The sequence below is a fragment of the Hypanus sabinus genome, chromosome 4, assembly GCF_030144855.1.
Source record: "Hypanus sabinus isolate sHypSab1 chromosome 4, sHypSab1.hap1, whole genome shotgun sequence".
Taxonomy (NCBI): Eukaryota; Metazoa; Chordata; class Chondrichthyes; order Myliobatiformes; family Dasyatidae; genus Hypanus; species Hypanus sabinus.
In genome coordinates this window covers 173,950,185-174,022,273 of record NC_082709.1, presented here as the reverse complement: position 1 = coordinate 174,022,273, position 72,089 = coordinate 173,950,185, and the positions used below count along the sequence as shown (strand labels likewise).

Sequence of the window (72,089 nt, the reverse complement as noted above, 5' to 3'; positions counted from 1 at the left end):
TTTCAGTAGATACAATTCTGGATTGTCCAACCTTCCTTCATTAGACAATCCATCTACTCCAGGTGTCAATCAATTAAACTTCCTCTCAATTGCTTCCTAACCCTATCCTTCCTTACGTAAGGAGATTTGATAGAGTTGTATAAGATGAACGCTATAGTTGCTATTGTCTAATATTGGCTATTGGTTTCAGGTGATAGTTGGAAATCAGGGAGGATTTCAGAGGAAGGTTTATTATACAGTGAGTGATAAGTTCATGTGTAGTGTAGGCCTCTGTTAGTCTCGATAGACCATGGATTTGCGCCTTGGAAAGTTTCCAGGGCGCAAGCCTGGGCAAGGTTTTTTTTATATGGAAGACCAGCAGTTGCCCAAACTGCAGGTCTCCACGCCACCAATGTTGTCCAAGGAAAGGGCATTAGGACCCATACAGCTTGGCACCAGTGTCGTCGCAGAGCAATGTGTGGTTAAGTGCGTTGCTCAAGGACACACACGCAGCCTCAGCCAAGGCTTGAACTAGCGACCTTAGACAAACGCCTTAACCACTCGGACATGCGTCAACACGATAAGTTCATGTAACACACTGGTGGAGGCAGATACAGTGCGGATAATTAAGAGACTTAGATTGGGACATGGATGAAAGAAGAATGGAGGGATTGATCTCGGAGCACAACATTGTAGGCTGAGGGGCTTGTACTGTGCTGCCATGCTCTATGTTCCAGCACTGTATTCTGTACTCCACAATTACTCCATTCATTAATGCCCGTATAAGGAAAGAAAAAGTGAAATTGTCTGATTGCTGTAAATTTTTGTTCTACTGTGAATGGCTGCAAGAATTCCAGTCAATATGGCAACAGTGTACAATGCCACTCAGACGATATCTTCCAGATAGCCTGTGAAAATGTCTATTTTACTTCTTTTACTTATGTTTTTCATTGTAAAATATGTTTCTGGAGCTGCTAGAGCCTGTGATTTATAGTTTGGCGATCGATTGGGAAATCCAGCACTTTGCTGCCTCTGAGAAGATTCCAGGAAGCAAGTGCAGGCTTGAATGGATAGTACGAAGAAACTTAGAAATGGGATGGGAGCCAAATGAAAGCATCCATTAATCGCCAATTAAATCATTGAGGAAGATTGAGACATTCAGGTGAATGTGAAAGGCGAGTGAGAATTCAGCTTCGACTGCCAACCTTTTGATCAGTGCCGGAGGAGTCTGTGAGTGGCCTATCGCTCGGTGGCCTGCAGTGGCAGGCAGGTAGGCCTCTGTGTTCATGTGGTGTCTCACCATACAAGCAGTATGGTAGAATTTGTACGTGTCTGGGGACATGAAGTGTGTGAAGTTACTCTAACAAGAGAGAAGGTTCTTGAGAAACTGAAAGGTTTGAAGGTAGGTAAGTCACCTGGATGAGATGGTGTACACCTCAGAGTTCTGAAAGAGGTGGCTGAAGAGATCATGGAGGCATAAATAATGATATTTCAAGAATCACTAGATTCTGAAATGGTTCCAAAAGACTGGAAAATTGCAAATGTCACACCACTCTTCAAGAAGAGAGTGAGGCAAAAGAAAGGAAAATCTAGGGCAGTTAGTCATACTTCAGTGGTTGGGAAGACATAGGAGTCGATAATTAAGGATGAGGACTCAGGGTACTTGGGAGCACATGATAATATAGGCTGTAGTCAGCATGGTTTCCTCAAGGAAAAATCTTGTCTGCCAAATATTTTGGTATTCTTAGAAGAAATAACAGGCAGGATAGACAAATAGGAATTGGTTGATGTTGTGTACTTGGATTTTCAGAAGGCCTTTGACAAGATGCCACACATGAAGCTGCTTAACAAGCTGTGAGCCCACAGCATTACAAGAAAGATTCTAGCATGGATAAAACCACGCCTGCATGGCAGGAGGCAAAGAGTGGGAATAAAGGGAGCCTTTCTGACTGGCTGCTGGTGACAAGTGATGTTCCACAGGGTTCTGTGTTGGGACTGATCTTTTTTTATTATATGTAAATGATTTGGATGACGGAACTGATGGCTCTGTTGCAAAGTTTGCTGACGATATGAAGACAGATGGAAGGGCAGATAGTTTTGAGGAAGTAGAGAGGATTCAGAAAGACTTAGATTAGGAGAATGGACGAAGATGCTGCAGATAGAATACAGTGTCGGGAAGTCTATGGTAATGCACTTTGGAAGAAGAAATGAAGGTGTTGACTTTTCTAAATGGAGAGAAAATACAAAAACTAAGGTGAAAGAGACTTGGGAGTCCTTGTGCAGGATTCCCTAAGGGTTAATTTGCAGATTGTATCTGTGGTGAGGAAGGCAAATGCAATGCTACGCATTAATTTCAAGAGGATTAGAATATAAAAGCAGGGTTGAGACTTTATAAAGCACTGGTGAGGCCTCACTTGGAGTATTGTGAGCAGTTTTGGGTCCCTTATCTAAGAAAGGATGTGCTGAAACTGGAGAGGGTTCAAAGGAGGTTCACAAAAATTATTCTGGGATTGAATGGCTTGTCATATGAAGAGCTTTTGATGGCTCTGGACCTGCATTCACTAGGATTCAGAAGAATGATGGGTGACTTCTTTGAAATCTATCGAATGATGAAAGGCTTTGATAGAGTGGATGTGGAGAGGATGTTTCCTATAGTGGGAGAGTCTAAGACCAGAGGACACAGCCTCAGAATCGAGGGGTGTCCTTTTAGAATGGAAATAAGGAGGAATTTGTTTAGCCAGAGAGTGGTGAATCTGTGGAATTTTTTTTGCCGCAGGCAGCTGTGGAGGCCAAGTCTTTATGTATGTTTAAGGCAGAGGTTGATAGATTCTTGATTGGTCAGGGAATGAAGGGATACATTGAATTGAATTTATTTAAAACTTACATCCGTCCCTCAAGGTGAGAGAGTAAAAATCTTTGTGTTATGACTCTGTCACAGTATACAGACATGTGAATTTATAAGTGTAATGGCTGATAGAAAGAAGCTGTCCCGTAGCCTGGTGGTCCTGGCTTTAATACTGCAGTACTATTTGCCAGATGGAAGCAGCTGAAACAGTTTGTGGTTGGGATGACTGGTGTCCCCATGATCTTCCAGACCTTCTTTATGCACTTGCTGCTGTAAATGCCTGAATGCAGGGAAGTTCACGTCCGCAGATGTGCTGGGCTGTCCGTACCACTCTCTGAAGTGCGCAGCGAACAAGGTTGATGCAGTTCCCATTCCAGGCGGTGATACAGCCCAGTCAGTCAGGATGCTCTCAGTGGTGCCCCTGTAGAAGGTCTTGAGGACTTGGGGGCTTATGCCAAACTTCTCTAGTCACCTGAGGTGGAAGAGATGCTGTCGTGCGGATACGCGGAGAAGGCAGGAGATTGGGGCTAAGAGGAAAATTGGATCGGCCCATGTTGAAATGGTGGAACAGACCTGATGGGCCAAATGGCCTAATTCTGCTCTCATGTCTTATAGTCTTATGGTCTCTCTCTCTCGATGATGAAGGATGTTACCGTGGTTCTGTGCTATGGATTGGACTACTGTGTTTGTGGACTGTGAACTTCCTCAGACATGGTTTTTATATTCTGTGTTTTTCACCCTTTCCTTTCAGTTTTGCTTTGTGAGCAGAAGGGAGTTTGGGGGTTGATGTTCTCGTTGCGTTGTATTAGTTTTTTTGCACGGTGAGGGGGATTGTAGTCAATGGTCTTGTTCTGTTTGAACGGGGAGAGTGGGGGGGTCGATGTTCTTGTTTAGTTCATGTGGAGGGAGGGGGTTTGGGTGTTGATGATTGGGATGTCGTTCTTGCTTTGTGCGAGGGGCAGGATGGGTTTGATGTTGCTCTCTGAGCAATTTTCATTTTCTTTCTTTCGAGGCAATCTGGAGAAGAGGGATCTCGGAGTTGTACATGGATACCAACGGGGATATTTAATGAACCTTCGAAGAAAATTAATCTCAGAGTAATATATGGTGACGTATATATACTTTGATAATAAGATTACTTTGAACTTTGAAATCAAACAGCTCACTCTTGTCCTTTAGCTGGTTGATGTTCTATTTAGGGCACATAATACTGCAGCAAAGTTGCAGCAGTTCACTAATGCCCATCACAGCCTCTCTAGGTCACCAGGATGAGAAATACTTGCCATTCCTGCCCTCAATGTTCAAATATAAGGGTGAATTAAACAAAATCTTCCACATGAGTCAAAGCAAGAATTTGCTATTCATTTTCAAATTCAGTTTCAAGTCCTGAAAATATGGTTTGACGTTTGTCTGGTTTGGTATAATGTTTACTTCCATATTCCATTTCTCTTTATGACCTAGAAAGAGGCCAGTTGACTCATCAGGTTTGTGCTGGCTCACAGGGAAATCCTCTTCCCCCACTAATTTTCCCTGTAGTGGTGCCGTTCTGGAGACGACAGTGAAGAATGTTTCCATCATTTCCTCCCAGCAATTCAGTGTTGGGATTCATCATTGCCTGCAGGTTTTGGTGTGAATCATTAACCAAGTATGCAAACGCCAATGCCCTTAAATAGAAAATCCTGCAAGAAGTAGTGAATATGGCCCAGTCCATCATGGGTAACCACAACCCCCTCACCATTGTGTGCATCCACGCAAAGTTTTGTTGCAGGAATGCAAAACCCATCATCAAGGACCCCTACCACCCAGATCATGCTCTGTTCTCATTGCTGCCACCAGGAAGGAGGTACAGGAGCCTCAGCACTCACACCACCAGGTTCAGGAATAGTTATCACCTCTCAACCATCAGGTTCTGGAACCAAAGGGGATAACTTCAGTCAACTTCACTTGCCCCTTCACTAAAATGTTCCCACAACCTATGGACCCACTTTCTAGGACTTTTCATCTCATGTTCTCAATATCCATTGCTTATTTATTTATTATTATAATTTCTTCCTTTTTGCATTTGCAGTTTGTTGCTGTTTGCACACTGGTTGAATGCCCAAGTTGGTGAGGTCTTTCACTGATTCTATTATGGTTATTATTCTATTCTGGATTTAATGAGGTTTCTCGCAAGAAAATTAATCTCAGGGTTTTAAATTGTGACATATATACTTTGATAATAAATTTACTTTGAACTTTGAATTACAAATGCCCTTTATAGTAACCACGATAATTACAGTCAACCATAATTTGGAGGTCCCCTGGTTCTTCTATGCCTTGTATAATGAGGAGCCATCTAAATATCTCTTAAACGTACTGATTGTACCTGATCCCATATTGTCCTCGTGCAACGTTCCAGATATTAACCCCTCTCTGTGTTAAAAAAATCTTTCCTCCTCTTTAAACCTCCTCCCTCTCACCTTAAACCTGTACCCTCTAGTGTTTCCTATCCTTTCCATGGGAAAAAGATTCTATCTTCTCGAATTTGAGAATCAGAATCATTGTTTACCATCATGGACATTTGTTATGACATTTGTTGTTTTCTGGCAGCAGTACAGTGTAAGAGATAGAAAATACTGTTACAATAAAAACATAATAAATAATTAAGCAAAAGTTGAATCCTGAGGCAGCATTCATGAGTTAATGGACCATTCAGAAATCTGATGGCAGAGGAAGTAAAGCTGTTCCTAAAATGTTGACTGTGGGTCTCCAGGCTCTTGTACCTTTTCTCTGATGGTAGTAATGCAAAGAGACATGTTCTAACTGGTGAGGGTCGTTAATGATGGATGCTGCCTTCTTGAGGTGCCATCTTTTGAAGGTGTCCTTGATGGTGGGAATACTTGTTCCTACAATGGAGTTGGCTGAGTACAGAACCCTGAACCTCTGCAGCCTCTTTTGATCTTGTGCATTGGGGCCTCTAGACCAGATAGTGATACATGCCTCTTAAAATTTTATAAGCCTCCATTGCTCCAAGGAAAACAAGACATGTCTATCCATTCTCTCTACTTAATTATACAATCTCTGTCTTCAACCCTTCTGATGATTCACTAAGCAAACACGAGGAAATCTGCAGATGCTGTAAATTCAAACAACACACACAAAATGCTGGTGGAACACAGCAGGCCAGGCAGCATCTATAAAGAGAAACACTGTTGATGTTTTGGGCCGAGACCCTTCGTCAGGACTATGGGTCTCGGCCCAAAACATCGACAGTGCTTCTCCTTATAGATGCTGTCTGGCCTGCTGTGTTCCACCAGCATTTTGTGTGTGTTGATGATTCACTACTCATCTTCCTCCAAGACAAACTCTTCCTTCCTGTATTGCAGCGATTGGAACTGCACGTTACTCCAGGTCTAACCAATGTCATGTAAAATTACAATATAAATGTCCTAACTTTTGTATTATATGCCCTGACCTATGAAGGCAAGCATGCCCCCACCTTCTTGTGACCATATCTACTTGTACTGTCACTTTCAGGGAACTATTAACTTGGACCTCAAAATCAATCTGTTCATTACTTTCCTCAGCACCCTATGCTTTACTGTATAAATCCCCCCCTCCATCTGACTGCCCAAAATACAAATCCTTATTCTTGTCAGGGGGAAATTACATCTGCTAGCAGTCTGACCAACTTTTCTTATGATTTGCATCCTGTTGTGGTCATGGACAATATTCTTGCTGTCATCAACTTCTGTGTTATTTACAAATGTATTAATGGCATCAAACGTACTTCCTTTGCTCCTGCACTGAACCTGCTAGAGGTTAACTGTTGGAGACTTTAACTCGATGGGCTGAACAGCCGAATTATGCTCCTACGTCTTATGGACCTTGGCTTTTAATTTTGGCTTTAAAAATCTTAGTCTATAATTCCATAATTATTCAATTGCTTGAAGTTGAATCCACAAGTTGCTATAGTAGATTTGAACTTACATCTCTGTTCAGTATTCCAGGTTTGCTTAAGGACATACTGTAAGTAATGAGCAAGAGCAGATCACTCGGACCTAGGGACCTGCCCTGTTATTGAATAGGATCTGTCCTCATCACCTCTCCGTGTCTGTTCCCCGTGCTTAAAAAATGATCTATTGATTTAAATATGCTCAGTGATAGAGCATCCATGAACTCAGGGATAGAAATTCCAGAGACTCACAACACTCTGAAAAGAAGTTCATACTCAACTATTTTAAATGACCACTCATGTTGAGTCCTGATGAAGGTTTGCAGCCCAAAACGTCAACAGTTTATTAAAATCATCATCATCATCGTCATCACCATTATGACTATTATTGCCCTTGGCAAATTTTTCTGCAGAAGTGCTTTGCTTGCCTAATTCTGTGCAGTGTCTTTACAAGACAGTTAATCCCGGCCATTATCAATACTCTTCAGAGATCGTCTTCATGGTGTCAGTGGTCGCATGGCTTCAGGTGACTCTGATCAGGGAGCTAAAAAGGTGCTACACCTTGCCCAGGGGCAACCTGCATGCAAAGGATTGCCTTACACCTCCTTTGGTAGAGACATATCTCCACCCTGCCACCCAAATTACCCTTAATAATTGCGGTTTCCTTCTTACCTGTTTTGATATTTCCTGATGACTTTTTTTGCCATACAAGTCCAAGAGCGCTATTATGTTATCGCTGTGAATATAAACACATTGAGTCAAATCATAAGAGTCGGAAAGATGGAATTGAGAAATTGGTTTTCAGAAGAATTTTGGAATGAGGGCCCAGGTGGATCCTCATCTAAGGTTAGTGTATTCGTATGTGCTGTAGAACAAGGATGTGGGTGAAGCAACATCGGTTTAAAAGAATGTTAGGGGGGGAAGAAGATCTCATTCAAACCTATCAAATATCGAAAGGCCTGGATTGAGTGGATGTTTTTAATCGTGAAAGAGTCTAGTATCGGAGGGCACAGATTCAGAATAGAAGGAAGTCCCATTAGAATAGAGATGAGGAGAAATTTCTTTAGCTAAAGGGTGGTGAATATGTAGAATTAATTGTCACAGATGGCTGTGAGACCTGGTCATTGGGTATATTTAAAGTGGAGATTAATAGATTCTTGATTAGGAAGGGCTCAAAGGTAACATGAGTAGGCATGAGAATTGAGCTGAGAAGGAAATTAAATAATCCATGATTGATTGGCTGAGCAGACACAATGGGCCAAAAGCCTAATTCTGCCCAATGTCATATAGTCTAATGGTCTTCTCATTGCTGTCATCAGGGAGGAGATACAGGAGATTAAAGATTCACACACAATGTTTTAGGGACAGCTTCTTCCCCTCTGTCATTAGATAAAAACTACCTCACTATACCAATTTTTATAGCTTATATTGTACTGCTGTCACAAAGAAACAAACTTCAAGACACCTTTCCACCACATTAACAGAGATACAATTCATCCTGTACTCAAGTACCACCCTATGAGTTTCCCGCATCCGACGCATCATTCTCTGTAACTTTCTCCACCTTCAATGGAGCCCTATCACCAAGCACGTCTTTGCCTTCCCCAAGTCTCTGCTTTCTGCAGGGATTGATCCCTCCAGGATTCCCTTGTCCGTTCATTCCTCTCCGCTAATCTTTCTGCTGCCATGTATTCCTGCAAGTGGTAGAAGTATTACACCTGCCCATTTACCTTCTCCCTCACCTCCATTCAGAGCCCCAGTGGTCCTTCCAGGTGAACAAGCACTTAATCTGTAAACCTGCTGGGGTTGGCTACTGTATCTGATGTTCCTGACGTGGCCCCCTCTGCTTTGGTGAGACACAGCGTAGATTGGGCAACCATTTTGTTGGACACCTCTGTTCCATCCGCAAAAAGCAGGAATTCACAATGGCCAACTATTTTAATTTCTATCCCCACTCCCATTCCAACATATTGGTCCATGGCCTCCATTTCTGCTACGTTGTTGCTACATTCAGGTTGGAGGAGCAACACCTCATATTCTGTCTACGTAGCCTCCAATTTGATGGCATGAACATTGATTTCTCCAAATTTTGTTAATTTATTTTCCCTCCCCTTTCCCTCTTCTTCAATTCCCCACTTTGACCTCTTACCTCTTTTCCTCACCTGCATATCACCTCCCCCTGATGTTGCTGCTCCTTTCCTTTCTCTCAAGGTCCACTCTCCTCTCCCATCAGATTCCTTCTTCCCCAATCCTTTACCTTTTCCACCTCTCACCACCCAGCTTCTGATTCCATCCCTCTCCCACACCCATCTGGCTTCCCCTATCACCTTCTACCTTTCCTCCTTCCCCTCCTCCAACCTTCTTACTTTGGCATCTTGACCTTTCCTTTCCAGTCCTCATGAAAGGTGTCAGCATGAAATATCAACTGCTTATTCATTTCTATAGATGCTGCCTGACCTGCTGAGTTCCTGCAGAAGCTTGTAGATGTTGCTCTGGATTTCCAGCACCTGCAGAATATGACCATGATGATAAACATGATTCCAATTGATTATGTTTGTAACAGCCTGTTTACATTAGTCCTGCTGTTTCCAAGCATATGTTTCACAGCCTTGCCAATGATGATTCATCCAGGTGGTTGTGAAATGTGGATGATCACAGAAGATGCATTGAAGTTGGAATGCAATCCCTGAGAAGCATGAAAAATGAAGAACTTAATTTCTATTAATGGGAAGACAGGCAGCATATGTGAGTCAATGAGAATAAGGATAATGAAAGACTAGCATTTAGTGTGGAATATTTGTCATGGAAGGAAGGTGGTGAGGAAAGTAGAAAAGAATAATTGAAGACATATGGTCCAGCTGTGATCAAAACTGTGCAAAAAATTCAGTATGATAGATGGTAGGAATATGAAATGCAACATTGCTAACACACACAAAATACTGGAGGAACTCTGCAGGTCAGGCAGCAATCTATGGAGAGGAACAATGAGTCGATGTTTCTGGCCAAGACCCTAATCAGGACTGGAAAGGAAGGGGGACGAAGCCAGAATAAGAAGGTGGTTGGAGGGGAAGGATTACAAATTAGAAGGTGATGGGTGAAGGTAGGTGAGAGGTAAGATAGGTGAGTGGAGGGGGAAGAAGTAGGGGGAGAGGGGATGCAACATTGGTAATTGGCAGGATATGGTGACTGCAGATTAAATGAAAAGCTGAAACTTTAGTCAAGTTAAATCACTTCTATTGTCATTTCCACCATAACTGCTGGTACAGTACATAGTAAAAATGAGACAACATTTTTCAGGACCATGGTTTACATGACACAGTACAAAAAACTAGACTGAACTACGTAGAAAAAAAAAACACAGAGAAAGCTACACTAGACTAGAAATCTACACAGGACTGTGTAAAGTGCACAATAACAGAGCAGGCATTACAATAAATAATAAACAGGGCAATAGGGCAGTAAGGTGTCAGTCCAGGTCTAATTCTAACCAAGTGGGACTATGGTAACAGGTAAGCGGATGTCATGATGTGACAATGACAAGGTTTCATTGATATGCAGTTGGAAGAAAGTTTCATTTGGAAATGTGAGGCTACAGAAGTAGTGATGGGTTTCATGGAGAAATGGCGCTAGATGTGAATAATGTACTACAACTGCTTTTGGTGCAAGTGAGGCTAGGATGTAGGTAAGGAGCGGGACATAGATGAGGATTCAAAGTAATTGAGGGATAGGTGAAAGAAAGCTTTGTTGGAAATGTGCCATCTGTGGGAGTAGAGCTTTGAAGGGTCACTCAGTGGAGCTGGAGGAGAAATGATTATTATTAAGCCATCAATCACAATCAAGGAGGATGGTGCTTGTGGCCGTAATCTATGTGACAATGGCCACAAGTGAGCAGCAAGCAGGTTAGAAGCTAAAGTGAAGCATTTGAACCACGAGTTTTGGGAATTTGGCGCTATCACATCAGTGCAATGGGTAAATCATTGAATTACCAGCTACAGGTCTGCATCATTGATCGCAGCTGTGAGGTTAAATGCCTCTAATGCAAGTGGGGAATTTAAATGTTAAATCTGGAATAAAATCACAATTGAATAAATGGAATACAGTACTAATCTTGTGGGTGGCACAGTAGTATAGTGGTTAGTGTAATGTTATTACCAAGCCAGTCACCTAGGTTCAACTCTGCCACTGTCTGTAAGAAGTTCGTATGTTTTCCCCTTGATCGTGCAGGATTCCGTTGTGTGCTCCAGTTTCCTCCTATCCCACATTCCAAACATGCCTAGGTTAACTGGTTAATTGGTCACATTGGTGGTGTGGACTCATTGCGCTGGAAGGGCCTGTTACTGACCTGTATCTCTAAATTTTAAAAAAATGAAACACTTATGTTCAAAGAAAAGGAAATGTGGCTCCTAAATTGAGCAGTAATTGGAGAAAATAGTTAGCCTGCAGGTCACCCTTGGGCAAGGTGTAGCACCTCCTTAAACCTCTGATCACAGTGACGTTGTGCCATGGGAGCAGGTGGTGGATGGTCGTATGAGCAGCTGGTGCATATCTTAAGTTCTGGTTATGCAACCACTGATGCCAGGCAGACAATCTCTGAAGAGTATTGAAGAGTAGCTGGGGTCACCCATCTTGTAAGGACACTGCCCAGAAGAAGGCAATAGTAAACCACTTCTGTAAAAAAAATTGCCAAGATTGCACATATCATACGTCATGGAACAAAATGATGATGATGATGGTTAGCATTGGGATGGATTTTTGAGGGAGGGTGGAATTGCTCAATTTGGTATGGAGTGAGTTAATGACAAAAAATGTGGAATATCTGAAATACCACCATCAGAAAGGATAGGCAGCAACTCCTCTGCCTTGGTTATTCTAAGCACTGGTGTCCCACAGGATTATGTCCTCAGCCCCCTGCTCTTCTCCCTGTACACCCATGACTGCATGGACAGATTCTGCTCAAACTCCGCCTACAAGTTTGCAGATAGTACAACTGGTGTGGGCCACATCTCAAACAACGATGAGTCGGAGTATGAGATGGCGGCAGAAAGCTTAGTGTCATGGTGTCATGGCACCAACTTTCAACCAAACAAAAGAGCTGGTCATTGACTTCAGAAAGGGGGCGGTACCCATGCTGCTGTCTATGGCTTTGAGGCTGAGAAGGGTTGAGAGCTTCAAGTTCCTAGGTGTGACCATCATCAGTAACCTGTTCTGGTCAAACCATGTTAACATCACGGCCAAGAAAGCTCACCAATTCCTTCTTCAGGAGTTAAAGAAATTCAGCATGTCCCCATTGACTCTTATAATAGTTTATCAATGCACCATGAAAGCATTCTGAGTAGGTGCAAGACAGTGGGGGTGTGTGGCATCTGCTCTGTATGTGACCGCAAGAAACTGCAGAGTTGTGGATACAGCTCAGCACAGCATGGAAACCAACCTCCCATTTGTGAACTCTGTCTATACTCTCTCTGCCTCAGTAAAGCAGCAAGCAATTACCACCCCCATCCTGATCATTCTCTCTTCTCCCATCAGGCAGAAGATACAAAAGCCTGAGAGCACGTACTACCAGGTTCAAGGACAACATCAATCCCACCGTTAACAGACCCTTGAATGGCCTCTGGCTCCTGATCTCAAAATCTACCTTGCGTATTATCGCTTACCTGCACTGCATTTTTTTTGGTAGCTTTATTCTCCGTTGTTATTGGTTTACAGTGGTACCAGAAAGTTTGTGAGCCCTGTAGAATTTTCTCTATTTGTGCATAAAGATGACCTAAAATGTGATCAGATTTCACGTACCTTTTTCTAGCTCAGTGCACAAACAATATGTAAGAGTAATAAACTCTTCATGGGTTTTCAGCCATGTACAGGTATCAATTATAACCAACGTTTTGATGACAAGCCTTGCCATCTTCATCAGGGATGATCAGGGAAAGCACTAGATCCTTTTTCAATATGTAAGACTGTTAATTCCTTTAAAGTGGTGTCACAGATAGATAGGGTTGTAAAGAGAGATTTTGGTACATTGGCCTTCATAAATCCAAGTATTGTGTAGAGAAGCTGGAATGTTATGTTGAAGTTGTATAGGACATTGGTGAGGCCTAATGTGGATTATTGTGTCTATCACTGGCCATCTACCTACAGGAAAGATAGCAATAAGATTGAATAAGTGCATTGAAAATTTATAAGGATGTTGCCATAACTTGAGGGCCTGAGTTATAAGCAAAGGTTGAATAGTTTTGGACTTTATTCCCTGGAGCATAGGAGAATGAGGGGAGATTTGACAGAGGTATACAAAATTATGAGGCGTATAGATAGAGTAAATGCAAGCAAGCTTTTTCCATTGAATTTTGGTAAGACTAGAACTAGAGGTCATAGGTGATGGGTGAAAGGTGAAATAGTTAAGGACAACCAGAAGGGGATCTTCTTCACTCAGTGTGGTGCAAGTGTGGAACGAGCTGCCAGTGGAAGTGATGGATGGATGTTTGAATGCAACATTTAAGATAAGTTTGGATAAGTACATGGAAGGGAGGGGGATGGAGGTGTAGGTTGATAGGCCTAGACAGATTAATAGTTTGGCATGGACTAGCCGGTCTGAAGCTGTTTCTGTGCTGTAGTGCTTTATGATAAAAAAAATATTAAGAGGAGAACTGAATAATTTGCCTGGTGCCCTTGAGAATTATTTTCAATCTTCATGGATTACCAGTCAAATAACCAGGTAATACTCCTCAGAAATGAGATGGCCCAGTGGGCCTGGTTCTGAACTCTAGTGTTCAATGACCTTATGACAAGCTTTTCACTGTATCTTTGGTACATGTGACAATAATAAACCAAACCAATATCAACTCAAACAAGTGCAACAGTGAAGAAATGGATCAATTCCAAGGTGGGTGACGTGGAATGTGACAACCTGCTGGTGCAACGGAGATGTTTCTGCTGCTATGTTTGATTTGGAAGGTGTTACATGTTACACAGGGCATTTTATACATTGCAGCCACTGGTGATGAAGGAATGAATGTTTAGGATATTGAACACGGCGCCAATCAAGTGGGTTGTTTTGTCCAGGATGATGTGTTGTTGGAGCTGCACTCACCCAGCCAAGCGGAGAGCATTCAAAGATGCACCTGGTTTGTTCCTTGTAGACAATAGACAATAGACAATAGACAATAGGCGCAGAAGTAGACCATTCGGCCCCTCGAGTCTGCACCGCCATTCTGAGATCATGGCTGATCATTCACTATCAATACCCAGTCCCTGCCTTGTCCCCATATCCCTTGATTCCCCTATCTATCAGATATCTATCCAGCTCCTTCTTGAAAGCATCCAGAGAATTGGCCTCCACCGTCTTCCGAGGCAGTGCATTCCACACCTCCACAACTCTCTGGGAGAAGAAGCTCGTCCTCAACTCAGTTTTAAATAACTGACCTCTTATTCTCAATCCATGCCCTCTGGTACTGGACTCTCCCAACATCTGGAACATATTTCCTGCCTCAATCCTATCAAATCCTTTAATTATCTTAAACGTTTCAATCAGATCCCCTCTCAATCTCCTCAATTCCAGTGTGTACAAGCCCAATCTCTTCAATCTCTCTGCGTAAGACAGCCCTGCCATCCCAGGAATCAACCTAGTGAGTCTACGCTGCACTTCCTCAATTGCCAGAATGTCTTTCCTTAAACCTGGAGACCAAAACTGTACACAATATTCCAGGTGTGGTCTCACCAGGGCCCTGTACAAATGCAAAAGGACATCCTTGCTCTTGTATTCAATTCCCCTTGTAACAAAGGCCAACATTCCATTTGCCCTCTTCACTGCCTGTTGCACTTGCTCATTCACCTTCATTGACTGGTGAACTAGGACTCCTAGGTCTCTTTGCATTTCTCCCTTACCTAACTCGACACCGTTCAGACAATACTCTGCCCTCTTGTTCCTGCTTCCAAAGTGGATAACTTCACATTTATTCACATTGAATGACATCTGCCAAGTATCTGCCCACTCACTCAGCCTATCCAAGTCTCCCTGTATTCTCCTAACGTCCTCTTCGCATGTCACACTGCCACCCAGTTTAGTATCGTCAGCAAACTTGCTGATATAGTTTTCAATGCCCTCATCTAAATCATTAGCTGGAGAAAGGACTCTAACACTCTCACTTATTGTACATATATCACAGGCTTTCTGTTTGATTAAAAACTATGGAACAGATATCTTTTGATGCAACGTTAACCACAGTGCTTTTAGCGTTTATGTCTTGTTTCAGTCCAAATGGCATTAGGAGATGGATGTACAGTCATACAACGTCGATCAGTAGAACATAGAACAGTACAACACAGGAACTGGCTCTTCAGCCCACAGTTTTGAGCTGAATTAAATTAAATAGTTATCAAATAGCCAACCGAACCAATCTGTTCTGTCTACATAATGTCTATATCCTTCCGTTTTCCTCATATTTATGTGCCTATCTAAACACCTCTTAAAAGTCCCTAACGTATCTGCCTCAATCTGCATACCAGGCGGTGCATTCCAGGCATCCATTACTCTCTGCGTAAAAAAAAAACTTGCCCCTCATATTTCCTTAGAAATTCCTTAAATTCACGCCCTCTGGTTTTAGACATTCCAATCCTGGGTAAAATATACTTTCTACTCTATCTATGCCTCTCATAATCTTATAAACCTTTATCAGATCTCCCCTCAGCCTCTGACGCCTCTGAGGAACAACCCAGGATTGTTCAACCTCTCGTTATTAGACATGCCCTCTATTCCAGGCAGCTTCCTGGTAAACTCTTCTGCACCGTCTCCAAAGCCTCGACATCCTTCCGATAATGGGGCAACCAGAATTCTGTACAATATCCGAATCTGAATCAGAATCAGGTTTATTATCACTGGCATGTGATGTGAAATTTGTTAACTTAGCAGCAGCAGTTCAATGTAATACATTATCTAACAGAGAGAAAAAAAGTAATAAATAAAATTAAAAAAAACAAACAAGTAAATCAATTGTGTATATTGCATAGATTAAAAAATTGTGCAAAAACAGAAATACTATATATTAAAAATAAGTGAGGTAGTGTCCACAGATTCGATGTCCATTTAGAAATCTGATGACAGAGGGGAAGAAGCTGTTCCTGAATCGCTGAGTGTGTGCCTTCCGGCTTTTGTATCTCCTCCCTGATGGTAACAGTGAGAAAAGGACTTGCCCTGGGTGCTGGAGGTTCTTAATGATGGACGCCTGTTGTAGTTGGCAAGATAAGCATGCCATATCAAACACAAGAAAATCTGCAGCTGCTGGAAATACAAAGCAACACATGCAAAATGCTGGAGGAACTCGGCAGGCCAGGCAGCATATTACATCCATAGTGAAAATAAGACGTAGGAAGGGACTGCACCGGGGGATAAGCCAAGCATACCATCTGCCTCTGAACCTCCCTATCAACCCTTGTGGCCACTTTCAGGGAGCTATGGCCCGAGAGCCTATCGAAACAGAGAGAGGGATGAGCAGAGGCTTGGCTGACTGAAGCTTCAGGCCAGATTGAAAAGTTCAGTGTGACAGGGATGGACCAGTCACTGCTCAGTGAGGATTACTCATCCTTGCACTCAGATAAGGCTGTGGCCTGCATCTAACGGGTTCCTACATCGGCTGGGACTGGCTTTGTGGCTGTGAACTCACTTTTCTGAACTTCAGTTCTGAATGTTATTTGCTTACTTTTTATAGTTTGCTCGATTTGGTCTTATTTTGTCTGGACATGCCCCCCCCCACCCCCCGGACCCCGATATAAAGGCAAGTGGAGGCACAGCCCCGGCCTCAGTCTCCACGATGCAGTGTGGTGGTCATTTGCTGCTTGTTCTTTCTTCCAGCCAATAAAAGCCTATATCTCACCTCACGTCTCCAAGAGTTATTGATGGTGCATCACGTTGCCTGTAAGGTGACAAATCTAGCATACGTAGTTTGATAATAGGTATACTTTCAACTTTGAGACACTTTTCCTCTGGATGAACCCCTTTGAAACTTTCAATTTCAGATGACAATGCCTTTTCCATATCAAGTGACCTTTAATAAATGTTGCAGTCTTTGTGAACAGGTCTGCCAGTGATTGTAACCAAGTGTATTAAACAATTAATGGATGTTCTCTCAATGGCAACCCTTTTATATTTAAGGTGGTCCTTTATATCACTTTCATTTGAAGTGGAAATCAAATTGATGCCATTAAGACAGTCAGAGATGGCTGTTGTTGGTAATACTGTGCTGATTCCACTAGTAACTAGAAAGGTGTGTAAAAGTGGTAGTCCAGAGACTTGTGTAAATAAGGAAACGGATATGCAAGATAAAGGATTTTTTCGTGAAGTTCCTGTAAGCATGTATAGGCTTATAACAGTAACATGACTTATTTTACATCCGTGAACAAGGCATACCCATTGCTAGTGAGGAATGCTGAGAGTGGGATATAATACTCCCAGTTATCAAAGAGAAATTGGGCAGCTGTTGTAGTTAATGACATGTTCAGCTAAGATAATCAACATGCCAACAGCCCTGTACTCAGAATAGCTTGACCTAATAGGCATAGAGTCGACATATCCACGCTTTCACACAGTAGTTTATTCTGCTAATGCCTTCACTTGATTGGGCAGTGACGCAGGCACAGTGGAAGTATTCCTGCGCGGGTCTGGAGCAGAGCTTGAAAAAGTAGCCAGTTTTCAGCAAGAGTCTTTGATTTGGACAGTGGCGCAGATAGAATGGTCCCCCGCAGGTCTGGAGCAGAGCTTGAAAAACACAGTCTCCATAAAAGAGAACCACGTCCAGCGGAGGATCATAGTCAGAGCGGTCATTGTGGTAGTGGTCTGAGTCAGAGTGGTAAGGCTCAACAATCTTCGATGAGAACAGGCAGAGGCGAGGTAAGTAGTTACGTTTATTTCTTATATAACTCTTGAAAGAATAGTGGGTATGTCTGCAGGGCCAGTGATCTGTTCTGGGATGCGGGATTTTGAAGAGGATGACAACAGTAACAAGGGACTCTATAATTAGAGGGACGGATAGGTGATTCTTTGGATGCAAAAAAGAAACAGAGATTGTAGTTTGCCTCTCAGGTGCTCAGGTCCACAATGTTTCTGAACGCGTCCACAATATCCTGAAAGGAGACAGTGAACAACCAGAAGCTGTGGTACACATTGGTACTGACATAGGTAGAAAAAGGGAGGAGGTCCTGAAAACAGTACCTCAAGGGTAGTAATCTTGGGATTGCTGCCTGTGCCATGCGACAGTGAGGATAGAAATAGAATGAGGTGGCAGATAACTGTGTGGCTGAAGAATTGGAGCGGGGGAAGGGATTCAGATTTCCGGATAATTGGGACCTCTTCTGAGGAAGATGTGACCTTTACAAAAGGGACAGGTTGAACCTGAATCTGAAAGGGACCAACATCCTTGAGGGTAGGTTTACTAGAGCTGTTGGGTGTGGTCTAAACTAATACGGCAGGGGGATAGGAACCAGCATGATAGAGCTGAGGATGGGCCAGCAGGTTTACAAGTAGATGATGGGTGAATTATGAACGTAAGGAAGGACAAACTGATGATTGGGTACAAATGCAGACAGTGCAAGGAGATAAATTGTACCACAGAGGCAAAATTCATAAGGGCAAAGAATGAAGGAGTGAAGGTGCTGTATTTAAAGGCACGTAGTATTTGGAATATGTGGATGAACGCATGGCGCAATTAGAGATTTGTCATTATGACATTGTGGACATCACTGAGTGGGATCTGGGATAAGCCGTGACGGAATGCAGAGCACACGAATTCTGCTGATTAGTCCGGCCTAATTCTGCACCTATGTCTTATGATCTTGACATTTACAGTCAGTGTCATGGATCATACAGCACTGAAGCAGGCCCTGTGGACCAATATCTTTATGCTGAAGTAGGTGATCACTGAGCTGGTCCTGTTAGTCTCCATTTGACCCTTATCCCTTAAAGCCTGGGCCTTATGTGGCCGAACAGTCACATCATGCTATTACAGTACCAACACCATGGGCTCAGTTCGGCCACGCTCTGTAAGGAGTTTTACCATCCTTCCCATGACCGTGTGGGCTTCCTCCACCCCTCCCCCACATTCTAAGGGGGTACAGGTAAGAGTTAGTAAGTTGAGGGCTGCTGTGTTGCCACTGGAAGGGTGCTGATATTCACTGGCATCCCAGCACAAGTTTTGCTCAGCTGATCTGACCCAAAAGACATATTTCACCATACCTTTCAATATTTTGATGCACGGGTGACAAATAAAGCTAATCTTTTTTCTATCTTCAAAGTCTTCCCAGCCATGTACTGAATGTCTTTTCAACATTGTAATTTTACCCACCTCTACCACTTCCTCTGGCAGCTCGTCCCATTCACCCATCACCCTCTGTGTGAGAAACTTCAGTTTCCCTTTGAGAAGAACGATTTCTGAAGAAAATATCAAAGTGAACTGTGGACAATTTATTACCTTACAGAAAGAATTTGGAGCACAGCAGGAGTGGCAGCTAGTACCATATAGACTTTCGTTTTCTTGCAGGCATTCACAGTGAAACGAAGAAATGAAATACAATCAATGAAAAACTACACATACACACCAGCAAAAACTGACAAACAACCAATGGTAAAGAGAATACAAACTGTGCAAATACAAAAAAAAAATTAACAATGATGATAACAGTAATTGGGGTGGAGGGGTGCAGATACATCTATACCAAAGGAGGTTTAAGGTGCTACCTTCCCTCCAGTAGTCTACAGGTCACCCTTGGACAAAATGGAGCACCTGATTAGTCCCCGTCCCCCCCCCAAATCAATGTCATGCAAAGCCATGGGAGCAGCTGATGGATGGTCATATGAGCAGCTGGTGAATAGCACAAGTCCTGGTTATGGTCACTGACACAAGGCAGACAGTCTCTGAAGAGTATTGGTAATGGCTGGGGTCACCCGTCTTGTAAAGGTGCTGCCCAGAAGAAAGCAACGGCAAACCACTTCTGTCGAAAAATTGGCCAAGAACAAGTGTGAGCAAGACTATGATTGCCCACATCATACGACACGGTACATAGAGATGATAATGAATAATAAAAACAAACAAATAAATAATACTGAGAGCATGAGTTGTAGAGTCTTGCAAAGTGAGTCCATAGGCTTTGGAAACAGTTCATTGTTGAGGTGAGTGAAGTTAGCCATGGTGGTTCAGGTGCTTGATGGTTGAAAGATAATAACTGTTCCTGAACCTGGTGGTGTGGGACAACTGTAATGACTGTATGTTACCTGGGGTGGGGATGGTATGTTCCCCTTGTGGCTGGTGGTGTAGCTGTTTTTTTGATGTAATGTTCTGTCATATCTTTATAGACATTGCTGAAGTCTTTATAGACAGTGTCAGTTCATCTTCCCTGACTGACCTTTGTCCATCACCTGAATTTTTTCATGAGATATTTTAATTTTTTTTCCAAATGCAGCCCAGATTTGCTGAAATGATACACACAAAATGCCGGAGGAACTCAACAGGCCAGGCAGCATCTATGGAAAAGAGTACAGTTGACATTTTGGGTTGAGTCCTGATGAAGGGTCTCAGCCCAAAATGTTGACTGTTTACTCTTTTCCATAGATGCTGCCTGGCCTGCTGAGTTCCTCCAGAACTGTGCGTTCATTGCTTTGATTTCCTGCATCTGCAGATACTCTCTTGTTCCAGATTTGCTAAACGTAGGATTTGAACAGTCAAACCTGAGGTTGCTTGTCTCATACCACAGCTACCACACTACTTTAGAACTAAATGTCCAAAGTCAGACGGTCTTGAACATACCAGATGCTCCAAGCAGGACCGCAGTGTGTTAAAGTGGACATGCACCATTACAAAAAGAAACATTGTGGTCAAAGTTAAAAGTTGAAAGTTCAAAGTAAAATTATTATCAAAGTATGTATATGTCTCCATATATTACATTGAGATTCATTTTCCTGCAGAAATTCACAGGAAAACAAAGAAATAGAATAGAATAAAACACACAAAATGCTGGTGGAACACAGCAGGCCAGGCAGCATCTATAGGAGGAAGCGCTGTCAACTTTTCGGGCTGAGACCCTTCGTCAGGACTAACTGAAAGAAAAGATAGTAAGAGATTTGAAAGTGGGAGGGGGAGGGGGAAATCTAAAATGATAGGAGAAGACCGGAGGGAGTGGGGTGAAGCTAAGAGCTGGAAAATTGATTGGCAAAAGGGATACAGAGCTGGAGAAGAGAAAGGATCCTGGGACGGGAGGCCTAGGGAGAAAAAAAGGGGGATGGTTGTCCCATGAGGGGTCTTGGTCTGAAACATCGACAGTGCTTCTTTCCATAGATGCTGCCTGGCCTGCTGCGTTCCACCAGCATTTTGTGTGTGTTGAATTTCCAGCATCTGCAGATTTCCTTGTTTGCTTTTTAAATAGAATAGAGTTCACTTTAAAAATCTATACTTTACAAATACTGACAAATATTCAATATGTGAAAGAGGACAAATCATGCCAATAATAAATGAAAAAGTAAATAATTAAAAAAATAATTGAATAATAATAAGAATGTGAGTTTTAGCGTCCTTGAAAGGGAGTCAATAGGTTCTGCAGTTCATGCTCAGTTGAGCACTCCATGCTGTTTCAGGATCCTGATAGTCAAAGGCACACTGACTGAACACCCAAACTGATGTGGTCTTTCACTGATTCTATTACGATTATTATTCTATTACAGATTTATTGAGAAGATGAATCTCAGGTTGTATATAGTGACATGTGTGCACTTTGATGACACATTCACTTTCAACTTTGAATAACTGTTGTTGAGCCTGGCTGTGTGGGAGCAAAGATGGTAGTAGCAAGAAGAGAGTATGGACTGGATGGTGGGGGTCCTTGATCCTTCTCAGATCTTGCAGAAAAAACACAAAATGCTGGAAGTTACTCAAGGTATGTGCATTGCCCAGTATTCTCATCATCTGGAGAATTTCTTGTGTCTAGATCTTATGGCGTATTTTGTGAAGTTACCCAAAAAGTATTGGGAGTGGCCTCTCAGTCAGGAGATCATTGGATATGTCAGGTTAGGGACAGCTTAGATCATCTGTCCTTTGACCCACTACTTCCTGTTTCTTTGCTGTCACTTCCTGTTGCTGCAGCTGATGCACATGGAGGGACTTCAGCATGTACTTTCCCTGAGCTGGTGCTTAGGACACAAACACAAAGTGCTGTTAAATATGGGAATTAAATACAGAAAGTATCCAAATGGTCAGGCAGCACCTCTAAAGTAAAAGAAGACATCCATAAGGTTTAGAATAGCAATGGAAAATAATGTAGGTCATTTCAAGATAAAAATAGTCGACTGTAGAAGCTCCAGTTTCAATGGCATGAGAACAGATCTGACTCAAGGAAAATTGGAATCAAAACTTGGCAGGCGAAACTGTGACTGAATAATGGGAAGCCTTTAAAGTTTAGTTGTCTCTGCTACAACCTAGGTACATTACCCTGAGGGAGAGAGCAAGGAAAATTAAAGCCAGAGCTCTCTGGATGACCAAAAAATATTGGGAGAGATAAAAAGCAGAAAATAATCTATATATACAGATGTCAAGTTGTTAACAGAAGTGAGAAACAGATTGAATACAGGTAGTTCATGGGGATGTAAATAAGGGAAATCAGAGAAGCAAGGAGAATGAGGGAAAACTAGTAACACATGTAAAAGAGAGTTCAAAAACATTTTATAGGTAAGTAAACAAAAAGAGGAATGATAAAGAGAGATAGGGCTGATCTGAGTGCAGATCACAGAGGAAGAGAGGAGGACTAAGGTTTTAAAGCATGGTATCTCCAAGGAAGAAGATGCTGCTTGGGTAATATACCTGTTAGTGCAATTGCATTGCAGTGCCAGCGATTGCCGACCACGGTTCAATACCTTCTGCTGTCCATAAGGAGTTTGTACGTTCTGCTGGTGACAGCATGGGTTTCCTCTAGGTGCTCTGGTTTCCTCCCACGTTCCAAAGACGTGCAATTAGTGTTAGTGAGTTGTGAGCGTGCTACGTCGGTGTCATGGCAATGGTTGCGGGCTGCCCCCAGCGCAATCTTTGGTGCTGTGTTGGTTGTTGATGCAATGCTTTACACTGCACGTTTCCATGTTTTATTGTGCGTGTGTGGGTGGTGGGGTGGAGATATGCCTACTAAAGGAGGTCTAAGGCACTCCTTCTTGCTGCTAGTCTGCAGGTCGCCCCTGTCAGGTGGTGGATGGTCGTATGAGCAGGTGCAGCATATTACAAGTCCTGGTTTTGCGACCACTGACGCCAGACAGACAACCTCTGAAGAGTATTGATTATGGCCGGGGTCACCCGTCTTGTAAAGACACTGCCCAGAGGAAGGCAATGGCAAACCAGTTCTGTAGAACAATTTGCCGAGAATAATCGTGATCAAGACCATGATAGCCCACGTCATACGACATGGCACACAATGAACAAACAAACATATAAAGAATAAAGCTCAAACACGAGGAAATCTGCAGATGCTGGAAATTCAAACAACACCACACACAAGATGCTGGTGGAACACAGCAGGCCAGGCAGCATCTATATGGAGAAGCGCTGTCAACGTTTTGGGCCGAGACCCTTCATCAGGAATAAAGCTTTTCTATAAGAACAAAAATTGATATCAAGGAAAAAGGGTAGCTGGAAAATCACCTACAGTCCAGATGGGATGCATTAACAGATTGCTGAGAGAAGTAGAGAAGGAATTTGCAGGGGCCCTGGCCAATATCTTCCAAACATTAAAAGGCTTGGGGATGTAGCTGTAAAATTGCAAATTTAACATTCTAGTTCAAAATAGATGGAGCGATCAAATTGCTGATTTCATAACAGTTTAATTTTAGTGGTGTCAGAAGTTCAGAATCAGAATCAGATTTATTATCAGATTTAAATGGCACAGAATATGTTGTCTTGCAGGTGCAGTACTGTGCAAGGATACTGTATAAAATTATTACAAGTTGAGAAGATAATAAATGGTGCAAAAAAGACAAGGTAACATTCATGGGTTACGGACCATTCAGAAATCTGATGGCGGAAGGGGAGAAGTTGCTCTTAAAGTGGTGGGCCTTCAAGCTCCTGTACCTCCCCCCAATGGTAGTATGCCCTTTAAGTTCCAGAAACTATGTCAGGGACAGAATTAGCAGTGTTTTGGACAAGTGTGAATCAAGTAGAAAATTCCACTAAAGAGTCGTTCATGGAAATTGATATCTAACTAACATTAAAAATTGTTCATGATGTAACCGAGAGGATTGCTGAGGGAAACATAACTGATGTAGCATATATGAACTTCTAAAAGGCAAGCCATGTGATGCTGTGTAATTAGTTTTGTAGACTATAACAGAAAAATGTCATAAGTAGCACATGTAGAGAATTGGCCAAGCAGCAAAACAGTAAAATAAATAGTGAAAGTTTTTCATACTGAATAGAAGTGTATAATGGAATTCCTTCTGGGGTTGGTACAAGAACCTGTGTTTATTTCAACATATATTAATATCTCTGACTTGTTGTACAGGGCACAATTTCCAAACTTACATGTGACACAAAACTCTGATGGGGACGGTAATAGAAAATATAGATCGGCCTGTAGACTGGATGGATTGGTGGCAGATGAAATGCAATGCTGAGAAATGTGAAATGTTGTATTTCAGTAGACAGAATATCAAGTGGCAACATAAATAGAGAGTATGATTCTAAACAAATTGAGAGATTAGGGGATATTTGTGAATAGTTAATTGAAAGATATAGAGCAAGTTCAGAAAAAGTCTATATTCAAATGCCAGGAACCTTGTGCTTTGTAATGGGTATAAAAAGCTAGGAAGCCATAATGAACAGTTATAAAACATTTCTGTGGCCATAACTCCTGGATTATGTCCAGTTCTATGAAAGATGTGAAGGCTGTAGGTTCACCAAAATGATTCCAGAGATGAGGGACCTGGGTGGTTTGGAGAAGGTGAATAGTCCAACAAAACAACGAAGTGATAGTTGTGCTGGCATCTGTCACTCATGGAGTCCCACATTTATTGTGCGACCACCCTCCGCAACCAACCTATTGGTGATGAGAGGGATGGGATGCTCGAATCCTCCCCACATCCTCCAAAGCTAATGGCTCCTGTCTACACAATGGTTATTTTTGAAGTTGCGTGATACTCATGCCTCCGTGCCTTTGTTCTCTCTGATTATATGATACCTTGAACATCCACATCATTGGAGAATCAGGAACAACAGGCCATCCCTGTCCAAAAGCATCACCTTTCCCTTTATACTTTTGATTAACAATGCAGTCAACAAGGCAAGAAATAAGATTTGGCAAAACAGATTTCATCTGTTCAACACAAAGGAAGCACATCCCTTTAAATACTTGAAGGATCATTTGTTTTAATTTATTTTTCAGAGATACAGCCCAAGGACGAGCCCTTCTGGCCCAGAAAGCTCCCACTGCCAATTGGACCCAGCAGCAGGAATTGAACCCGGGATTACACTAACCGCTACATTACTGTTGTGCCCCTGTGTATAAATCAATAGTGAGTTTCCATTCTGGATAAATCTCAACCTGAGTAACTAATTATCCTTCCTATAATTCAGTATTCACAGTGATATGTTTTTCCTTAATTAATCTAGCTCTGTTGTAATTAATGAATAGCTAACAAATCACATGCAGTAACACATAATGAATGCCACCAATGATGAATGCTGCTAATTAGGCTATTTAATCATGTTTTGCATTAATGAAGTAAGGTTAAACACTGCCTGTACACCCTGTTAATAAATGGCAGTAATGTTTTGTAATATTTGTTTAATCAATGGCAAATTAACTGTAAAACTGGTGACAAGTAGACTTTCTATGCATTTTTGAAAGAGGATTAAAAAAGAGTGAGTGGGGAATTTGTATATTAATGTATATATGACACTAACATTGATTTCTCTATCTCGTGGTAATTTCTCTCCTCGCTCTCCCTCTCTTTATTCATTCTCCATTCTGGCTCCCCCTCACTCCTCTTCTTCTCTCTTGCCCATCACCTCCCTCTGGTCTACTCTCCTCTCAAATCAGATTCCTCTTTCTTCAGCCCTTTGACTTATCCACCTTTCACGTTCCAGCTTCTTACCATTCCCCCCTCCCCCACCCTTTTACCTTCACCTGGTTTCACCTATCACCTTCTAACGTGTACTCCTTCCCCTCCTCCCTCGACTTCCTTCTTCTGCTTCCTCCCCTTTCCTTCCCAGTCCTGATGAAAGGTGTCAGTCTGGAATGTCAGCTGTTTATTCCTCTGCAGGTGGTGCATGGCTTGCTGAGCTTCTCTGACACTGTATGTCTGTTTTTCATTACAGACCAGTTAGTGTGCTCCTTTCAGCGAGAAAGACATCCCTTTACAAACAGAGGTAAAGAGGAATTTCTTTAGCAAGTGGGTAATGAATCTGTGGAATTCATTGCCACAGATGGCTGTGAAGGCCAAGTCATCGGGTATATTTAAAGTGGAGGTTGATGGGTTCTTGATTGCCAAGGGCAGCACAGTAGTGTAGTGGCTGGTGCAGTGTTTTACAGCACCAGTGACCTGTGTTCAACTCTTGTGGGCGTCTGTAAGGAGTACATACGTTCCCTCTGTGACCATGTGGGTTTCCAAAGATTTACTGGTTGGGCTTAGTAAGTCGTGAGCATGCTATGCTGGTATTGGAAGCATGGTGCTACTTGCGGCCTGTGTCCGGCACATCCTCAGACTGCGTCAGTCATTGATGCATTTCTCTGTATGTTTCGCTGTTTTGATGTATGTGTGACAAATGAAGCTAATCACTTTAGTAAGGCTGTTAAAGGTCACCAGGAGAAGGCAGGAAAAATAGGGTTGAGAGGGAATATAAATCAGCCATGATTGAATGGTGGAGCAGACTTGATGGGCTGAATGATCTAATTCTGCTCTGATGTCATATGGTCTGTGGCCCTTTAAGAGAGCATAAATGTCGGAACGCAGTGTCAAATTACCACTGGGAGCACGCTGAGTCAAAAGAGATGGTGGGTGGTGGGGGGTGGGGGGGGGAGGAACAGCGGTGAAATAGATGCGGGTTGCTGCAATGGCCTTTCTGTTTAGAGTGAGACGAGAAGAGATCACCCGTGGCTGTCGGAGAAAGAAAAAGAGTGTTCAGGGTTGGAACATGGTGGAAAACTTCCTTGATTTTTTAAAATTAATTTTTAGGACACCAAACACAAGAAAATCTGTAGAAGCTGGAAATCCAAAGCAACGCATACACACAATTTTGGGTGTGTTAATTTTTAGGATCTTGCTTTGGTGGCTAGAACATTCATCACTCAACACATTTATTTATTTATTTTAATTAGAAACACAGTGCAGAATGGGTCCTTCCAGCCCTTCGAGATACGTTGCCCAGCAACCTCCAATTTAACCCAAGCCTAATTACTGGACAACTTACAATGACCAATTAACCTACCAACCAGTGTATCTTTGGACTGTGGGAGGAAACCGGAGCACCCGGATGACACCCACACAGTCTATGGGGAGAACATACAAATTCCTATCAGGCAGGGGCAGGAATTGAACCTGGGTCACTGGTATTCTGAAGTGTTGTGCTAACCACGACACTACTGTGCCACCCTTATGAGTCTTCCTGGTGAAGGTGCTGTCCAATGTTATTGGGTAGAGAATTCCAGGGTTTGGATCCCAGTGATGATGAAGCAAAGGGAGTGCTGTAGTTACAGTCTTTTAACATCTCTGGACTATTTTTACTGTGCCCATGGTCTGTTTTTTTTAATCAATTATGCTATTGTTTGCACTGTTGTAACTATGTGGCTTAGTGCAGGTCTTGTAGCTTTAGTTTTTGGTTTTGTTTTGTCTGGTGGCTTTGGAGCTCCTTTCCAGGGAACACACTAAGATGGTAGCACGATATTAATACGCAGCAGCCTCTCCGGACTCTGGATTGGGGATTGCCAAACGTTACATGGATTTTCTGGTGTAGTCTGTTTTGTTATGTGCTTTTGTGATAACAATCCGGAGGAACATTGTCTCATTTTTTAACTGCATTGCATTTGTGTTTCTAAATGACAATAAACTGAATCTGAATCTGTATATTTCCAAGTGAGGATGCTGTTAGACTTGGAGGCAAGCCTGCAAGCAAGGACTGATGAAGGGTCTCAGCCTGAAGAGTTGACTGTTTATCCTATTTAGTATACTCGAATTCTACACAACACGATGGAGGATGGCCGCTGTGTGAACAGAGAACTTTGCCACCCAAAGGGCAATACGGTAGTCTTGTCTGCCAAAGCCACCATGGGCAGATGCTCCTCTCACATGTAAATTGGTGAGTCGTAGAGTCATAGAAAACTACAGCACAGAAACAGGCTCTTTGGCCCATCTAGTTTGTGCCAAACCATCTGAGCTGCCTAGTCCCATTGACCTGTACCGGGACTATGGCCCTCCATACTCCTCCCATTCATATACCTATTCAAACTTCTCCTAAATGTTGAAGTCAAGCTCAGATGTACCACTAGCGCTGGTAGTTCATTCCAGTCTCACGATTCTCACGACTTTCGACATTGTTTTCAACCTCTGTGGGCCAGGTTACTAGAATATGCTGGCCGGTGGAATTGTGACATCAGCACCGGGCTTCAAGCTGAATGGTCCCGAGTTTGAATCCAGCCGGCTTCTTGCCTGCTTTCCATCCCAGCTGGGATGAGTGTCGAGCTAGTAACTTAGCCTCGGAAAAAAACAGTCAAATGCTCCAGAAACGGCAAAACTGCCTTCCAATGTGCCACAAGGTGAGGAAAAGACCAACAAGGTTACTGGAAGGAATTATTTGTTAATAGTTCCAAAGATGTCTTGTGAGGTGACTGTTTTCCAACAATTTGGTTGTAATGGGCAATTCCTTCTGGAAAAACACCATCACTTCCAAATATTAAATGTTACATGTTCCAACATTCCAGTAGACAAAGAAGCTAATGTGATACAATAGAAATTTATTGTTGCTGGAGCTCTCTTCAATCCCAGTATCCAGTGGAAAAGATACTTACAACAGGCAATCTGTCACACTTTTATGCTGAAACAGTACAGAGGCAATGTTGTAGGATAAATATTAAATTTGAGAACATACAACAATGATTCATCGTATTGATCCTGGAAGGAGAGGACTGTTGAACGGGAAGGGATCAGAGAGAAATGGGTTATATTTTCTAGAGTATAGAAGAAATAACCAGGAGAGCCCAGTAGTGCAGCGGTTAGCATAATGCTATTACATCTCCAGCTATCCAGGTTCAATTCCCACTGCTCTCTGTAAATTGTTTTTTGCTCTCTCTGTGACTGCATCGGTTTCCTCTCACACTTTCAAAGAGGTACGGGTTAGTAGGTTAATTGAACACGTGCGCGTAGTTGGCTGGAAAGGCCTGGTTGTGTGCTGCATTGCTAAAGAAGTAAATAAAAATAAAGAAAGTAATAATTTAAAATAAATTTCCTCCAAAATATCTCACTGCTCTTTTCTGAGAGCACAGCACATTTAAAAAGGGAACAGATATAGAAAGGGCCAGGACTAACTCTAATCTCTGCTGAGTTTTAAAATTGTTTTCAGTACTGTACTCCCATAACAGTACTCAGAAATTATTCTTTTTTTAAGGATGTGGGTGTTGTTGTGGTGTATTCAAAGTCTGAACAACTCCAATTGACATTTTAACTCTTTATGATCTCAGAGTATGTAAGGTGTGTGTACAAGTTAAATACTGTAGATATTTGATAATAGCGGCTGGATTCTTTCTTGGCCTCAAGGCCCCAGTGGCATGAGATCAAAAGACCAAAGGGTTTATCCGTTTCTGTGTGTCTCTCAATGTTTGCGGAACTCTGAAAGAAACTGTGCTGAGTTAGTGGTATGAGAACAAAATAGTTGTCTGCCTTTGTGCGTCTCACTGTGCCTATGGATTGAGCCCCTATTTCCTGAGACACGTTTTGCTCAGACTTTTTCTTCTTCTTCCAAAAATACTTCATTCAGAAATATTACAAAATAAAGTTATTTACATAGAAAAAAATCCATTCGTTAAATCTGAGTCCTTATACAATAAATACAGTTATTTACAATAAATTATACGTTGACTCTCTGTTCCTATTCAAATTAAAGATGCTTACAAATAAAACATTAATTGAGTTCCTTAGACTTCACCCAGCTGAGGGAACGTGCTCATCAGTGCCGAGGATGGACCCAGGGTGATTTCACCAGTCAGAATTTGGAATTCCCCTGACAACAGTAACAATGAAGTTCCCCAAGGACAGCAACAATCAAGCTCAGACCAAGAATCATGAGCCCTGAAATTGTTGTGGAAATCTGTTTTCTATTTTATGATAATAAATTAGGCTTAAGTTACTCCGCTGCGCTTGTACTCTTGTTATCACAGTTCCTGGACACTCACAGTTTGTTTTGGGTCTTTGAGGTTTGATCAACCCAGCGTCTTATGGGTGTTGCCGGATTTATTGATCGTCCCTCACTCTCCTCAAGAAAATGGTGGTGTGCTGACTTCTTAAAAGAGTGTAGTCCTTCCGGTGAAGGTATTCCCACTTTGCTGTTGAGCCGGGGCTTCTGAGATTCAGATACCGAAGAAATGGCAGCACATTTCCAAATCAGGATGGTGTGCTGCTTGGAGGGGATCCTGTAGGTGGTGGTGTTACTACATGCCTCCACTCCTTGGCCTTCCTGCTGTTGGAATTTTGAAAATTAAATTGGCTTATTATTGTCATTTGTTCCAAAGTACAGTAAAAATCTTGCCTTGTGTACTGTTTATTTGATTTAGAGATGGTTCTGTAAAGTTGTTATAGTTGAGGGTGGTAGTGGGAGATAAGCTCCCACTACCTATTAAATGCTCCATGGCATGCATCTCAAACAGCCTCTGACAACCAAGTCCAGCTCCTGGCCTTCAAGCAAGGCTTAGCTACTAAGCCCTATTGGACAGTTTCTACTGACAGGAGAAGGGGGCAAAGGTGGGTTACTGGCGGCTTAAAACCAGTCACTTCGGGCAGATGGAGCGAGTCAGCCGTGTTGGGCAGCTCATCAAGGAGAAGGAAAACTCTGAGCTCAAACCACCGCTGCTTTATGGCTCTACCCACTCATGAGGAAGGCTTCAGGATAAACCCTGAGGGAAAAATCCTGGGCTGGAGTCTCTAAGGCAGTCCCTACATTGAGTTCAATGCTGACTGGCAACTCCTGCGATGTTGCTGGTGCCAAACTGTATCGGTCTCTGGTGTTCCTTTGGATTCATCATATGCGTGGAGAGGGGGAGTTTGCTACATAGGCAACAGCTTGCTCTCCATATTGAACTGTTGTGGGTTGCATACTTAGACGACTAGAACGGAACATCCATGGTCGACCCTGATCGACAGAGGCTTCATCATCATTTAGATGTATAGGCCCTTCCAGCCCATTAAGCCGTATTTCCCAACAAGCCACCTATTTAACCCTAGCCTAGTCACTGGACAATTTACAATGAACAATTAACCTACTAACTGGTATGTCTTTGGACAGTGGGAGGAAACCAGAGCATCGGGAGAAAACCCACACATTCATGGTGAGGACATACAAACTCCTTATAAATGATGCTGCAAATGAACTCTGAACTCCGATGTCCTGAGTGTCATGTTAACCATTTCGCTACCACGGCCAGATCAAATCATTACACAATGCACTGAAGTTGAACAAGGTAAAACAATAACAGAATGCAAAATAAAGCGCATCAGCCACAGAGAAAGTGCAGTGCAGGTAGACAATAAGGTTAAAGGTCATAACAAGGTGGATTCTGAGATCAAGAGACCATCGTATCGTAGTAGAGTGGCGGATAGTAAACCTGCTGGCTGAGTTCAGTAGGCATCGTTTAATCAGGATGAGAGCAGGCAGCAGCTGGAGCGGTGAACCATTAGTAATCCCCCTGGCCGTGTTACCTTATGTTTCCTCGAGCTTCAAATATTTACAATCATTGCAGTATCTACATTGAAGTGGAGTCCGAGTGGCCAATATGTTTTAAATAGTAAGCTGTCTAGTCAGTGAAAATCTGTCGACTTTTCTCCCTGTGGTGTTTTGGGCTGCCTGATTTTGGATCCTTTGTCATTCACCAAGAAGCTACCAGATTAGAAGAGATTTTTGACAGGAAATAGGTATGAGAGTTGTTGGGAGGATGAGTTTTTGTTGCAGGTACCAGATCACCCTTGATCTTTTGCTGTTTGAAACCTTACCGTATTGCCCCAGACATCTGCTGGCATTTAGGGTAGCAGTGAGGGTCCTTGGCCAATCAGATGAAGGATTCTTCATTGTTGTTTCTGTAATTGGGTTACAGAATTGGGTTTCAGGGTTGTTAGCCCTGAACTGAACCCCTGAACCTGGAGGGCTGGTGGACCAGTCTTACTTTGTCCTCTACCCTTTGACCTCTTTGGCATGGGTGACCCTAAGAGCCAAAGCATGAAGCTCTGCCTCCAGGCAGCAAAGCTCTGCAGGTCATAGAGGCACACAACCTCAATAAGATTCTGGTCCTTGGGAAAGGCTGTTTGAAAGGATAGTTTAAAATTAGCCAATCTACAAAGTCTGTGGATAACAAATTTCTTCCCTTCATGGGCTTTGGTGAGCAAAGCTTTAAGCAGTTCAGTAATTTTATGGGAGTATTATTTTTCCGGATTTAATTAACTGACTTTAAAATTAACAACTACCATTATTGTTGTGTGCATTCATATGTGTGTGTGCTGTCTTCTACCTCACTGGTGTTTAGGGGAGCAATGAAGGTCCTCCATGTCTGGTAGTTCAGGACTTCCTTCATTAGCTTCCTCTTGGCTTACTGTCAGTCATACAAATCCGAGGTAGAGGCTCACTCAGTTGCATTGCTGTTTCTGTAATAATATTGTTTTACCAGTCAGGGTTGTTAGCTCTGAGTTGAACCCCCAGCCCTGGAGGACCAGTGGACCACTCTGACTCTGGCCTCTACCCTTTGACCTGTTTGACAGAGGTGACCCTACCAAGAGCCAAAGCATAAAGCCCTCAGTCAACTTAGCTCTCTGGGTCATTGAGGCACGCAGACCTCTAAACCCAATGGTAAGTTTTGGAGGATATAAATACTATGAAAACTGAATACTATTTTAGCAGCAGCTGGACAGTATATCATGAGCATGACAAACATTTGTTAACATAAACTATGCATTCATAACAAAATAAATGTGATGACCTTGGTCCAATCAGCCATGATAAAATGGTGAAGCAGGCTTGATGGGCCGAAAGGCCTAATTCTGTTCCTGTTTTCCGGTTTAAGTTGGCACTAATGATACCTATTGACTACTCATTAGCAGCAAAGTTCAAAACAAAGAAAACTACTAAACACCTTATTAATAACACTTTATTACTAATGATCACCGCTAACAATGGAAGGATGAGGCTAGAAGAGTGGAGTTGTAGGCAGGAGTGAGGAAAGTCCTGATGTCTGATTGATTTAAGCGCCAGGCCAAATTGGAAAGTTTGGGTACAGGCTGAATTGTGGCGGCAGGCCCTGGAACTGTCCAAGAACTAGGAATAATCTGATGCTTGGGTGATTCAAGCTCCGGGCCTGATTGAAAAAGTCAGGGTTTTGGGATCAGAGGTGAAGAACAGGCCAGTTCTGCTCCCTGCTCCGTGATGTTTACTCAGCTCTGTGCTGAACAGAGACTGTGGCCTGCTCCCGGTACTGTGATGCCTGGCTTCACGTCTGTGGTCCCATGATGAACAGAGGCTGTGGCCTGCTCCCGGTACTGTGATGCCGGACTTCGAGTCTTTCATAAAACGTCAGTTCTAAATGCTATTTGCTTACTTTTTTTCTCTCTGCACATCGCATGTTTGACAGCCTTGTTTTTAAATGATTTCTTCTGGGGTTTCTTTGTTTTGTCGCTGCCTGTAAGAAGATGAGTCTTAAGGTTGTAAAATGTATACATACTTCGGTAATCGATGTACTTTGAAATTTGAACTTTGAACTTATGTCTATGATCTTAATTTTGGAGTAGCCTGGGCAAGCAAGTGCTATGAATGTTGTAGATGGCCCTCACTTCACCACAGAACGTCAGCCGTGAGGGAATGAACTGTTCACCAAAGATAGATGTACCGTGGAAAGTATTCTAACTGGCTGCATCACCGTCTGGTATGGGGTGTGGGGATACTGCACAGGAATAAGAATCAGAATCAGGTTTAATATCACTGGCATATGTATGAAATTTGTTAAATTCAGGATAAGCTGCAGAAAATTGTAAACTTATTCAGCTCCATCATGGACCATACCCTCCACAGAATCCAAGACTATCCTTGACTATCGACCTGTGGCTTTGACATCAATTGCTATGAGCGATTGGTTATGACACATAACCTACCGGTCAACCTTGACACTTTGCAATTCACCTACCGGAGCAACAGGTCAATGGCAGATGCCATCTCTCTGGCACTACATTCCTCCTTAGAACACCTGGAGAATAAAGGCACATATGTAAGGCTCCTTTTCATTGACTACAGCTCTGCCTTTAATACCGTCATTCCAAATAAGCTGATTCCTAAGCTCCGGAACCTGGGTCTTAGCACTCAGATCTGCAGTTGTATCTTCAACTTCCTCACAGACAGGACCCAGGCTGTAAAGATAGGGGACAAGCTCTCCTCTACAATCACTCTGAGCACCGGTGCCCCACAAGGCTGCGTACTCAGCCCCCTGCTGTACTCACTGTACACCCATGATTGTGTAGCCAAGTTTCCATCAAACTCAATATACAAGTTTGCTGATGACACCACAATTGTAGGCCGTATCTTGGGTAATGATGAGTCTGAGTACAGAGAGGAAATTAAGAACCTGGTGGCATGGTGCGAAGACAATAACCTATCCCTCAAGGTCAGCAAGATGGAGTTGGTTGTTGACTCCAGAAGGAGTAGTGGACCACACGACCCCATCTACATCGGTGGTGTGCAGGTGGAACTGGCCAAAAGCTTTAAGTTCCTTGGGGTGAATATCACAAATGAACTGACTTGGTCTAACCAAGCAGAGTCCATTGCCAAGAACGTCCACCAGCACCTTTACTTCCCGAGAAAGATGAAGAAATTTGGCCTATCCCCTAAAACCCTCACTAATTTTTATAGGTGCACCGTAGAAAGCATTCTTCTAGGGTGCATCACAACCTGGTATGGAAGTTGTCCTGTCCAAGACCAGAAGAAGCCGCAGAAGATCGTGAACATAGCCCAGCACATCACACAAACCAATCTTCCATCCTTGGACTCACTTTACACTGCACGCTGTCGGAGCAGTGCTGCCAGGATAATCAGTGCTGCCAGCCAACATACTTTTTGTCCCTCTTCCCTCTGGGAGAAGTTTCAGGAGCTTGAAGATTCGTATGGCTAGATTTGGGAACCGCTTCTTTCCAACTGTGACAAGACTGCTGAACAGATCCTGACCCGGATCTGGGCCGTACCTTCCAAATATCCGGACCTGACTTGCACTACCTTACTTTCCCTTTTCTATTTTCTAATTATGATTTATAATTTAAACTTTTATTATACTTACTTTGATTTGTACTTCATGGAGCGCGAAGTGCAGAAACAAATATCACTGTGAGGATTGTATGCTCTAGTATCAATTGTTTGGTGACAATAAAGTAAAGTAAAGATATCTTCAAGGAGTGAAGCCTCAAATAGGCGGAGTCCATCATTAAGGACCCCCATCACCCAGGTCATGCCTTCTTCTCATTGTTTACCCTCAGAAAGAAGGTACAGAAGCATGAAGGCACACGCTCAGCGATTCAGGAACAGCTTCTTCCCCTCTGCCATCAGATTTCTGAATGGGCATTGAACCCATGAATATTATCTTACTACTTTTTAAAATTTCTATCTTTGGACTACTTATTTAATGTAACTATTTAATAAATATATATTTGTGTTTTATTGTTTTACAACATTGAATCACTGTGGATTTAATTTGGCTCTTGATATTGATCAACAGATTTTTTTCGTGTTAAAATGAGTAGAGGAATCCCAGCCTCCTCTACTGCTGTGCTGGGGCCACACTTGGTTGATGGAACAACACCTTATATTCTGTCTTGATGGCATGAACATTGATTTCTCAAACTTCTGGTAACCGACCGCTCCTCCTTCACCATTCCCCATTCCTGTTTCCCTCTCTCACCTTATCTCCTTACTTGCCCATCAGCTCCCTCTGGTCCTCCTCCTCCTTCCCTTTCCTCCATAGTCTTCTGTCCTCTCCTATCAGATTCCCTCTTCTCCAGCCCTTTGTCTCTTTCACCAATCAACTTCCCATCTCTTTACTTTACCTGTCCCCCCCCTCCCAGCTTCACCTATCACCTGCCACCTTGTACTTCTTCTCCCCTCCCCCCACATTCTTGCTCTGACTTTTCTTTCTTTCCAGTTCTGATGAAGGGTCTCGGCCCAAAACGGTGACTGCTTACTCTTTTCCAAAGGTGCCGCCTGGCCTGCTGAGTTCCTCCAGCACTTTGTGTGTGTCGCCTAGGAATATACGATATTGGAGCAGGTTTAAGCCATCTGGCCCATCAAGCTGCACCATTCAATAAGGATGTGGCAGATCAGCTCCACCTACATGCATTTTGTCCATGCCTTTTAATTCCCCAACTATGCAATTATTAATCACGAATATATTTAATGAGGTAGCCTCTACTCCTTCTTTGGGGAGAGAATTCCACAGATTTATTACTCTCTTTGAAAAGTAGTTGCTCTTCATCTCCATCCTAAATCTATTCCCCTCAATCTTTGGCTTTGTCCCCTAGTTCTAGTCTTACCTATCAGTGAAAACAACTTTCCTATCTCTATCTTATCTATCTCTTTCATAATTTTCTATTTTTTATAAGATCCCCCCCCCCGCACTTTTTCGAATCCCAGTGAGTATAGACACAGGTGTCTCAAGCTCTCCTCATAGACCAACCCCTTCATCTACCCACTCTCACCTACAGTGGTGAAATGCTTTGCGAGATTGGTTATGGCAAGAGTCACCACCTGTCTCAGAAAGGACGTGGATCCACTGCAATTACCCTATTGCCACAGTAGGTCGACAACAGATGCGATTTCAAATGCTCTCCACGTGGCCTTGGACAATGCAAATACCTATGTCAGGATGCTGTTTAATGACGATACCTCAGCATTCAACACCATCATTCCTACAGCCCTGATTAAGAAGTTGCAGAACTTAGGCTCCTGTACCTTCCGCTGCAGTTTGGATCCTCAACTTCCTAACTGGAGGACCGCAATCTGTGCGGGTTGAAAATAACATCTCCACCTCACTGGCAATCAACACTGGTGCCCCTCAGGGGTGTGTCCTAAGCCCCCTCCATTATCCTCTGTATACCCATGACTGTGTCACCACCCACAGCTCCAATCTGCTAATCAAATTTGCTGATGATACTACACCGATTAGCCTAATCACAAATAATAATGAGGCAGCCTCCAGAGAAGACGTCATTGCCCTGACATAGTGGTATCCAGGAAATAACCTCTCCCTCAATGTTGTAAAAACAAAGGAGCTGGTTGTAAACTGCAGGAGGAATGGAGACAGGCTAATCCCTATTGACGTCAATGGATCTGGGGGGTTGAGAGGGTGAACATCTTTAGGTTCTTTAGCATAAACATCACTGACGATCTCATGTGGTCTGTACGTACCGGCTGTGTGGTGAGAAAGATACAGTAGCACCTCTTTCACCTCAGACTGTTGAAGTTTGGTATGGGCCTCCAAATCCCAAGAACTTTCTACAGGGGCACAATTGAGAGTATCCTGACTGACTGAATTGCTGCCTGGTGTGGGAACTGTACCTCCCTCAATTGCAGAACACTGTAAAGAGTGGTTGCGGTAACTTCTACTTTAGAAAATGACCACTTGACAATTTAATGGCCAAAAGAGCATCTTTATCTGGGACGGCAAATGATATTTACAATACAGAGGCTTCAGGTACCTTGTGCGGCATGGGTGGTGGAACTATACACAATGCATACCGGAGGTAAAACCCCGGAACCCGCCTCTTGTTACCAACAACTTCCCCATTACAACACTTCTCCCACTTTAAAATCCAACATTCCCCAAATATAGAAGAACTGGGAAATAAAAGCAGTGGTATCATTAGCGACAGGTTACCAATACAAAAACACCTAAAAAAAACATGGCAAATTCAACATTCAATCTAACAACAAAAGAAACTATCCAAGCAAAGATTCAGTCTGTCAGGTGGTTTGCGAGGGCGCTGCGATCTACGCGCTACCCCCGGTGACCCAGCAGGCTCCGCTGGTGAGGATGTTTTGGGTGGATCTAGTGTTGGGGACACAAGAGGGGTCTGTATGTCCGTGTGAGAATGTCTATCCTCTTCAGGGGACTTTGCCCCCTCTGCCAGTGTCTCTCCCTCTGGCAAAGTCACTGGTGGACAATAAAGTGGTCATTGCTCCTTAACTGTTTTGGACTACTGAGCTTCTTTGAAATCGGTGGCAAGCTATTCTCAGCATCGTTGGGATAAACGGCATCTGCAGGTTTGCCACCTGGCTTGGAACGCACTGAAGAAGGAACTTTGGTTTCTGAATCATCGTCACGAATGTGGCCCAGAATAGACCCAATTGTAAATTTTTCATAGAGTTCCTTGTTATAACCTGGAACTATCCGGAGTTCAACAGCAGGAAATTGGAATGTGTTTCAGAAAACCTCTCATGCTTGAACAAAGGTCTTGTCTGTTAAATCACAGTCATTGATTTTGATGATACATTCATTCTCCCGGAGCAGGTTCTCTTTTCTTGAACGGCTGTTATCTTCAATATCACGAATACTCAGGCCAAGGAATCTTCCACTCTGCGTATAGTTACAGGGCACCACATGGATTCCCAGGCAGCCACCGTCTCCAGAAAATTCTACCTTCTTTGTCAAATCACTTAGAGTGCTTTCTGAATGCTTGTCTGGTAGTCCTGGAGGCTCTGTTCTTACATCGTCTGTGGGTGCCCCAGTTGCTACTGTTATGATGGGCTTCACATGCAGGTTCCTGTTAGTGGGATCATCAGGCTGAGATGCACCTTGCTGTAACTGGGCAGGTGGTACAAGAGCTGGGTCACTGCTTCGTCATACTAGAAGTGGCATGCTGGCTTTCTGTGCTGAGGGGGTAACTTCAATTGCTCCTGTAATAGGCTGAAGAGCCGCAAGCTGCACTGCGAGCTCACTCTCAAATGTGTCCGGACTATGTCTGTCACTCACATTGTCATCGACGACTTCATCTGCACGCTGCGCCTCTTGTTCTTCATATACTGCAACAAGCGTTTTGTCTGCCTTCAAAATTGGAACAATGGGAGCTGCCCACTTTGAAAACTGGACGGGCTCCATGATGCCCAGCCCCTGTAAACATTCCAGCTCCTCCTCGACTTTGCCTTTCATGGCTTAGGGCACCGACCTGAGCTTAAAAAAACGTGGTGTGGCCTTAGGGTCGAAATGAAGTTTCATGGTCACACCTTTCAGTATTGTGGTGAACTACATATACCTGTCTGGACACGCCCCCCCGCTGACCGCTCCTGTGGCTCCTCCCACAGACCCCGGTATAAAGGCGATTGGAGGCACAGCCCCGGCCTCAGTCTCCAGGATGTTGTATGATGGTCACTTGCTGCTTGTGCTTTCTTCCAGCCAATAAAAGTCTACCTTAACTCACGCCTCAGAGTTATTGATGCGGCATCAAGTATGCCCAGCTCATCCCTGAAAACGTCACTATACCGTTGCAGAATGTCCTCCATTGTGTGTGCATACTTAATTTCATGCCAGTTGAGCTGGATTTTGTGAAGCCAATTGCAGCCCAAAAGACTGGGCCCACTGCCCTTAGCTATCACCAGCCTGGCTTCAGCCTTCTGACCCCCAGCTGAAATATTCACGTATAACATCCCTAAATGAGGTATAGGCTGCCCCGTATAAGTCCTGAGTTTGAGCTTTAACAGTTTGATGGGAGGCAGGTTGGACCCCCATGTCCTCCTGTAGGTCTCCTCACTGATGACTGATGCAGTAGCTCCTGAATCAATCTCGAACTTAATGTCCTTTCCCTTGACAGTGACTGTGACATAAATGGTTCAGGTGGTTCCTCAACCGTTTCCACCGCAAACATGTTGTAGACACATGCTGCCTCCTCGTCTGCTTCCCCTAGGTGGTGTGTGGCTGCCTGAGCCTGTTGAGCTTTCCCCTGCCCAGGCTTAACCTCACCCTTTATGCTCCTGCACTTTTTAGCTAGATGTCCCTTCTTGCTACAAGCATGGCAGACAGTATCTTTGAATTTGCAAACATTTGCATAATGCGTCCCTCCACACCGAAAACATTTCACCCGCTTTGCCTGTTTATCAGTTTCCCTCCTGTCTCCCTCCTGCTGACTGCGACCCCCCCCCCATGTCCTTTCTGGATATCCTTAGCATTATTAGCAGCCAACTCCATGCCTTGGGCAACCTTGAAAGTCAACGGTGGGGTTTCCCCCAACATGCAGCATTGTACGGCGTCATTATTAATGCCACATACTAATCTATCATGGAGCACGTCATCCAACACGGATCCGAAATCGCAATGCTCTGGCAGCAGCTGAAGCTCGGCCACAAAATTAGCCACAGACTGACCTGGCTTCCGGACATGGCTGTGAAACTTGAATCGTTGGACTATCACTGAAGATCTTGGATTGTGGTGGTTCCCCACGAGCTTGACCAGTTCGCCATATGGAATTTCTCCCAGTTTCCTCAGTGTGGCTAAGTTCCTTATCAGCTCGTAAGTCTTTGCCCCACACACACTCAGGAGAATGGAGCGCTTCTGAGCCTCCTCAGTAATCCCATTAGCACAGAAAAAGTGTCCAAACCTTTCCTCATACTCCAGCCAGTCCTCAATTTCCTCCACAAATTCACCGATAGTCCCAAACGTAGCCATCCGAACGTGAGGCTCCTTGTCCGCTCACAACTCCGGTTCAAAACGTGCTGACCCGTCCACAAAACCAGTTCACCTCATTGCCGAAAATATGTGATAACTTCTACTTTATAAAAGGACCACTCGACAATTTTACAGCCAAAAGATCATCTTTATCTGGGACGGCAAATGATATTTACGATACAGAGTCTTCCAGGTGCCTCTTGCGGCCTGGGTGGAGGAACTATCTACAATGCATACAGGAAGTTAAAACCCCGCCAAGCCTGGAACCCGCCTCTTGTTACCAACAGCTTCCCGATTAGTATTAACTTACTTTTAATAATATTCACATTACAACAGTGGTGCAGACGGCTCAGCGCATCTGTAGATGTGAATTTCCCACTATCAGGACATTTACAAAGACAGGTGTGTAAAAAGGGCCCAAAGGATCACTGGGGTCCTGAGTCTCCCCACCCACAAACTGTTCCAGCTACTATCATCTGGGAAACAGTACACAGCTTCTTCCACTAGGCCATCAGACTGATTAATTCATGTTGACCAATTGTATTTGTATGTTATATTGACTGTCCTGTTATATATACCATTTATTATAAGTTACTATAGATTGCACCTTGCACATTTAGACAGAGACATAATGTAAAGATTTTTACTCCTCATGTATATGAAGGATGGAATTGAATTAAATCCAGTTCAATTCTATTTTCTCTACACCCATGACTGTGGGGATAGGCATAGCTCAAATGTCATCTATAAATTGGCTGATGATACAACCATTGTTGGCAGAATTTCAGATGGTGATGAGGGCAAGGTATGCCAGTTAGCTGAGTGGTGTCGCAGCAACACCCTGGCACTCAAAGTGATCAGTAAGACCAAAGAGCTGATTGTGGACTTCAGAAAGGGTAAGATGAGGGAAGATAAACCAATCCTCAGAGAGGGATTGGAATTGGAGACAGTGAGTTATTCAAGTTCCTGGGTGTCAATATCTCTGAGGACCTAACCTGGATACAACATATTGATAAAGCCATAAAGAGGACAAGACAGCAGGCATATTTCATTATGAGTGTGAGGAGATAGGCTATAGCAGCAGAAGACCACAGTATACTCAGTGGCCACTTTATTAGGTACATGAGGTATCTAGTAAAGTGGCCACTGAATGTATATCTCTCTGTGATCTTTCCATATCCTCTGCCAGTTGGCTTTCCACTCTATTCTTTATCATTATTCTTTCTTTCTCTTTGTATGCACACACTGTCATCCATTTGAATTTGCATTGTACCCTCTCGAAAAGAATACCCTTCTCAAATCATCTAATTGCAGAGTGCCCACAGAACTCCAACTCCAGTCTCATTAAACTTTTAAGATTATCCTTACTTTTAGATTCTACAATCCAAAGAAAGGACTAATACTATTCTGTAAAACAGTGTGCATATTTGCCAAGCTACCTTTCCCGTGCAAAAGGATATAACAGAAGAATTAATAACAGAAGTATTCATAAACACAAGAGATTCTGCAGATGCTGGGAATCCAGAGCAAAACACACAAAATGCTGGAGGAACTCAGCAGGTCAGACATTATCCATGGAGGAGAATAAAGAGTTGATGTTTTGAGCCATTCAGTATAACCCCATGCAACATATTGCTTCCACATACCCACATGTATTGAATTTTCTGAATAATACAGTTGACCACGGTTTGGTTAATCCAGTGACTATTATATTATGACTTCTGCCTGATCTGCTAAGTTCCTCTAGCATTTTGTGTGTGTTGCTTTGGATTTCCAGCGTCTGAAGAATCTCTCGTGTTTATGATTGACTACCCCACTGTGAAGCACAAAGACAAGGAAATCTGTAGATGCTGGAAATCCAGGCAACACACACAAAATACTGGACGAAATCAGTGGGCCGGGCAGCATCAGCGGAAAAGAGCAAACAGTTGACATTTTGGTCTGAAACCTTTCATCAGGACTGGAAAAAAAGATGAAATGTCAGAGCAAGAAAGTGTGGGGGTGGGAGGGGAGGAAGAAGTACAAGTTGGTAGGTGATAGGTGAAACTGGAGGGGGAGGAAGGATGAAGTAAAGAGCTGGGAAGCTGATTGGTGAAAGAGGTAAAAGGCAGGGGAAGGGTGAATCTGATAGGAGAGGGTAGAATACAATAAAAAAAGAGAAGGACAAGGAGTACCAGAGGGAGAAAATGGGCAGGTAAGGAGATAAGGTGAGAGAGGGAAACAAGAATGGGGTAATGGTGAAGAGGAGGCAATTTCCAGAAGTTTAAGAAATTGATATTCATGCCATCAGGTTGGAGGCTAACCAGATGGAATATAAGATGTTGCTCCTCCAACCACTTCGAGGGATGCCTACCCTGAAGAAATTTAAATCTTCCCTTTGACGGGAGTTCAGTGATACTCTCTCTCTCTGCTTCCCCTCTGTGATCTCTGCTGCCCACCGACTCTTTGACCATGGTCCGCTACGGTTCACTACCACAGCCACATATCCTTCCTGGGAACTTGTTTTCACTGCCATCTTGTGCCACGTGGCTTCCAGATCTGTTTTCAGGCCTCTCATTTCGGACCCACCAAGCATCTCAGGTACTCACGGTCACTTGACTGTTTTTCCATCAAAGGCCTCCTCCAGTACCAAGATAAGGCCACCCCCAGGGTGGAGGAGCAACACCTTATATTCACAGCCAAGAGAAAATCTGCAGATGCTAGAAATCCAGGCAACACACACAAGATGCTGGAGGAACTCAGCACGCCAGGCAGCATCTATAGGAAAAAGTACAATCGATGTTTCAGGCCGAGACCCGAATGTGCCTGGCCTGCGGAGTTCCTCCAGCATTTTGTGTGTGTTGCAACACCTTATATACTATGGGTATCCTCCAACCTGATGGCATGAATATTGATTTCTCCTTCCAGTCCCCCCACCTTCCTCTATTCCCCACTCTGTTCTTCCACTTCCTCTCACCTGCCTATTACTTTCCCCTGGGCCCCCTCTCTCTAAGGTAAGGACATGTTTGGCACAGCTTTCTGGGCCCAAGGGCCTGTATTGTGCTGTGGGTTTTCTATGTTTCTATGGTCCACTCTTTTCTCCTATCAGATTCTTTCTTCTCCGGCCCTTGAGCTTCACCTATCACCTTCCCTTCCCTCCGCCTTTTTATCCTCCCCTTTCTTCTCAGTTCTGAAGAAAGGTCTCGGCCCGAAACGTCGACTGTTTACTCTTTCCCATAGATGCTGTCTGACTTGCTGAGCTCCTCCAACTTTTTGTGTGTGTGTTGCTTTGAGTTGTGAATATGCTGATTTATCTCATGAACCATATGTTTTGCCAACCTGTAAGTGATTATAACAGCCAACAAGACACGAATTGCGCAATAGTTATTTCTGTTCATTATACTCAGAAGCATTGCAGAATGAAAATGAATGTGGGCTGTAACTTCAAGAGCATGTTCCTGCTCTCCCCTTTTTATCAAAATTAATACCCTTTTTGCAGTGATGCTGCTCTTAAAATGAGAAATCAGTGCCCCACAGTACCAATACCAATATAAAACATGTTTGATGAAGCAAGACTTCACCTTTGCAGGCTTCTTAAAATTTTTATTATTCCATGTAAAATAGCATTCCAGTTATGTAAATAATGTTATATTCTAGCTAAGTAAACAATGCCTCATTATCAATTATCATAGTTGGCAGTTTGGTCTCTCTTGTGGCAATGACTAACATCAGTATAACCAAGGTCAGGAATAGCAGATGCGTGGGAGCACCACTATTTGCATATTCCCCTCACCATCCTGGTTTGGCAACATCTTCCTGGTCAATGATCATGACCAAGTCTGGTGTTTGGATTCTACCATGGAAGAACATTCACCAGGAGGACTGCAATGTTTCAAAAAGGTAGCTCACCACTTTCTTTTCCAGTGATGCTGTGCTTGCCAGAGATGCTTGTAGTAGAGGCACTTTCAGAGGAATTTATTGCCACAGGTGGCTGAGGGTCAAGTCATTGGGTAGATTTAAAGTGGAAGCTGTAAGGTTCTTGATTAGTGAGTGCGAAACAGTTAGAGAATGGGACTGTATGAGTTACTCCAGGCGGTTGCATAAAGAGCCTCTTTGTCCACAAATAGGTGATTGATAAGTTCGTGGCCTAAGGTAGAAAGAGAGGAGTTATACAGCTCTCATTACATGTACATGCAGGTCAACTCTTTGCGTGATTATGCAGAAAGTTTGAAGTTAATAACTCATCTCTTTCTACCTTAGGCCTCAAACTTATCAATCACCCCGATGAGTTATTAACCAAACTTTCTGCATAATCACTCAAAGAGTTGGACTGCATGTGCATGTAACAAGAGCTGTATATCTCCTTCTACCTTAGGCCATGAACTTATCAATCACCCCTTGTATGTTCAAAACCAGTCAGCCTATGCTTATACCCACCCACCAGCAGACACTGGAGAATTAGGCTAGCCAATCAAGACTGAAGTGGGGCTCCTCTCCCTCAGGGTAACACCCCACAACTCGACACGGTTTGCTCAAACAGGGAAGACCAGAGACTGTGTCCCTCACATGCTTGTATTCATCCTGAGCAGGCAGCTATCTCAAAACATCCAATGAACGGCCACTCACTCGCCCACAGATATGAAGGAGATGTGCAGCCATGTAGTAGCAGACTCCAAGACTCCGAATTACCATGGCCTAACAGAAGTGGTGACACTGCTCAGCTTCCTGGGAAGGTGCACCATACACCCAATGAACCTAATCACAAGATGTCAGATCTTGTGAGATTCCTAGTTCATTGTGACCTGCTGACGGCCAAACTCACAAAATTCATTGATAAGCCAGAAGGGCTTGGAAGTCCACCTTCTCCCACACCACAAAAGACCTCAGACTCGTGCCTAGTGAAGTGCTGGTGAAGTGGCTTGGATCCTGGCCTGCCGAGCATGCAAGAAGATTAAGGTCAGCTCACATCAAGCACCTCAGTGCAGCTCTCACTTTAGTCTGGCAAAGACTGGAAGGGTGCTACCGATCTGCGGAGACAATGAAGACCGCTCTCTTCAACAAACTCGAGTCCTTCCTCAAGGTTTCTAGCAGGGAGCCCTAATGACTGAGAGCTAGAAGACTGAGACCCTTTTTTTGGAATTGGAAGTAGTCAAATTTGGAATTGAAAGCTACTTACCTAGCTTGTTTTAACTTGACACTGCACAAGGAATTAGCCCCATCTTGGAGAAACTCCTCTTTAGTCTATGTGAGAAATGGATGTCAAAAGGAACCAGATACGAAATAGACCTTGGAGTCAGTTTCCCACCCTTCCCCTTCTTTTCTAGTTTCATCCAGGATGAAGCCAAAATGTGGAACGACCCCAGCTTTATACAGGACCACCTCTAGCTCAGCGCCACCTAACTCAGAGAAACTTGTTAGAGGCTCTGTCATGGTGCACAAAACTAAGATGGAAAAAGTTCTCCAAAAGGATGATTCTAAATCCTTTCAGAGGTGTATAAGATGATGAGAGGCATTGATTGTGTGGATAGTCAGAGAGTTTTTCCCAGGGCTGAAATGGCTAACATGAGAGGGCATAGTTTTAAGGTGCTTGGAAGTAAGTACAGAGGAGATGTCAGGGTAAGTTTTTTATGCAGAGAGTGGGGAGTATGTGGAAAGGGCTGCCGGTGACAGTAGTGGAGGCGGACACGATAGGGTATTTTAAGAGACTCCTGGATACATACATGGAGCTCAGGAAAATAGAGGGCTATGGTAACCCTAGGTAATTTCTAAAGTAAGTACATGTTTGGCACAGCATTGTGGACCAAAGGACCTGTATTGTGTTGTAGGTTTTCTATGTTTCTAAAATGTCAGAAGATCCTAACAAACAGTGCCCTCACATTGGAAACCATATCCTCTCTGGAAATGTAGAGGCTTCAGGGAGAAACCTCTAGAGGAGGTAAGGCCCTCCTCAAAGAGCAGTCCATATGTTTCCACTGCAGGGTGAGGGACTGTAATGCTGTTATCCAGTGGGATGAATGTGACAGCGACAAACACATTGCAGTTCTTCATGTTGGCCAACCTCCCTGGTCTGTGAAGAACAACACAAGTACCTGCTCACAGTATTGTGAGGAGGAGATGAATCTCCTTCCTCTGTAGTTGCCATCTCTTCCTGTACTAAGTACCAGGGGAAAACTCTGCCAGTAAGTCATGTTGAAAGATCTGCATCATCAATGTTTATCCAGAAGGCCACCATGAGACAAGGATGAGGATGTATAGTGTCTTGGATGATCAGAGCAACAAGTCTCTAGCTAAATCATTGTTTATCAACATCTTCAACATAACTGATGGTGCCTCACCTTACACATTTAAGACATGTGCAGGTATGTCTCAGATGGTTGGGAGAAGGGCAAGAGGCTTTATTATCGAGTCTGTTGACGAAAAGACTCGTTTAGCTCTCCTCATGCCCATTGAGTGTGACGAGCTTTCGGACAACAGGAAGGAAATCCTCAATCCAGAAGCAGTGACTAACCACCCTCACCTCAAGATGCCTTCACTTGACCCAAAGGCTGATATCCTGCTCCTGCTTAAGCAACGTAATGGGCTTCCCATGACTTCCTGCCTTAGCAGCGTTCATCTCAAGAAAAGCTTCAGCCAGTCCTGCCAGCCTCCCGTCTCTCCCGCCTTGACCTTGCAACAAAGGGGTTTGAGAAGCAACACAGTAAGCAAGGATGAAACTATCTTGGTCCATATAAAGGGCGACACCAAACCAGCTCCTTCAATGGATGACCTTGTTTTCCTGAGGGTGATGAATAAAGGGTTCCATCAAGACAGCTCCTACAGCCGGGTGGTACCGCTTCCCTTCTGTAGCCCCTGACAACACCTCCCTAACAACTGTGAGCAGGCAAGCAGCCTCTTTCCTTCACTCACAGGCATGCTCAAAAAACCTCCTGAGACTACTGAGGAAGAAAACAAACAGTATAAATGGAAAAACGGACTGTTGGAAAATGACTGAAATGTAAACTCTGTAAAAACAAAGACAATATTTTAAGTTTGTACAGATTATTTGGGATTCTCTGTTGTATATTTGATACAATCTAATCGGCTTATTTCGAAGTTTGGATACTGATCCCGCTTGAAGGACAGGATTTTAGTCCTGTATTTCAAGTTGTTGGTCTTATTATTCTTTAGTATTTGTCTGTGCTATTCAATTGATCAGGAGCATTGACTCTACTATGTTGAATGTTTTGTTTATGGAAGCCATGAGTTCAGTTGGTGGCACCTTTTACAGATACCAGGCGAGGAGTATCGTGTCTTTCCTGATGTAATGCTAATTGCTAGCTCTCACTGCTGACTTGTGGTACCACAGCTGCTTTTGATTACTCATTATCATATTGTTAAGCAATTAGCTTTCGTCATCAGCTCGGCTATTTTCTGTTTGTATGTTTCACTTAGTAGTTAGAAGCTGAGGGAATTTCAATCAACATTTGAATCTGCCTTGTGTTAGAACGCCGAGAAGTACGGTCTTTTACACCGGCTCCTTGGCTACTGTAAAGCATTAGTGAATAATAAACTTGCCTCCAACTACAACTACACCGGGACTGGAGTTGTCTAGTTTAGGAGAACAGGGAAAACTCTTGAGCGAGGGCGGAATGCTGAGTACAAATGGAAATCATCAACACGGCATTTTTAGCTTAGTTGAACTATTGCAAAGTGTCTGCACTGTTATGCAAATAAATGCATTACATTCAATGAAAGTTCGTTCCTTGCTTCTCCAAATTCCTGTGTGATACAATAGTCTGAAATTATATTTGTGTTCAGCTTCATGCGGTCTATCATAAACAAAATAAAATTTCAGAAGAAGCAACACTTTTGAAAAAAGTTGTTGTCCGATGTTACAGTAAGAAGTGTATATTTACAAGTTAAAGTAATAAGTGGTGCAAAAAGCGAGAAAAAAAAGTAGTAAGGTAGTGTTCATTTGTTTAATGTCCATTCAGAAATTGGATGGTAGAGGGGAAGCAGCTGTTCCTGAATCGTTGAGTGTGCCTTCAGGCTCCTGTACCACTTCCCTGATGGTAGCAATGAGAAGAGGGCATGTCCTAGGTGATAGGGTCCTTAATGATGGATGTCGCCTTTTTGAGTCATTGCTCCTTGAAGATGTCCTGAATGCCAGGGAGGATAATGCTGATAATAATGCAAAGCTGGGTGTCAATATGGTTGATGAGGGAGAACACAAGCTCAGAAGAGAATATTAGCAGTAGCAGGTCCCTGAAGCCTGCCTTCTTTAGTGGTCTCAACACCTCTTCCGTACCACAAACAAGAGAAAGTCTGCAGATGCTGGAAATCCAAGCAACACACACACAAAATGTTGGAGGAGCTCAACAGGCCAGGCAGCATCTATGGATAAGAGAAACCATTGGTGTTTCAGGCTGAGATCCTTCATCAGGAACTGCTGAAGGGTCTCGGCCTGATACATTGATGGTCTACTCTTTTCCATGGATGATGCCTGGCCTGCTGAGTTCCTCCAGTATTTTGTGTGTGTTGCCTCTTCTGTATCAGTTTACTGTAACCCTCAATTTCTTGATTTTTTGAATACTTATCTATCTTTACCTTAAATATATCCGCTGAACTGGCCTCCAACACCCATGGAGGGAGAGAATTGCAGAGCCAAAGTAGATGCTGGGGTTTGTAGATTGAGCCAGGAAGCAGGAGCTGGAATATATTGCAGGTAGAGCCAGCTCTTAGATGTTAGGCCCACTCTGTTTCTATTCCTAGACCTGAGTTGGAGTCTGGCAGGAAGTGGAGATGATCAGAATGCAGGGAAGACCATAAGACCATAAAAGACAGAACAGGATTAGGCCATTTGACCCATTAAGTCTGCTCTACCCTTTCATCACGATTGGTTTTTTATTGCTCTTAACTGAATTCTCCTGCCTACTCCCTGTAATGCCCATACTAATCAAAAACCTAACGGCCTCCGCTTTACATATATCTAATACCTTGGACTCCACAGCCTCTGTGGCAATGAATTCCACTGATTCACCACCTTCTGGCTAGTTCTCAGATCTCAGTTCTAAAGGAATATCCTTGAATTTATAGAAACATAGAAAACCTACAGCACAATACAGGCCCCTCGGTCCACAAACATGTGCCGAACATGTACTTAAGAAATTACCTTCTATTTCTCTAAGCTCCATGAACCTATCCAGGAGTCTCTTAAATGGCCCTATCGTATCCACCTCCACCACTGCTTCAGCCAGCCCGTTCCACACATTCACCACTCTTTGCATTAAAAAAAACTTGCCCCTGACATCTCCTCTGTACCTACTTCCAAGCACCTTAAAACTGTGCCCTCATGTGATAGCCATTTCAGCCCTGGGAAAAAGCCTCCGACTATCCACATGATCAATGCCTCTCATCATCTTCTACACCTCTAGCAGGTCACCTCTCATCCTCCATTGCTCCAAGGAGAAAAAGCTGCGTTCACTCAACCTATTCTCATAAGACATGTTCTCCAATCCAGGCAACATCCTTGTAAGTTCAGATACTGTGCCCTGTGGTCCTTGACTCCCTCACTATAAAAAACATAATTTTCAAGTGCACTCTATCTTGAGAACCAACCCCCCACCACCATCATTCTTCTGAAGTCCAGCGAGTAGAAACCCAGAGGCATCAAATGGTCCTCATACATTAACCCTTTCATCCCCAGGATCATTCTCATGAACCTCCTCAGAACTCTCTCTAACGCCATCACATCCTTTCTTAGATAAGGGGTCCAAAACTGCTCATAATGCTCTAAGCTTCAGCATTACAAGGCACTGGAAAAGTTTGAGGTGAGCAGGAAAAAGTAGGATAAAGGGAAAGTATTTGACAAAGGGATGAAGTTCAGTGATTGGCTGAGGGCAAAGTGAAGGCAATAAGTAGTTGGATAGAGATGATCACAATCTCTGATCATTCCAATCCTCTAAGGCCAATGAATACGTGCTGAAGCATAATATAGGCACTGCAGTAAATGCTGGATGTATGGAAGGACAATAGTCTCACAATGTTCAGTGTGATATTGCGCACATAATCTGTTTTTTTCTGTTTGTGATGTTGAAAGTCAGCCACAACAGCAGTAAGAATTCCCCAGCTTTTTGGAGTAGTTCTGTGGGATCTTTCTCCTCAAGCAGTTTTTTGCCAGAAACCATGGGGAGTTCCTTTAGTTGTGACTATTATGCCCTTGATATACCTCGTTGGAATTCACCAAAAGTTTCCAGAAATCTCATGGAATTCTGCAACCTCATTTTGACATAGGTAAGTTGACATAGCTATGTCAACCTCATTTTTACATTGTAAGAAGCTTTTAATGGGTTTTGAATTAACTCTGCAAGACTTCTCTTATTGGAGTACCTTTAAGGCCCTCCTATTTTGAAGGAGAGGTTGACAAGAGCATACTTAATTATGCGCTGGTGCATTTATCGGAGTAATCTTGACCTCAAATACTTCCGTAGCTTGGGCAGAGGAGGAGTTCCACACAGCTATGTGCCAAAACTCCTGTGATGATCTCATCTATGTTACAATTTATTGACTTCTTTTCATGAGTCAACTTTATGAATTCATATTGAAAGCAAATCATGATCTTAACCTGGTACCCCAGAACTCTTGTTGAAAATAGAAATATTTTGTTCGTGAACTGCTCCATATCCTTAATAATACCGATAATGTAAATAAGTAGGTGGCAGGAGGAGATACTTCTCTACCAAAGGAGGTGTAAGGCATTCCTTCCCTCCGCTAGCCTGCAGGTCACACTTGGGCAAGGTGTAGCACCTACTTAGTGCCCTTCCCCACCCTGATCAAGTTCATGTGAACCCATGGGAGCCGGTGGTGGATGGTCATAAGAGCAGCTGATGAATATCAGAAGTCCTGGTTATGCGACCACTGATGTCAGACAGATAATCTCTGAAGAGTACTGGTAAAGGCTGTCTTGTAAAGACACTGCTCAGAAGAAGGCAATGGCAAACCACTTCTGTAGAAAAATTTGCCAGGGATAATCATGGTCATGGACAGCTGGAAGACCATGATTGACCACGTCATATGACACAGGACATAATGATGATGAAGAATGTAAATAGGAACATTTTTATATTAAATTAATTTGTGAACTTGTGTAGGAAAATGTGCTAAGATGCTGATCTGTCATGAGAGTGATGATATTGATGCAGGAGGGAACCTACAATCTGTGCTGAGATCAAAGATTCATATAAGTATATATGCAGTTTACAATTCTGAGATTCATCTTCTCTAGATAGTCATGAGACAAAGAGAATCATGGATGTTGTTAAAAAAAACATTAAACCCATTCTCCCGCACAAAAAAGGAATGACAACATGATCATCAAGCTCCAAGCTCCTCTCCATCGTGCAGGAAAACTAACAAAATGCAACAGGAACATCAACCTAAACTCCCTCCTCTTGCACAAAAAACTAACAAATTGTGCCACATGGAATGAACAGGTGAAAGCACAGAATATAAAAATCATGAGACTGAAAAAGCCCACAATCCATAGTCCAATCGATAAACACCATGGAGAGAGAGATGCACCGCTCGAATGCAGAGACCTACCCTTCAGCAACAGCGAGTGAGAGGCCACCACACACACTCCCTCTCTGGTAGCAGAGGGATCCATCCCATCAGCAATTGAAAACCCAGTCTGTCGGTGTTGAACCCTTGCTCACCTTCCATGTTCACCTCGATGTTTCAATCTTCCTTAATCGCTTTAATCGGTGATTAATGAATGCCTTAATCAGTGAAATGGAGCCAATCACCGGCTCACACCCCATCTCTCAGCTTCTTCGCCTCAAGGCTGCTCGAGCTCACACTCACGCTTGCTTTCTAGGATCTTCTTGGAGACAGCAAAGCGTTAGATCACTCAGTCTATCTCCAAACTGTAAATAGTTTCCTTGAATCACCTTAAAATTAGGCTCTCTCTATAAGCCAATTCCACTCTGGTCGAAAGGCCTTGGCCATCCACTCTATCAATGCCTCTTATCTTATACACCTCTATCGAGTCGCCTCTCAGCCTTCTCCAAAGAGAAAAGCCCAAGCCCATTCAAGCTTCCTTCACAAGGCATCCTCTCTTCTGTCTAGTCATAAGACATCATTCTGGTAAATCACCTCTCACCCTCACAAAAGTTTTCATATTCTTCTGAAACTGAGGTGACCAGAACTGAACACAATACGCCAAGTGTGGTCTAATCAGAGTTTTATAGAGACATAGAGTCATAGAACACTACAGCACAGAAACCGGCCCTTTGTCCTTTTCAGTCTCTGCTGAGCCATTAATCTGCCTAGACCCATTGATCTTCAAATGGACTTTAACTCTCCATACCACTTCCATCCTTGTAGCTATCTAAGTTTCTCTTAAATATTGAAATATACCCTACATCCACCACTTGTGCTGGCAGCTTGTTCCACACTCTCACCGCCATGTGAATGAAGAGGTTCCCCTCGTGCTCCTCTTAAACATTTCACCTTTCACCCATGACCTCTAGTTCAAGTCTCACCCAATTTCAGTGAAAAAAAGCCTGCTTGCATTTACCCTATCTACTGTATACCCTCATAATTGTGTATACATCTCTCAAACCTTCCCGCAATCTTCAACATTAAGGGAATAAATTCCTGATAACTCATATCTTCAAGTCAAATAGTCATAGAGAAGTACAACACAAAAATAGGTCCTTCAGCCCATCTAGTCCATGCTGAAACCATGTACACTGCTACTCCCATTGACCTGCAGCAGGACCATAGCCCTCTAAATCCCTACTATCAATGTACCTATCCAAACTTCTCTTAAATGTTGAAATGGAGCTCACGTGCACCGCTTGTGCTGGCAGCTCATTTCACACTCTCATGGCCCTCTTGGTGAGGAAGTTTCCCCTCATGCTCCTCTTGAACTTCTTACCTTTCACTCTTGATCCATGACATCTGGTTGTAGCCCCACCCAACCTCAGTGTAAAGAGCCTGCTTGATTTTACCCCATCAAAACCCCTCACAGGTTTGTATACCTCCTCTCAATCTTTTATATTCTAAAGAACACAATCCTAACCTACTTCCTTATAACTCAGGTCCTCCAGACCTGGCAACATCCTTGTAAATTTTCTCTGTACTCTTTCAACCTTATTTACATCTTTCCTGTAGGTAGGTGATCAAAACTGCACACAATACTCCAAATTAGGCCTCAGAAACATCTTAAACAACTTCAACATAACATCCCATCTGTACTCAGTACACTGATTTATGAAGGTCAATGTGCCAATAACTTTCTTTATGACCCTAACTGAGATGCCACTTTCAATGAATTACGGACATGTATTTGCAAATCCCTCAGTTTGACTGCGTCGTCAGTGCCTTAAGGCTCAGTGTGTAAGACTTACCCTGACTGGTCCTCTCAAAGTGCAAGACCTCACACTTACCTGCACGAAATTCCACCGACCATTTATCAGCCCGCTTCACAGCTGGTCCATACTACAAGCTTTGATAGTCTTCCTCGCTGTCCACTACACCTCCAATCTTGGTGTCAACTGCCAATTTGCTGATCCAGTTTACCACATTATCATCCAGATCATTGATATAGATTACAAACAACAGCAGACACAGCACTGATCTCTCCGGCATGTCACTAGTCTCAGGCCTCCAGTAAGAGAGACAACCATCAACAACTACTCTTTGACTTCTTCTGTGAACCCAATGCTTAATCCAATTTACTGCCTCATCTTGAATGCCAAGTGACTGAACCTTCTTGACGAACCTCCGATGCGTGACATTGTCAAAGGCCTTGCTAAAGTCCATGTAGACAACATTCGCTGCCTTATCTTCATTAACTTCTCTGGTAACTTCCTCAAAAAAGCTCTCTAAGATTTGTTAGACATGATTTACCATGCATAAAACCATGTTGACTATCCCTAATCATTCCCTGTCTATCCAAATACTTACAGTAACACCTTCATCCTTTTTGATTTTGTCTCCTTTTACGTTGCAAGTCATCTTGTTGACTGCAGTTTTGCCCTAACAGTAACCTGTCCTCACTACCAATTGCCTCTGTTTTTTAAACCAGCTACCTCATCTTCACCGCTATTATCTGCCTTTCCTATGATACTTGCATTGAAATATAGGCAGCACAGGACACAGTAGTCGCACCATGTTCAACCTTGTGATTCCTAACTTTGTCTGTGGTCTTACTAAAATCTGCTTCCTCAGCCTCTCTATTAACTGTTCTGGCACTTTGGTTCCCAACCCCCTGCAACTCTAGTTTAAATCCCACTGTGCAGCAGTAACATACCTTCCCACTATAATATTTGCCTCCCTTCAGTTCAGGAGCAAATCACGCCTTCTGTACAGTTCACAACTTCCCTGGATGAGAGCCCAATGATCCAAAAATCTTATGCCCTCCCTCCTACACCAACTCCTTAGCCACATATTAAACTCTATAATCTTCTTAGTTCTAGCCTCACTAGCATGTGGCACGGGTAGCAATCCTGCCCTTTCACTTAGCACCTAACTCCCTAAGCTCCCTATGCAGAATCTCATCACTCATCCTACCCATATCATTGGTATCTACATGGAACATGATTTCTGGCTGGTCACCCTCTCCCTTAAGAATGCTGAGGACTCATATCTCAGACCCTGGCAACTGGGAGACAAAATAACATCTGGGAATCTTGTTCTTGCCCACAGAACCTCCTGTCTGTTCCCCTAATTTATGAATCTCCTATCACCACAATGTGCCTCTCCTCCTCCTATCCCATCTGAGTCACAGAAACGCACTCTGCCAGAGACCCAGCCACTATGACTTCCCTCTGTTATGTTGTCTCCTTCCAACAGAATCTAGTGATATACCTGTTGCTGAGGGGGATGGCCCCTGCACTGGCTCCTTAACCCTTTTCCCTTTCCTAGCTGTCAACCAATATCTGCACCTTGGGTGTAACTACCTCTTTATATGTGCTATCTATCAACCCCTCAGCCTCCCGAATGATCCGGAGTTCATCCAGACCCAGCTCCTTAACGCGGATTGTTAGAAGCTGCAGCTGGACGCAGTTCTCACAGTTGTAGTCGTCAGGGACGCTGGAGGTCCGCCTGCCTTCCCACATCCCGCAAGAGGAGCATACAACTATCCTGCCCAGCGTTTCTACCGTCCTAAGCGGAACAGTTGTAAAGAAGGGAAGGAAAAAGAAACTGAAGCTAGAGTTTGTCTTTTCTTTGCCTTCTCTGATTGAATCCTCTCTTCGCAGAAGCATTGAAGAGCTAAAGCCTCAAGATCACAACTCTGACTCTGTCCCCTCAGACAACGGGCGCTACAACAAATGCATCAGCTGCTCGTTCGACCATCCACCACCTGCTCCCTGATCATCGGGGGAGGGGCAGGGTGGGCTAAGCAGGTACTACACCTTGGCTAATGATGATCTGAAGGCTGGTGGAGTACCTTACACCTCCTTTGGTAGAGACATATCTCCACCCCACCACCAATGAAAGGAGCAGCAGAGATGTTTCTGTTGCATTGCAAGATTTTCATTCTAGCCTCCCTCTAATTTCCAACACCAAAAGGTTAAAGGCAAATCTATTAGTAAATTTTAGATTTTGTCTCTGTCTCAAGTTCTCAAGAGTCAATGAACACATGAACACTACCTCACTATTTTTCTTTCATTTTTGTGTTACTTATTTAATGTTTTAAATCTACAATTTTTATGTACCTCCTGTACCTAATAAAGTGGCCACTGAGTCGATGTTCATGGTTTTCTGTTGCTGTAGCCCATCCACTGCAAGGTTCAATGTGTTGTACATTCAGAGATGCTTTTCCACCCATCACTGTTGTAATAGAGACATAGAAAACCTACAGCACAATACAGGCCCTTCAGCCCACAAAGCTGTGCTGAACATGTCCTTACTTTAGAAATTACCTAGGGTTACCCATAGTCCTCTATTTTTCTGAGCTCCATGTAGCTGTCCAATGTGTGGTTATTTGAGTTACTGTCACCTTCTTGTCAGCTTGAACCAGTTTGGCCATTCCCTTCTGGCCAAGGCATATTCGGCCATAGAATTCCCGCTCACTGGATGCTTTTTGTTTTTTGCACCATTCTCTGTGCCTAGATGCTGTTGTGTGTGAAAATCCCAGGAGATCAGAAGCTTCTGAGATACTCAGCCCAACAACCATTCCACGGTCAAAGTCACTTGGATCACATTTCTTCCCCCATTATAACGTTTGGCCTGAACAACAATGGAACCTCATGCTTTTATGCATTGAGTTGCTGCTACATGATTGGCTCATTAGATATTTACATTAACAAGCAGATATACTGGTGTACCCAATAAAGTAGCCACTGAATGTATATTGTTGCACTACTTATATAATTGCACATGTATATAATTAAATAAATAATTTATAGTGTATTTTCTGTTACACTGTACCATGGCTGCAAAACAACAAATTTCATTATATATGTCAGTGATAGTAAACCCCATTGACCAGATTTGAATTGAATTGACTTTATTACTTACATCCTTCACATTCATGAGGAGTAAGAATCTTTATGTCTCTGACTAAATGTGCAATGTGCAGTTTATAGTAATTTGTAATAAATACTATGTACAACAGGACAGTCAATATAACATAGAGATACAATTGTGTCACTGTGAATTGATCAATCTGATGGTCTGGTGGAAGAAGCTGTCCTGGAGCCTGTCCTGGCTTTTATGCTGTGGTACCGTTTCCTGGATGGTAGCAGTTGTAGCAATTTGTGGTTGGGGTGACTCGGGTCCCCAATGATCCTTTGGGCCCTTTTTACACACCTGTCTCTGCAAATGTCCTGAATAGAGGGAAGCTCACGTCTACAGGTGTGCTAGGCTGTCTGCACCACTCTCTGCAGTGTCCTGTGATTGAGGGAAGTACAGTTCCCATACCAGGCAGTAAGTAATCCCGAAAGTCCTTAATAAATATAGAGAATTTCAATGGATAGTTAGAGGGATAGTGTTGCATTCAAGACTTTGGTATTAATTACCATTGTCACCTGTACCAAATTACAGTGAAAAGCCATCCAGACTAATCATCCCAGACATCCCTTGTGATGATACACAGCATGTTTAAGTCAATAAAGATAAATTGCATCTGCTTTTTCATGAGGATGACATTGATGTCGGGGATGAGACTGTGTATTCAAAGTTCAATGTCCAAAGTAAATTTATTATCAAAATACATATATGTCACCATGTATAACCCTGAGAGTCATTTTCTTGCGGACATGCTCAATAAACCCATTATAGCGAATAACCATAATATTATCAATGAAATACCACACCAACTTGGGCATTCAAGCAGTCTGCAAATACAAAAAGAAAGAAATAATAATAATAAATAAATGGGCAATAAATATCGAGAACATCAGGTAAGAGTCCTTGAAAGGGAGACAACAGGTTGTGGGAACATTTCAATGACAATGTTAAGTGAAGTTATCCCCTTTGGTTCGAGATCCTGATGGTAGAGAAGTAGTAACTATTCATATTAAGATAGTATTTGAGTAAAATTCTATCACAGAGGTGTTGATATGGTTACCTCTCTCGATGCTTACCTATTAACCCTCACCATGTTTTATGGGTGTGCCATGGAAAGCATCCTATCCAAATGCACAGTGGTAAGGTGGGGAATACAAGAAACTAGCACTCAGTCCATCATGAAAACCAGGGGCTCTGCCTACTTTCCACCTCCTCAAGAAAGCAGCAACGTAATCAAAAGCACCTTCTACCCTAGTCATCCTCTCTTCTCCCTGTCGGACAGAAGACAAAAACACTTGAAAACGTACAGCACCAGGCTCAAGAATAGCTTCTATCTCGTTGGATTAAACACTCTTGATCAGACCTCTCGATCAATAAAGTTGAGTTCTTGATCTCACAATCTACCTCGTTGTAGCCCTTGCACCTTAATGTCCACACTGCACTTTTGCTGTAATCGTAACAAAGTGTGCAGGCCCTTTGCTTCTCCCTTTGTGCATGTGTTGTGAAATGATTTGTATGCAAATTAGTGGTTTTCACTGTGTCATGTTACATATGACAGTAATTATCCAATACAGTTCAAGCCAGTAAGATCAAATGGAATATTGAGGAACGTTGGCTTGGTGACAGAAAAGTGACTCCAACATTTCATGGACCCAGAGATGGAACTGATGGCCAAAACTAGCGAATTGTAAACATTATATTTAGTTTCATAAAGGGGTCTTGAGTCAAATCCAGTATCGGCAGGCCAACTTAGAGATACAGTATTCTATTTTGGTCAGTAGCTCCATGCTTCAAGATCACAGCTCACTCCAACTTCTCAAGGGCATTTAGGGAAGGGTAACCAATTACCACATACAAAATGCTGGAGGAACTCAGAATGTTGGGCAGCATCGATGGAAGGGAAAAAAACAGTCAGTTTTGTGCTGAGATCCCTGATAAAGAGGGAAAGGAAGGAGAAAGAAGGCAGAATAGGAAGGTGGGAATACAATGACTCCCCGTAGCACTACTTATTGACTGATAACTTACCCACCTGCATTTATCTGTTGCATTCTCAGCATATAGAACATAGAACATAGAATAGTACAGCACATTACAGGTCCTTCGGCCCACAATGTTGTGCCGACCCTCAAACTCTGCCTCCCATATAACCCCCCACCTTAAAAACCTCCATATACCTGTCTAATAGTCTCTTAGTAGTCTCACAAAGTGAGCATACCAGTTAGTCTTCATCTCTGTGTGCATGCACTGATTTAATTGATATGTAAACACAAAGATGCTGGGGTCAAAGCAACACGCACAACACGCTGGAGGAACTCAGCAGGTCGGGCAGCATCCGTGGAAATGAGCAGTCAACGTTTTGGGCTAAGACCCTTCGTCAGGACTGAAGAGGGAGGGAGCAGGGGCAGATGGGGAAGAGAAGGCTGGTAGGTGCCAGCCATGATGAGGCCAAACTCAGGTTGGAGGAGTGACACCTCATTTACCGTCTGGGTAGTCTCCAGCCTGGTGCTATGAACATTGAATTATCCAATTTCTGGTAATTCCCTCCCCCTCCCTCTTCCCCTATCCCAGTTTCACTCTGCCTCCTCCTCCAGCTGCCTATCACCTCTCTCATGATTCCACCTTCTTCTACTACCCATAGTGCTTTCCCCTTACATTCCTTCTTCACCTTTCCTGCCTATCCCCTCCCTGCTTCCCCTACCCCCCCCCCGATCTTTCCTCTGATTGGTTTATCACCTTGCACCCCCCAGCCTTCTCCTTCCCACCCTACCCCTACCTTCTTTATAGGGCCCCTGCCCCCTCCCTCTTCAGTCCTGATGAAGGGTCTCGGCCCGAAACGTTGACTGCTCATTTCCATAGATGCTGCCTGACCTGCTGAGTTCCTCCAGCATGTTGTATGTGTTTAATTGATATGTAGTTGTACAGACACACAAATTGGTGACTAGTATGAACTTAAATGTTAGCAAATATCACCGAAGTTACAACATAACAGAATTTGGAGGAAGGGAGAGAAACAGTGAGAGGGAAAGAATGAACCAGTACGGTGAAGCGGTCACAGACTCTAGCGAAGGGGATGTGTGAGTAATAATTCACGGTACATGGTGGTGACAGCTTTGTTTTCCTCTTCCATGTCGTTTACATTACAATACAGTTCAACACTCTTGATATACAATTCCCAGTCCTCATAAGCGGTATTAAATCCATTAACTTTCTTAGTTAAGGCCATCATCACATTATTTTCATTTTAGCTTTGCTAGTTGTGCGTCTTTTATATGACAGCGGAATGTAACAATTAAATTGGTAAGGAATGAATATAAAGGCAGACATTTCAAGTGTGCTGATAGTGGTAACTCTGTAGGAGAACAACCATCATTGATGAAGACCTATGGACACGGAAATTTGAAACGGGTCTATGAGGAACATATGGCCAGCAGCAGAAACTCCTTTCTTAAATGGTATTATATCTTCGGTTCTTTAACAGTTCATAGAAAGTCAGGAAAACTTAGTAGGTGTGTACACTGGTACTTTGTTGTTTAAGTTCACGTGTTCTGTTGAGACAATAAAGGTACTTGTTGGTAACTACAGATTCTCTCATAAGAACTTAAGAAATAGGAGCAGGAGTCGACCATCTGGCCCATTGAGCCTGCTCCGCCATTCAATAAGATCTTGGCTGATCTGACCATGGACTCGTGTCCACTTACCCGCCTTTTCCCCATATCCCTTAATTCCTCAACTATGCAAAAATATATCCAACCTTGTCTTAAATATATTTACTGAGGTAGCCTCCACCGCTTCATTGGGGAGAGAATTTTAGATTCACCACTCTCTGGGAAAAGCAATTCCTCCTCAACTCCATCCTATATCTACTCCTCCGAATGTTGAGACTATGTCCCTTAGTTCTAGTCTCAACTATGAGGAAAAGGCTTTTCTGCCTCTATCTTATCTATTCCTTTCATAACTTTATATGTTTCTACAAGATCTCCTCTCATTTTTCAGAATTCCAGCAAGTACAGTCCCTGCTGGCTCAATCTCTCTTCATCTCTGAAATCAACCTGGTGAACCTTCTCTGCACTGCCTCCAAAGCCAATATATCCTTCTTCAAGTGAGGAGACCAGAACTGCACAGAGTACTCCAGGTGCGACCTCACCAGTACCCTGTACAGTTGCAGCATGACCTCCCTGCTCTTGAATTCAATCCCTCTAGAAAGGAAGGCCAACATTCCATTTGCCTTCTTGATGGCCTGCTGCACCTGCAAATCAACTTTTTGAAATTCATGCACAAGCACTCCCAAGTTCCTCTGCGCAGCAGCATGCAGCAATCTTTTACCATTTAAATAATAATCTGCTCTTCCATTTTCCTTCCAAAGTGGATGACCTCAAACTTACCAATATTGTGCTCCATCTACCAGTCCCTTGCCCACTCACTTAACCTATCTATATCTCTCTGCAAGTTCTCCATATCTTCTGCACAATTTGATTTTCTTCTCAATTTAGTATCATCAGCAAACTTAGATACACTACACTCGGTCCCCTCTTCCAGGTTGTTAACATATATTGTGAACAATGTGAGCCCAGCACTGACCCCTGCAGCACTCTGCTCACCACTGATTGCCAACCAGAGTAACATCCATGTATCCCAACTCTCTGCTTTCTATTAGTCAACTGATGCATTCTAATACATCACCCTGAACTCTATGCATCCATATCTTATGGGTAAGTCTTTTATGTGGCATCTTATCGAGCACCTTCTGGAAATCCAAATAAATAATATTCACCTGTTCCCACTATCCACTGCCCTCATTATATCCTCAAAGAACTCCAGTAAGATTGTCAAACAGGACCTGCCTTTGCTGAATCCATCCTTTGTCTGCCTGATGGATCCATTTCTTTCCAGATGTCTCGTTATTTCTTATTTAATGATAGTTTGAAGCATTTTCCCAACTACCAATGTTAAACTAACTGGTCAATAATTACCTGCCTTTTGCCTGCATCCTTTTTTGAACATTAGCGTGAGATTCACTGTTTTCCAACCTGCCAGGACCTGCCCAGAGTCCAGAGAATTTTGGTAAATTATGACCAAAGCCTCTACTATGACTTCTGCCATTTCTTTCAGTACCCTGGGATGCATTCCCTCAGGCCCAGGAGAATTACCTATCTTCAGGCCCATCTCTGTGCCTCACTGATCACTGTTACAAGGGGTGATTTTTATAACAATGGGTTAAGGGTGAAAGGTGAACTATTGAAAGAGAACACGAGGGGAAACTCTTTCACTTCTTGTAGTGATTTATAACTGTGATTAACTAATTGTGGACTTTAGGAAGGGGAAGCCAGGCAAACTCTCACCAGTCCTCATTGAAGTGCTACAGAGAAAAGGACGAGCAGTCTGGCTGAAGGGTGTAGGCCCAAGACGTCGACTGTACTCTTTTCCATAGATGCTGCCTGGCCTGCTGAGTTCCTCCAGCTTTTTGTGTGAGTTGCTTAGATTTCCAGCATCTGCACATTTTCCCTTGTTTGTAGCAGCTCCATGTTCCTGGGTGGATTTATCCTGGTCCCAGTACATACAGTACTGGGCAAAAGTCTTGGGCATATTCTGTATATATGGTTAGGCTGCCTCAGACCTCTGCACAGTACTGTACTAATTCTTTTGTTGCGGCAAAAATAAAAATTCATGACATATGTGAATGATGATAAACCCGATTCTGATATGGGTCTCTATTTTGGACTGAGAGTGGGAAGGGGACAGGGAGAGGGGAATTGTTGTTGGGAAAAGGGGAAGGGAGAAGGGAGTGAGCAGGAAGCACCAGAGGGACATTCTGTAATGATCAATAAATCAATTGTTTGTATTAGATTTATCTTGCCTGGTGTCTCAGGGTTGGGTGTATCTGCACCATGTCATCTCTCACCCCTGGCACTCCTTTGCCACCTGTTCCACATCCCTTGCACAGGGCTCCATCCTCACCATTCCTAACATCCCTTGCTCCTGCTAGATTTGCAAATTGCTCCATTGTGACAAATACAATACTGTGCAAAAGTCTTAGGCACCCTAGCTATATGCCTAAGACTAGTGTTCTGTACTGTAGATACTACCATGAAGAAGGCAATTCAGCTTCTTTGCTTACCTAGAACTGTAAGGACACTTGACATGTCATTAAAATCTCTAACAAACTTCTACAGGTGTACGATGGAATTCTGACCGGTTGCATCACGGGCTGGTATGGAAGGTCCTATGCTCAGGAACACAAGAAGCTACAGAGTGTGGGCCCAGCCTGTTCCAACACGGGTACAGTTCTCCCCACCATCAAGGACATCTACTAGAATGTGACATCTATTGTTATGAACCCCCACCATCTGGGCCATGCCTGAAGGTTCAACAAGAGCTTTTAGGTCAATCAGATTCTTGAAACAACCTTGAACTATATTTCCCTCAATTTATGCCAATTTTGTTGTGTTTCTATTTTCCTACATTTTTGTGTAAATTGAGCATAGGTTATGCTATTTCAAGTTTGTTTATGTTATACTTGTACTGTGTTGCTGCTGAAAAAGGCTAACTTGCATGGCCTCTATGCCCTGGGAAATCTGATCTAAAACTCATGAATTATATCCTCCGGAAAATCAGAGGCATCCACAGAAACCTTCATTCCTAATCACTCACCAATCCCATTGGCTACCAAACATTGTAGCTAACTGAGAATCAAATTATTATCAACAAGATAAGATTCCCAAAATGATCAGTCATGTTGTAACAGGACTGGAGGGAGTGGAAACTGAGCAGCTAAGAAACACATTGGGCATTTTTATTAATAATTTATTCATTAGCAATATCAGAAGTAGTACCATCAAAAATAGATACATTACAATAGCATGGAAATGTTTTCCTTCTCGTATCTTGCCTTAACTTTAGTGAATTTTTGGAGAAATTATGTAATGGTCATGTATACGTCATTTCTCAAGAATTTTTGCCAAAACCCTGGCAAGAAGCCAGGGAGTATTAACATTGTGTTTCAGGCTGAGAGCTATATATAAAAAGCATGGAGAAGGAAGATGGCAGAAGATAAAGACCAGTAACATTTCATGGGATCCTCTTTGTAGAGGAAGGCCGAGGTAATATTTTCAAGCTGAGAAAGTACAATTGTTAGGTTTAAATGCACCAGTTTCCTGAGCACAAAACAAATATAATACATAACACTGTAGCAGGTTTACATTTGCATTAATTAACATCTTTTTCCCTGGGTGATCTGCACAGGGAACCTTGAATGGGGTTTGCATCTCTATTGCAGACCACTTGACAAAATAATCATCAGTGAGGCTGGGTCTGTTCAAAATCTCTGGACTGGTAGCAAATGTAACCCTTGAATGTAGGGACTGTCTATTGAAGAATGGTTTAGCTAGTTGGGCCTTGAGCTTAGAAGAATGTGTTGGCACAGCTACTTGACAGTACCGGAGACACAGGTTCAATCCTGACCCTGGGTGCTGCCTAGGTAGAGTTTGTCTTTTAAGAACAACTTCTTCCTCTCTGCTATCAGATTTCAGAACAGTCTACAAACACTACTTCACTACTTCTCACATAGCATTCTGAAATTCTGAGAAATGAGCTCACATCACCCTAACCATCCCATTCTTAATAAGATAGATGATAATTAAATGTAACTCCCAAAAATAAATCAAGGCATGGGCCAGATCAAACTGGCAGAGTCCAATGACAGTGAGAAATGGCAAAGTTTCAACTTTTAGGTAGATATGCACCAGTTCACCCTTGTAAGAAGATCAAGAAATATATGAGGGATTTCCCCTCTGCCCATACACCAACAAACCCCAAACCCAAAGCGAGTTTGTGTTCCCTTTCTTCAGGTTTTCTGGTTTCCTCACACATCCCAAAGAAGTGTGGGATTCAAGGTTAAGTGGCCTATGCAAATTGCATAGGTGAGTAGTTGGGTCTCGAGGACCGCTATACTGTAGATGAAGTGGGATTAATGTAGGATTAGTCAAAATGGGTGGTTGATGGGTGGTGTGGAGCCAAAAGGGCTGTTTGCTGCTGTACACCTCTAGGACTCTGACTCCATGTGATCTTTGAGTTCAAGAGCAATGAGGTAATTTTACAGCTCTTTAAAACTCTGGTTAGACCACCTTGGAGTATTGTGTTAGGTTCTGGTCATTATAGGAAGGATGTAGAAGTTTTAGAGAAGGTGCAGAGCAGATTTACTAGAACACTCCCTGGATTGGAAAGCATGAGTAAGGCTGAGTAAGCTAGAGCTCTTCTCTTTGGAGCAAGGGAGGATGAGGGGTGACTTGATAGAGGGGTACAAAATGATAAGAAGCATAGATCGAGTGGACAGCCAGAGAATTTTTCCCAGATAGTGTGAGGAGGCATAATTTTAAGGTAATTGGAGGAAAGTATAGGGGAGATATCACAGGTAGGTCTTTTACAGAGAGTGATGGATGTGTGGAATGCGCTACCAGAGGGAGTGGTTGAGGCAGATGCATTAGAGACGTTTAGGAGACTCTGAGATATGCACATAGATAATAGATTGATCTAAGTGAAGGTTAAAAGGTCTGCACAACATTGTGGGCTGAAGTGGTTGTACTGTGCTGTAATGTTCTATGTTCTATCTTCTGGAAACAATTAGGACTCAAAGCTGATTAACAGGATGGATTTTGAGGGGATATTTCCTCTTGTGAAGATTGCAGAAATAAAAGTTATATTCTCAGAAAAGTGTTTGACTGTGTACTGATTCCTTCACAGGTTCATGATTACACAGAGTGCTCTCTCCTCCAGACCTGTGAGACCAAGTGATTGAAAATATGGATTGCAAGTGAATCAAGGATGAAAGAGATCAGATAGGAAACACTATAATCAGATCAGCCACATTCTTAGTGGAAGGCAGAACAAGTTTAAGGGACAGTATAGCCTGTTAAATTTTCTTAAATTTTCTGTAAATGCCTGCATGAAAATGAATCTCACGGAACTGTATGACATATATGTACTTTGATAATAAGTTTACTTCGACTTTGACTTGACTAATGTCTCCAGAATGCACTGCGGAAAGCAAATATACTTATATATCCAAATAAGGTCATGTTCATTTGCAAGACAGCACGCAAACCGTTTACATGCTGCAGACCTGACTGTTCATGAAGCTTAATTTGAGAAGGAGGCAATCACATGGCAGTGTTGTCCAATAGGACCATTGTACAGACACCTACACCATTATAGTAGAAAACAGAAGCAAAAATGGAAGCTAGAACACTCAGCAGGATGGACAGCACTGATAGAGAGAGGAACAGAATCTATATCTAAACCAGGGGTTCCCAATCTGAGGTTCACAGACCCCTTGCTTAGTGGTATTGGTCCATGGCATAAATAAAGGTTGAGAACCTCTAGTTTAAAGCCAATGACTTTTCAGAAGGAAAACAGCCCATTCCATGCTTGCAGATATATTATATTTAGTTTCCCTTTTTTTAAAAGCGATTTCAACTAATGATATAATGTGCAGAGTAAATGATCATTCATAAATTTCTTTCTTTTCAAATCTTTTTATTATTATTATTATCCAAAATACAAGAGTACATCAAAGTAAGTAACACTTACGATGTCTCAAAAGGAAAAAAAACAATATTAAGGATTGAAAAATATGGTGACACAAAAAAAAGAGAAAAGAAAAAAAACCCTACTAAAGCAAGGAAAAAGTGAGGAGAAAAAGGACCCGTGAGGTGTTCAACCCCGGAGCCGTGCGTCATACAAAAAGCTTCTAAAGATAAACATCAAACCGCCAACAAAAAATAATTATACCAAAATTTACATTAGATCGTGGAGAAAATCTATCAATTAACTCAAGTGGTAATAACGAGCAAATGAACCCCATCTTTTCTCAAAATCAAACATAGGTTTGAAGGTTCGACTTCTAATTTTCTCCAAACTAAGACATAACGTCACTTGAGAGAACCATTGTGACAGAGTGGGAGCCGATGTATCTTTTCACTTCAACAGAATTGGCCCTCCTAGCTATCAATGCAACAAACGCAATAACATGTTGGTCAGACAAAGAAATACCACGGATATTTTGAGGTTTTATTCCAAAGGGCACAGTTAATTTGTTAAAAGAGAGAGAAAGAGAACCAGACCAAAATAATAGATAGGGATGGGGTAAGGGGGGGCAGGGGTATCAACGGAGGTCAGTGAGTTGGATGTTCATGCCGGCAGGAAGGAGGCTACCTAGGCGGGAGATAAGGTATTGCTCCATCGACCTGCGTGTGGCCTCATCTTGACGGTAGAGGAGGCCATGGACAGACATGTCGGAGTGGGAGTGTTCTGTGGAATTGAAGTGTGTGGCCACAGGGAGATTCCAACACTGCTGGAGGACTGAGCGCCAGTGTTCGGCAAAACTGTCTCCCAGTCTGCGGCGGGTCTCCCCAATGTATAAGTGGCCACATCGGGAGCACTGGATACAGTATATCACCCCAGTTGACTCGCAGGTGAAGTGGTGCCTCACCTGAAAGGACTTTCTGGGGCTTGGGATGGTGGTGAGGGAAGAAGTGCGGGGGCAGGTGTAGCACTTCTTCCGGTTGCAGGGATGAGTGCCCAGCGGGAGGTCTGTGGGGAGGGATGGGGGGGGGGATGAATGGACAAGGGAGTCGTTTAGGGAGCGATCCCTGTGGAAAGCCGAGAGTGGGGGTGGGGGGGGGGGAGGGGAAGATGTGTCTGGTGGTGGGATCCCGTAGGAGGTGGCGGAAGTTACGGAGGATTATGCGTTGGATCTGTAGGCTGGTGAGGTGATAGGTGAGGACCAGGGGGATTCTGGTGGGCTGGCGGGGGGATGGGGCAAGGGCAGAGGTGCGTGAAATGTGGGAGACGCGATGGAAGGCAGAGTTGATAGTGGACGAAGGGAAGCTCCTTTCTTTAAAAAAGGAAGACATCTCCTTTGTCTTAGAATGAAAGGCCTCATCCTGAGAGCAGATGTGGCGGAGGCGGAGGAATTGAGAGAAAGGGATAGCATTTTTGCAGGAGACAGGGTGGGAGGAGGAATAGTCTAGGTAGCTGTGGGAGTTAGTAGGTTTGTAGTAGACGTCGGTGGATAGGCTGTCTCCGGAGATAGAGACAGAAAGATCTAGAAAGGGGAGGGAGGTGTCAGAAATAAACCAGGTGAATTTGAGGGCGGGGTGAAAGTTGGAGGCGAAGTTAATGAAGTCGACGAGCTCAGCATGTGTGCAGGAAGCAGCACCAATGCAGTTGTCAATATAATGCAAGAAAAGAGGAGGACAGATACCGGTGTAGACCACTCCCACTCCGACATGTCTGTCCATGGCCTCCTCTACCGTCAAGATGAGGCCACATGCAGGTCGATGGAGCAATACCTTATCTCCCACCTAGGTAGCCTCCTTCCTGCCGGCATGAACATCCATCTCATTGACCTCCGTTGATACCCCTGCCCCCCATCCTTACCCCCATCCCTATCTATTATTTTAGTCTGGTTCTCTTTCTCTGTCTTCCCCCCCCCCCACTATAATCTCTACCCCCAGCCCTACCTTTCTTTCTCTTTTATTTCCCATAATTCTCCACCTTCCCCCAGCCCATTTCCCTCCAGCCTAACACTTCCCAGCTCTCTACTTTATCCCTCCCCCCACTTCTTATCCCCCCCTCGACCATCCCATGTTACTTCACTCCTGATGAAGGGTTTCAGCCCGAAACGTCGTCACTACCTCCTCCCATAGATGCTGTCTGGCCTGCTGAGTTCTGCCAGCATTTTGTGTTTTTTATTTATTTCCAGCATCTGCAGATTCACTCGTGGAGGCTTTTAGATAGTTTGGTTCTGGATGTGAACACATGGCAAATTCTATTTCTTTCCTAGTATTTCACTTGCTGACATCTGACTAGAACCAGCTCAGAGACAGCTTCATGATTGAGTGGTTCATCTCAGACAAAGATCTGACCCATAAATCACCACAGATACTCTCATCAATTTCAACTGAGTATCTTTTGGTTCTGCAAAATTTTCCTGTCAGTGTGAACTTAACTTTACTCAACTTTACATTCCTTGGTGTTATCCTATCCTGGGACCAGCAAGTAAGAAGACACAACATCGCCTCTACTTTCTCAGAAGTTTTCGCACAGTCAGTATTTGACAAGCTTCTATAGGGTCACAGTAGAGATTATCCTGAGTGGTTGCATTACGCCCTGCTTTGCAAACACCAATACCTTAGAATGGAAAAGTCTACAGAAGTTCAAAGTTCAAAATAAATTTTTTATCAATGGACAGTATATATCACCATATACAACCCTGAGATTCATTTTCTTGAAAGCATGCACAGTAGCAGTAGTAATGATGATGATGATGATAATAATAATAATAACTTACAGAAATCGATAAGTGAAAAACACCAGAAACAGGCTGAATTAAAAGAGGAAATTGAAAGACTTTGGAACATGAACAAGATATACATTGTCCTGAGAATAATATCTACAACTGGTGTCTTCCCAAATTCACTACACAATAGCATTAAACAATTAGGGTTGAACAGTAATATCTATGTAAATCTTCAAAAAGCCACAATACTAAACACTAGAATAGTCAGAAAGTTCCTAGCAATTGACAGATGTGTATGCTTGGCTATGCTCAGGTTTTACCAGCTTGAGCTGAGAAAAAATATAAATAATAATAAAAGTTCATGAAAGTGAATCTATGGGTTGTGGGAACATTTCAGTGATGGGGCAAGTGAAGTTATCCCCTCTGTTTCAGGAGCATGATGGTTGAGGTGTTTAAAACTGTTTCTGAACCTGGTGGTGTGGGACCTGATGGTTGAGGGGTAATAACTGTTTCTGAACCTGGTGGTGTGGGACCTGATGGTTGAGGGGTAATAACTGTTTCTGAACCTGGTGGTGTGGGACCTGATGGTTGAGGGGTAATAACTGTTTCTGAACCTGGTGGTGTGGGACCTGATGGTTGAGGGGTTTAAAACTGTTCCTGAAGCTGGTGGTGTGGGACCTGATGGTTGAGGGGTAATAACTGTTCCTGAAGCTGGCGGAGTGGGATCTGATGGTTGAGGGGTAATAACCTGGTGGTGTGAATTCTAATGTTCTTGTGCCTTCTTCCTGATGACAGCAGCGAGAAAAGAGCATGGCCTGGGTGGTGGGTGCTGCCTTTCTGTGACAATGCTCCATATAGATATGTTCAAAGTGAGGTGGGCTTTATTTGTGATGGACTGGGCTACATTCACTACGTTTTGTAGGATTTTCTGTTCAAGGACATAGGTTCTTCCATACCAGGCTGTGATGCAACCAGTCGATAAATTCTCCATCGCATACCTGTAGAAGTTTATCAGTATTTTAGATATCATGCTCAATCTTCCCAAACTTCTAAGAAAGTAGAGGCACTACCGAGCTTTCATCATAATGTCACTTGTATGCTGGACCCAGGAAATGATAACAGTGAGGAACTTAAAGTTGCTGCTCCTCTCCACCTCTGATTTCCCTGGTGAGGACTGGCCCATGGATCTCCAGTTTGAATAATCAGTGATTGACTCCTGAAATAAATAAAAATGGTGGATACATCAGAGGCAAAGCCCTCCCCACCTTTGAGCACATCGACAAGGAGCATTGCTACAAGAAAGCAACATCCATCATCAAAGACACCCACCATCCAGGCCATGCGGTCATCTCATTGCTGCCACTAGCAAGGAGGTATAGGAGCCTTAGGTCCCACACTGCCTGACTCAGGAACAGTTATTACATTTCAACCATAAAGCTTCTGAACCAACATGGATAACATCCCTCACTTCAACTCTAAGCTGATTTAGCAACCTATGGACTCACTTTCAAGGACTCTACAACACATACTCCCAGTATTATTATTTATTTATTCTGCACAGTTTGTCTTCTTTCACATACTGGTGGCTTGTCAGTCTTTGTGTAGCTTTTCACTGATTCTATTGTATTTCACTGTTTTCCTGTGAATATCTGCAAGGAAATAAATCTCAAGGTAATATAGGGTGACATATACGTACTTTAATAATAAATTTACATTGAACTTTGAATTTTAAACTTGGAACTTGCTGGACGCAGTTAGAACATGTTCATTTGCCTGAACCTATCTTTTTCTGATTAATGTATGAGTAACACTTCCAACTTATCTGCTATGTCTTCAACTCTACAAGCCAAATTTGTTTGAACAAGTCTCAAGTATCTTCTCAGTCTCCTTCACCTTGAGCTTTACAGGTATATAACACAGTTGTACGAGAACCCGTACTGTAGTTCAGAAAGAAGTTGATCCTTCAGTCTGAATTTTAAACTTTCTTCAAACTCTCACTTCTTAACGACTTCTTTAGCGATTGTGGATTGCTTTCTGATGACTCAGCTGAAGCTGGCAGATATGATGGAACAAGAGTATGTTCCCACTAGTCTCTTTCTTGTTCCAGCTCTACCACAGGCACAAGTCATTGAGAAGGTGGTGTCTCAAAAAATTTAATTCATCATAAAGGACTCTGTTCTCATCACTACCATCAGGAGTCTACAGGCACCCACTCAGTGTTTTACGAACAGCTTCTTCATCTCTACCATCAGATTTCTGATTGGTCCACAAGCCCATGAACTCTACCTCTTTTACATTATTTATTTATGTTTTATTGTAACATATAATATTGCATGCACTACTTCTACAAAAGAACACATTTCTTGCCATATATTAGTGATAATAAACCTGATTCTGAAACTTTAAATTCTGAGAAATGAGCTTCTAGAGTATAAATGGATTCAACCTCTGTAATATATTCCATAGTGGACTAACAAACCTATGTGTTTTACATCAAGGTACCATTGTTGCCAGGGTTCTCAATCCTATCTCCTTTATCTCCTGCATAATTGCTCTCACCTCCTCTCCCCCAGACAGAATAAGATTAAACTTCCTTTGTCCTCCGCTTCCATTCCATCACACTCCACATCCAACAGATCATCTTCTGTGCTTTGCACCCCCTTCAACAGGTTTCA

The 72,089-nt window shown here is 43.1% G+C and overlaps 1 long non-coding RNA gene across 1 annotated transcript; it reads left to right on the top strand.

Annotated features, from left to right (window-relative positions):
- Window positions 1-17,417: 17,417 nt before the first annotated feature.
- Window positions 17,418-65,769, top strand: LOC132392403 (uncharacterized). The gene is made up of 4 exons (XR_009511522.1): window positions 17,418-17,634; window positions 25,146-25,275; window positions 26,081-26,131; window positions 63,290-65,769. It is a non-coding gene; the product is annotated as an uncharacterized LOC132392403 (long non-coding RNA).
- Window positions 65,770-72,089: the final 6,320 nt, after the last annotated feature.